A 71844-nucleotide genomic window follows, 5' to 3' on the forward strand; every position below is an offset into this window, starting at 1 on the left:
AGTTGGGACAGTAGGGAGACCACAATACAAAATAGAAGAAAACAGTAATAACAATAAAAAATAAGCTAATAATGATTCTTTTCCAACAGGTGATATCAGCAGGTAACTGTATTGATGATTTGTTCCAAAGTTAGGCTCCATGAAAGTCTCTGAGAATCGACTTCAGTTTTTTTTTTTTTTTTTTTTTTTTTTTTTTTTTTTTTTTGGGAGGCACCTTCTTCCAGAGTTAACTTCTATGGACTTGTTGTCATTACATAATTGGTTATTATCACAGCTTTGGTTTTTATTACATGGTTGTTTTTACATTATTTGGCAAGGCAAATTTATTTGTATAGCACATTTCATGTACAAGACAATTCAAAGTGCTTTACATCAAACATTCCAGCAGGGAGCAGAAATCAATACAAGTGCATTAAAAAAATAAAGTTCCAGTGTGGGGAAAGACAATATTAAAACCCGATCCAGCTTAAAAGAACCAGATGTAGATTTTGACTTCTAAATAAAAACTAGTCCATGCAGTAGAGAACAGGCGGGTCTTTAACCTGGATCTAAATAAACTGAGTGTTTCAGCTGATCTGAGGCTTTCTGGGAGTTTGTTCCAGACATGTGGAGCATAGAAGCTGAATGCAGCTTCTCCATGTCTGGTTCTGACTCTGGAACTGATAAGAACCTGGATCCAGATGACCTGAGGGTTCTGGTAGGTTCATACTGGGTCAAGAGGTCTCTGATGTATGTTGGTCTTAAACCATTCAGAGCTTTCTAGACCAGCAGCAGAACTTTAAAGTCTAACCTCTGACGGACCGGCAGCCAGTGTAAAGACCTCAGAGCTGGACTGATGTGGTCCACTTTCTGGGTCTTAGTGAGGACTGGAGCAGCAGAGTTCTGGATCAGCTGCAGGTGTCTGACTGATGTTTTAGGTAGAACCTGTAAAAACACTGTTACAATAATCAAGCCGACTAAAGATGGAAGCTGGACTAGTTTTTCCAGGTCCTGCTGAGACATCAGATCTTTTACCCTTGATATGTTCTTAAGCTGATAGTAGGCTGACTTTGTGGTTCCCTTCATGTGGTTCTCAAAGTTTAGGTCTGAGTCCATCACTACACCCAGATTTCTGGTCTGTTGGTGGTTTTTAGGTCTGAGTCCATCACTAGACCAGATTTCTGGCCTGGTTGGTGGTTTTTAGGTCTGAGTCCATCACTAGACCCAGATTTCTGGTCTGGTTGGTGGTTTTTAGGTGTATAGACTGAAGCTCTGTGGTGACCTTTAATCGTTTCTCTTTGGCTCCAAAAACCATCACCTCAGTTTTGTTTTTGTTTAACTGAAGAAAGTTCAGACACATCCAGTCATTAATCTCCTCAATGCATTTACCAAGAGCCTGTACAGGGCCTCGGTCTCCTGGTGACATTGTAATATATACCTGTGTGTCATCTGCGTAGCTATGGTAACTAATGTTGTTGTTTATGACCTGTGCCAGTGGGAGCATGTAGATGTTAAACAGAAGAGGCCCCAGGATGGAACCTTGGGGAACTCCACATGTAATTCTTGTCTGTTCAGATGTAAAGTTACCTACTGACACAAAGTACTTCCTGTTCCCTAAAACGAGCATTAAACATCTGCAGCTCATCCAGAACGCTGCTGCTAGAGTTTTAACCAGGACTAAGAGATCTGACGACATCACACCAGTTTTGAAATCTTTACAATGGCTTCCAGTCAGTCACAGATTAGACTTTAAAACCCTTCTGCTTGTTTACAAATCCCAGAATGGTTTAGGCCCAGAATACATCTGTGATATGTTCAGAGAATATAAACCTAGCAGAGCTCTTAGATCCAAAGACTCTGGTCAACTAGTCCAGACCAGAGTCCAGACCAGAGTCCAGACTAAACATGGAGAAGCAGCATTTCGCTGTTATGCTGCAAACAAATGGAACAAACTGCCAGTGGAGATTAAACTTTCCCCAAATGTAGACATTTTTAAATCCAGGTTAAAAACATTTCTTTTCTTATGCGCCTATGCATGAAATCTGCACGGTAACTTTTTAACTTATCTTGGTTTTAATCATTTTAATGTAATTTATTATTTTATTGTGATTATGTGTTGATGCCTTTTACTATTTCTAAATATCTGTAATGTCTTTGTTTTATGTAAAGCACTTTGAATTGTCCTGTACATGAAATGTGCTATACAAATAAACTGCCTTGCCTAAATAGGATTTAAACCAGTGCCGCGCCAGAGAGGCCACCCAGTTATATTGTGGTCGACTGTATCAAATGCAGCACTGAGGTCCAGTAAGACTAAGACTGACATTTTTCCATCGTCTGTATTCAAACATATGTCATTAATGACTTTGGTCAGAGCATCTCGGTGCTGTGGTGCTGTCTAAAACTTGACTGGAAGACATCGTAGTAGTTGTTTTGTGTTAAAAAGTCATTTAGCTGATGAAAAACTGCTTTTGATGATCTTACTTAGAAAGAGAAGATCTGGATCCATTTCTGGATATAAAGTGAATTTTGGAAAAAGTGAGGCCATGCCCATTGGCAGAACGGCAGGGGATTTCTCTTCTATATTGGCTCCTTTCAAAATTAGTTATGATATGTTCAAATACTTGGGCATATGGGTCACAAGTAATCACAAGGATCTCTACAAAGCAAATTACCAGCTCCTATTGTCTAAGTTAAAGCAAGATTTTGAAAAATGGGAGCTGCTGCCTCTCTCACTCAGTGGTAGAATAAATATAATTAAAATGAATATCTTTCCCAAATTTTTATATTTGTTCCAATGTCTTCCGTTATTTTTAACCAAATCCTTTTTTAAAAATCTGAATAGTCAAATCTCTTCTTTTGTTTGGAATAAGAAACCACCTAGATTAAAACAGAAAATATTGCAAAGACCCCGGAGCGCAGGAGGTCTGGCACTCCCAAACTTTCTATTTTATTATTGGGCATCTAATGTGAGGGCATTGCTATATTGGACGAAGGAGCGTGACAACTTACCAGCATGGGCAACACTAGAGAAATTATCTGTGCAACATTCTTCACTGTGGTCCCTGCTATGTGCCAGATTACCACTAGCGGGTCCCATCTCCAGTTTTACCTCAAACCCACTTGTCATTCATTCACTTAAGCTGTGGTACCAGCTCAGAAGACACTTTAAACTGACTGAACTGTCCCTTGTCCCACCTCCCCAGAGACACTGCATGTTCCCACCATCAATGACTGATGAGGCATTCAACATCTGGACAAACCTTGGAATAACCTCAGTGTATGAGCTCTTTGCTGACAATGTCTTTAGCTCATTTGAACAACTGGTGACTAAATTTAACATTCATAGGTCTCATTTCTACAGATACCTACAGCTTCGAAACTTTGTTGCCAGTAATATTAGTGCTTTTCTCTCTTGTCCGCCTATGTCTTTTTTAGATGACATCTTTAAACTAAAACCAGATGCCAAACGTGTTATAAGTGTGATCTATGAGTTGTTGAGTAATTATAAGCTGACTGCCTTGAATTCGCTCAAATGTAAATGGGAGGGAGATCTTGGTAAAGAGATATCGGACGACGCCTGGCAAAGGATTATTGATGGAATCTACTCATCATCTATTTGTCTTAGGCATGTGGTTATCCAGTTCAAGGTGGTACATCGTCTCCATTGGTCAAAACCTAAACTCAGTAAAATTAAGGATGGTTTCGATCCCACATGTGATGGATGCAAGCAAGAGCCTGCTACCTTATTACATATGTTCTGGACTTGTTCAAAATTGAATAATTTTTGGGAATGTATATTTGGCGACATCTCGAAAATATGTGGCATCACTCTATCCCCTTGCCCATCCATTGCCATTTTTGGAGTGTCTCTTGATAACGTGCCTGTGACTAAATTACATGCTAATCTGATAGCTTTCTGTACTCTTCTGGCACGAAGAGTGATTTTATTAAAATGGAAAGATTCACATCCACCTGTATATGGGCACTGGGTTAAAGATGTCATGTATTATATTCAGCTGGAAAAGCTCAGATACAAAATGAAAGGCTCTATACAAAAATTCTATGATATCTGGCAACCTTTCCTAATTCACTTTGACAATATAGAAGCAAGTAAAATGGCATAGCATGTCTTGTAATTTTTTATGTATTATTATTATTATTTATTTTATTTATTTATTTATTTATTTTTATTATTATTTTTATTTTATTTTATTTTTTTTATTTATTTATTTTTTAATTAATCTATTTAATTATTATTATTATTTCCTAATTATTCTCATCATTGTATTTATTTGTCTGGCTAGATATTGTTTACTTGTTGAGGGCAGGGTTTTGGGAGGGAATAAAAAGAGAAACATTGTTCACTGACTATGTACGATTGTTGCTAAGCATTTGTTAAATAAAAAGACTTTGATCAAAAAAAGAAAGAGAAGATCTGAAATCAGTCTGTAGTTGCTCATTTGTGTCTGGATTGTCCCGTTTTAGCAGAGGTTTGATTTACAGCTGTTTTTATAAGTTCTGGGAAGATGCCTGAAATTAAAGACCAGTTGACATCTGGACCAGATCTGGCTCCAGAGTCTTTGAGACCTTTTTGAAGAAACCTGTGGGCAGGATGGCCAAGCAGCAAGAGGAGTTCGCTGATGTAAGATGTCGCCCAGATCTTTGCTGTTAATGGATTAAACTGTGTCATGGTGGTTAAACTGGTTTTCATGGACCAGTATGTGTCCTGAACCTGCTGCTGGTCAGATATTCTGGATTTAGTCTGTGAAGAATTTGGCGAACTCATTGCAGCCTTGGTGGAATAAAGTTCAGGTGCTACTGACACAGGAGGGTTTGTTAACCTGTCGACAGCAGCGAATAAGACCCGAGTCTTATGACAGTTTTTGCTAATAATAATAATGGAGCGGCTGAAGCTCAGGAGGAAGAGCAGTCATCTTTCGACCGGAAGGTAGGCGGATCAATTCCAGGCTTCCACTGACTACATGCCGAAGTGTCCTTGGACAAGACACTTAACCCCACATTGCCTCCCGATGTGCCTATCGGGGTGTGAATGAGGGAATGTGATAAGTAGTGTAAAGCACTTTGTGTGGTCAAACTGGCTGGAAAAGCGCTATATAAGTACATCCATTTACCATTTAATAATGTCAGAGAAACAGGACTTCCTGCTTTCCTCAGGTGTAAATTATAAGAGTGAAGTTTCTCTTTATGTCATAACAAACCTGTAGATGTGTTTTTCTCCATCTACGCTCGGCTTTCTGACTCTCTTTTTCCATTTTTCACCAATGTGGAATTTCTCCATGGAGACTTTTCCCTCCCAGAGACGACCTTCACCTTAACAGGAGCAGTAGCATCCATAATATTTAGCATGTTAGCATTAAAACCAGAGTCAAGTTCATTGGCTGAAGTCCCTGATAGGGCAGGTGTTGAACAGAAGACCTGGATAAACTTCCCATTAATGTTTTCAGCTATACACGTTCTGTGATCACCTCCATTGAGACATTAATGTGAACAGGAACTGTACACCCAAAGAAAACACAGTAATGATCAGACAGGCCCACATCACACACGGTAACCATGGAAACGTCCAAACCAGTGTTGTTTGTGGCAGCATCTCAGTTTTAGTGAAAAATGCTTATTAGTTTTAGTCACATTTTAGTCATTTCTAAGTTTGACAGTTTTAGTCAAATAAAAAAAGTATTAGTTTTTAACTAAATAATATGGTTGATCATTAGTATTAAAAAGTGGAATCAAGGTTGATAGGTTAGAACAACTATTGCAATTCATAAAACAAGTTAACTTTAAGGCTTTAATGCTTTAACATAATAACCAGATCCTTTACCACAGAGGTCTCCAACCCAGGTCCTTAAAGCCCACGATCCTGAAGGTTTTAGATGTCTCCCTGCTGCAACACACCTGACTCAGATTAAATGCTTCTCTGACAAGCTCTGCACAAGTCTGCTAATGAGCCATTCATGATTCATCTATGAATGAATGAACTGCTTGTCTGTGTGCGCTGCACGTCTGGTGGTGGGTGTGGCCAAGGTGCAGCAGCATTGCTGACTGACAGATTGCACTCACAACAGGCAGAAATGTCATGTTTTTAATGTAGGACAATCAGCCCTTGACCATTTTCATCTCATCAACGAAATCTTACAAATGTCTCCTCATGTTTTCGTCACCAGAGAGCCATTTTTAGCTCGTCACCATCTCGTTATCGTCATAAAAAAAAGGTTCATCAACAAAATAAATTCATCATCGTCATCGTTGAAGAAAACAACACTGGTCCAAACCCTTTGAAATCACTAAGTCTAGAGTGTGTCCTTTAGTGTGTGTGGGCTCTGTTATATGCTGAGTCAGCCCAACATTGTCCAGACTGTGACTCAGGTCTTTACTCCCTCTGTCTTGGGGGTTGTCTACATGGATGTTAAAATCACCAACAATAACTACACAGTCAGAATCTCCACAGATGACAGCAGCAGTTTACTAAAACCATCATGAAATGCTGCACATTGTCCTTGATGCCGGTAAATTTCTAGAAATATTGATCTGAGATTACCTTCCAGCTGCAGAGCCATGTATTCATAAGAAGTAAAACTTCCAGGAGATAACTGCTTCCACTGGAATGATTAATTCAATTCAATTCAATTTAAATGTAAATTAAATTTAATTAAATAAAACTGCTCCTCATCCTCCTCACCTGTTCAGTCCAACCTCACTGATAAAACTTAAGTTGGGAGGGGTTGATTTGGTTTAACCAGGTTTCAGTTAAAAACATAAAATCAAGGTTGGGCTCAGTTATAAAATCATTAATAAAAAATGTTTCCTGGTAATGACCTAACATTTAATAAGCTATTGGACGGTGTAGAATAGTTTAGCCTATGTTTGGGGCTCACGGGGGATGTTAACTCTGCTGGGAAAGCTTCTAGAAAGCAGCTCTCTGTGTTCTAAAAATTTTCTCCTTCTGTTACCAAACAGTCCAGATATTCTGGAACCTTCTGATAAACAGGGATCCAGCTGGTCCTGGAAACCATGGCTGCCGTTATCCAGGCAGCCTGGACCCTCCACACATCATATATCCCAAACATGAAGCTGGTGGTGGGACAGGAGGGGCTGGGCGCCCTCCCTGTAGCTGCTCTGGTGGGGGGTTTATGCGGGACAAAAACATACATGGGGTTAGTTTGGTTGCCATAGTGACCAGCTCCTCCATCTGGGAGGTGAAGTCCAGGAGGGGTGGGGAGGATGCGGAGAGGGAGGGTGACCTGGATGAAGTATGATGAGATGAAGGGGGTGGGTCCTCGCTGGAAGCTTTGGGGCTTTCTTCAGGAGGGGCTGAGGTGGTTTTTCTCCAGGTTTCTTCTAAACTGTCTCATCACGTTGTTCTGGTCTCTCTTGTCTGTTTTCCTTCTCTGAGGACTGAGTCTGTTCAGAAAATAAACCTGGTTGGAGGCGAACAGCCTCACTCCTGACCTGTTCAGGCGGAATCCATCTGGCTTAAAAAAAAAGTTCCTGTGGTCCCAGAAGAAGCTGAAATTGTCTATAAATTAACTGGTTGTGTGGTACAGCCGACAGCCATGTATTCAGACTAAACAGCCTGCTGGATCGCTCCACTTCGCCTCTGATGGGAGGGACAGGCCACTGATGAATATCCGGGCATCCAGACAGTTGATCGTATCCAGCAGTTCAGTAAAATCCTGCTTCAGCTCCTCAGATGTTGTTTCATAACATCATTCAACCCCACATGCAGGATGAGCTTTTCCACAGTTGGGTGCGCAGCCACAATTTGTTTAATTTTGCCTCTCACATCTGATACCATCTCCTTAGGAAAGCTCATGACTTTAGTACGTTTCCACGTTTCTCACGTCTTTTACACCAAAGTCACCAACAACCAGAGTCTGAGGCCCGGCCGTCTGCTTTTACTTTCTGAGTTGTTCTTTGGTCTAACTCTGGTGTGTAGGGAGATTTCATCCTGGCCATCAGATGCAGATGCAGATGCAGAATCCTGCAGCAGTGGAGCAAACCTGTTCTGTAGCTGCATGTCTGCTTGTTGAGGACGAGACTTGTTAGTTTTCCTTCTGACAACTGGTCATGCCTGTGTCTTGCTAAGGAGAGGGGTTGAGGAGGTGCTTGGTCTGGATGGTAGAGCAGGCCAGCTGGTTGTGTCACTAATCTCAGCAAACTGGGCTCTGCCTGTTACTCGTCCTCCCATTTCCCCATGAGATGATTTACTCTTCGGCTTTGCACCAAGAGCATTCCAGGTAGGATGATCAGTGAAAGAGTTATTACCTTCTACACTGTCCTCTTGTTTCTTTCCAGCTAAGTTTGTGCTAATTAGCTGTGTGTTAACAAGATCTGTCCGCTGTTTTTGATTAAAGGCAAAGTTGTATAGTTTCCATACAATCCATTTGCTTCCATATTCACCTGGAGCCGTTGGATCTTTGTTTCCAGCATGTTGATCCTTTGTAGAAGGTTGTAATAGTCATCTGTAGAGAAGGGAAGCATCTTGCAGCTGGTTAGCTTTAGCTCCTGAGTAACTGTAGATAAAGCTTCTGCTATTTGTCGGCCATGCTGACATGACACTGACAAGATTGTAAGAGTCCTAATAAAATAATAGTATCCAACCAAAATTACCACAAAATACAGTCCTGGTGATTAATGAGGATCCAGGAGCAGCTGGCAATAAATTTATTAATTAGAAAAATAAGAATATTGGCAGAAAAATGCAAGCAGAGGGGAGAGCGAAGCAGCAAGTGTCAGCAGAAACAGAAGCAGGAAGCTACCGGTTGTTATTACGTTATTGTAATTATGTTATTGTTTGTTTAAACATTATTATAATTACATTATTTTTATGTTATGGTGATCATCAAGTTACTGGATGGTATTGTGTTATCATGTTATTGACAGTTTTTATGCCATTGCTCTTATCTTATTGGTTTTTATTGCATTACTGTGGTTTTTGTTATTGCACTTTTAGTTATTATATTATTGTTTTCAAGTTTTTAGTTTTCATAACTTTTTTGGTTGTTAATATGTTATTGTTCTTATTATGTGTGTGTTATGACATTTTAAGTTATTACTTTGTCGGTTATGTTATTGATTATTGGGTAATTAGTAATTATCAATTTATTGGTTGTTATTACTAAGGCTGTCAAAAATAATCCACCACTAATGCTGGTAACTCATTTATTTAATTAATTGCATTAAACATTTTCACACATGCACAAGATCCTTCATTTATGACAGCAAGGTGTGTAAAGGCCCATTTATGCTGGGTGTAGAAGACGGATACGCAGATGAACGGAGAGTTTCGTCCATCTTCAGGGTCAGTTACGCACATAATTTGGTCTGTTTTCAGGGAGTTTAGCAATCCGTCGCTTGATGCAGAAGACAGAGCAATACCATCGGAAAATCGTTGGGGCAGTGCTGAGAAGAATAGCTGACATGCATCGAGCAAAAGAAACAAACCAGAGAAGGAGAAGAGGATCAGGAAGGGAACAAAAAAGAAGAATAAAGACAAGGACAACAACTGTAGAAATAGCATGAGCCTTTTGAAGAAAGACATAAGCCCCTTTCCCACTGTAGGAACCTTTTGCAGTTCCTGTAACCTTTTCAGCAACCAGGCAGTTTTTTTTTCACGCATTCAGACAGATAGGAACTAGTTCCTATAACCATTTTTGCTCCTACTCCAAGGCAGGGTCTTTACGGGGTTATATAGGAACCCTCATGACGTAGGTGACTGCTAGCTCCGCCCCTTGTCAGATTTCCGCTTCTTGTGTGTCTGCCATATTTAAAAAACCACCGCTGCAGCTACGGACGACAACAACAGAGCATGTCATAAATGGACCGACAAGGAGGTCAAAGCCCTTCTGACCGTCTACGCCACAGGGGACATTCAGAGAGGTTTTGAAAGTTCGCAGCGGAATATAAAAATAAGCATGACGATCAGCTCTCAGTCAGAGAACACTGAGATTTATCATAATGTGAAGCAGTGCATGGAGGAAACTCACACAAGACTACAAATAAATTAAGGCCCACGACAACCGGAGTGGGACGAACCAAAATAAACAGTAAATGATTCAACACCTTGGACCACCGACCTGCCTACTCAGGCAACGCCGCAGCAAATGACTCCTGGTGTGGGGCTTCTGGAGGCGGGGCTTCTGAAGGCGGGGCTTCTGGAGGCGATCATCCGAAGTGAAAACAGCGCACACTCAGAAGAGTTTATAAGTTAGGAAACAGGACAAGAAGCTTTAAAGCTTCTACATAGACCTATGAGTTATTCTCAGATCCCACCCAAATAGCTGAGCTGATCTACTTCACCTGTTTCCATCTTTTTTGTATAAAATCCGGTTCTGATCCATGTTTACTTCATCAGAGATGGAGCCGAACACCATCCTGGATGCTCCTCCTGCCACCAGCAACTGCATCGATCAGGTAAATGAAACAGCTTTAATGCACGTAAAAATCTCTGCTCTTGATTTAATGGAGAAAACAAAGTCAAATGTAAACAGACCATGTGCTCATACACTACCGTTCAAAAGTTTGGGGTCACTTCCCTATTGAATCCCATGGCAAAGTGACCCCAAACTTTTGAACGGTAGTGTATACAGATACTGGTTTAAATGGAAAAAGGGGAACTGATGGAGCCACACAGAACCGATTGTAACACCAGACTTAGTTATTTTAACTAGACTTAAACTTTTTTTTTTATTGAATGTTTAATTACAGTTGAAATTACTGCTGTTACAACTTGTGCACTCCTGGAGGATTGAGAATTTTACACTATGTTATAATGAAATATTGGTTTTATTAGCTTCCTTCATGTTTATAACTTGTTTTTATTCTAAAATGTTTATCCATTCAGCAACTGCCAGAACCAGCATTACCCACCATCAGCAGCACCAGCTGCCAGCAGCCTCTGCCACCCTGGACCTGGTAAAAAAAACATCCTGCTGCATTGTACATGCATCTTGCTGAGTGTCACTTTATTACAATTATTACAAGTATTTTATTATAGTTGCTGTGTGTTAAGTATTTGTCTCCACCCTCCTTGTTTTTCCATGAAATAGAAAAAGACACTCTTCTGGCTGCTGTGCAGGACCAGCTGTTAAACGCTGAACATTAAAGCGATGCAGCTTCAACATGCTGCAGGTCTTCCAGGAACAGAGCAAGCGGCTGGACGGGCGCAGCTGAGGCCAGAGGAGATCTGTGATGGAGGGTCTCTGGGTGTACTGGACAGGATGGCAGGAAAAGCCAAAGTGATATGATCATCATATACACTCATGTAAATAGTTATTTCTGCACGGCTTTTTTCACTATAGAAAATTAAATGACTGAAGAGTTTGAAGTTTTCAGTCTCTGTCCGTTAGATGTGGTTTGGCCGCATGTATGAAACATTAGCTAATAAAAATATTAAGTAGTTATTAACTAATAACAGCTATGAAATATTAAATAATCCATCTTTGCTACGTTTAAAGTCTTTATCCTGGGGTGTGCGTTACATTCCAGTTTATCACCGTTTTAAAACGCAGCACATCCATCATGTTAACGAAGGTCGGCTTCACAGAAAAGTCCACACCTGTAGACATCTCACCACCTTTCTACACGTTAACCCTCACATGCTGCTAATTCTGTGTGACTCCTCTTAATTCTTCTGAACCATGAGTCCGTCACCAGCAACCCTCCAGTACCGGATTCCTCCTCCACCTTCCACTGATGATTCCATGATGCACACAAAGCTTAAAGCAGCTGATGAGATCTTTATTCTGAGCACATGATGCATTTTCTATGAAACATGTTCTCTTTAAATCTGTACATCATGTATACATGTATGTTCTGTCTGTCCACCTCCCACAACAGGATGCTTATTATGAAAAGGTGTGTTGTGATTAGACGAGACAGTTTATTTGTACAACACGTTTAATGTACAGGACAATTCAAAGTGCTTTACATAAAACAAAAGCATTACAGAGATTAAAAATAGTGAAAGGTGACAACACATAGCAAGACTCACAATAAAACTATAAATTACATCAAAATGATTAAAAGTAAGATGAGTTAAAAGTTACTGTGTACACATGATAAAATACATGTTTTAACCTGCATTTAAAAATGTCTACATTTGGTGGCAGTTTGTTCCACTTGTTTGCAGCATAAATGCTGCTTCTCCATGTTTAGACTGGACTCTGAACTGGACTCTGAACTGGACCCTGGTCTGGACTCTGGTTTGGACTAGTTGACCAGAGCCTTTGGATCTAAGAGCTCTTCTAGGTTTATATTCTGGATGGATTCTGGTCCTAAACCGTTCTGGGATGTAAACAATCAGAAGGGTTTAAAATCTATTCTGTGACTGGAAACCAGTATAAACTGGAAACCAGTGTAGAGATTTAAAAACTGGTGTGATGTGTTCAGATCTCTTAGTCCTGGTTAAAACTCCAGCAGCATTTGGATGATCTGCAGTTGTTTACTGGTCTTACTGGGAAGTCCTGTTAAAGACCATTACAGTAATCCAGCCTACTGGAGGTGGATCATGGATGAGTTTCTCTTGGTCTTACTGGGAGACTAAACTTTTAATTCTGTTTCTGGTAAAAAAAAAAAAGCATCTTAGTGAAGCTTTGATGTGGCTGCTGAAAGTCAGGTCTGAGTCTATCAACACTCCCAGGTTACGAACTTGGTTGGTGATTTTAAGAGCCCAAGTCTCCAGGTGTTTGCTAATGCTGACCCTCTTCTCTTTCTACCAAACAGAATAATCTCAGTTTTGTCTTCATGTAATTGTAGAAAATTAAAAAGTAATGAAGCTGGTGAAATACAACTTTCTCAGTAATCTAGATATAAAAGAGGTGAGAGATTGGTCTAGGTGTTCGTTATAAAGGCGTCTAGATTCCTTTTCTTTAGAAGTGGCTTAATGGCAGATATCTTTAGTGACTTGGGAAATTATTTGGAAGGCAGGAGGTAAAGCATCCATCTCCTTCAGTATCTGCAGCAGGTGGTTGTGTCCATCCTCTCCACTGCAGCTTCAGATGGACTGAAATGTTTCTCTGGAAATACAGAAAATCTCTGTCCGCTGCTCATCAGTAAAACTGGGAACAACTTCCCACCATCATCAGCTTTTCTCTGAACCAGCCGGACGGTGAAGAGTGTTCAATGAGCCGCAGCAACGTCTGAAACAGAACATGCGTTATAATAAACCTGCCGTCTGAAATATTTACTATTGTAATCTGCTCAACACAGACAGTAGAAAATGTCTGACATGTTCACTCATACAACGCCATACAGTCGCTGCATTTTAATAAGTGAAATTTACACATTGTTTTCTCTGTCTGCGGCGCTCTCCTCTCCTTCCTTCCTCCATGAAACAAAGAAGTATGGCTGCTGCTGGATTCTTCATCTCCGGATTCTCTATGTGCTTTTCTAGCCTCGACGTGAGACGCCTGATTTTATCGTCCATCAGTAACATCCAGAAAAAAAGCAGAGAAAAACCCAAGTAATCATGGGATCTTTCTGTTGATACAATACAGTAAGAACGGGCAGATTGCAGGCACAGTCGCGAATGGCCCTTAGACTTTATATAAAAGATGGGCGGAGCTCCGTGACGTCACCCGTAGGTTTCTTCAGAGCAAAAGAGAAGCTCGTTGGGCAGCTCTCACCGTCACCACCTTGGCAGCATCATGCCTGCCGTTGCTTCCGGAAAATCCAAAAATGGTTAAAGTGGCAGAGCTGAGAGTGGGACTGTGAGTGTGGGGGTGGATGATTGACATCTATCAAACTCCGAGCTGCCTGTAGCTAAGAGCTAACCAAGCCAACTCGGATCTAATGGTAGCTAACCAGCTAACGGAGGTAGGAGGGCTAAAGCTAAGGCGTGCTGTTAGCCGGCTAAAAACCGCGGTTGTGCTGCACTCCCTTCTTTCCACGGATATTGGATACCTGTCAGTCAAAAGGACACGCCCCTAATTATGCCGAAATTCAAGATTAAATAACATCCAAACGGATCCGTTAGAAAAAAATTCACCCCCCTCACTGTTGTCATGAAGGTAAACTTGACCTTTTAATCCTAAAATGGATTTTTGTACCAGGCTTTAAACATGTTTATTTCTGCTGTGAAGTTGGTCTTTTTAACACGGGAGTCTATGGGGATTTGCTCTGTTTTGGAGCCCCGAGTGGACGAAGGGGGAACTGCAGTTTATTTGTACTTCTGCATAGGCTTCACTTTTTATCGCCGGAGGTTGCTGCTTGGAATGGTCATTAATCATGATTAATTATATTAACTGTGATTAATCCAATTAAAATTTTAATAATTTGACAGCCCTAGTTACTACATCGTTAGATGTTATTACATTATATGTTATTGCATTATTATTATTAGGTAAATGGTTATTATGTTATTGGTATTTAATATGTTGTTATTAGGTTATTATTATTACATCTTTGGTTGTTAGCTTATTGTGTCCTTCTTTCTGCTGAGCTCCTCTCATCCCATCATCCTTCTTTGAGCTTCTGAGCATCACTTCAAGACGAACTAATAAATTTAACCTGAATTATTTTCTCTGATGTTTTTGAGCATGGTCTGTTATCTGTTTTCTCCACAGGCTTTCAGATTAACTTCACTTTATTATGATGTGCAGAACTTGGTGACCCTAAAATCTTCCGATATTTCTCTTTTCTTACAGGGCGGCTGTAGCTCAGGAGGAAGAGCAGTCGTCTTTTGACCGGAAAGTAGGCAGATCAATTCCAGGCTTCCACTGACTACATGCCTGAAGTGTCCTTGGGCAAGACACTTAACCCCACGTTGCCTCCCGATGTGCCTATCGGGGTGTGAATGTGTGTGAAGGTGATAAGTAGTGTAAAGTGCTTTGAGTGGTCAAACTGATTGGAAAAGTCCATTTACCATAGAAAATGTGTTTTTAACAGTGTGATGCATCAAACTGTGAAAGATTAAGAAAGAGTGAGGAATGCAGTTAAACAATAAGGTATGTTCAGTCCTAATGAGAAAGGAAGTATAAAGTAAAGAAGGAAGGAAGTAATTTCTTCCAAAGCTGAGAGGGAACACATTCCTCTGTAAATTGTCAGCTTGGCAGAGCAGAGTGTGAGATGCAATCTGATAAGAGTTTTTTGACGTCACCCAATTCAGCAGTTGATGGCCAGATGGACAACGTCCAAATCTGTATGGCAACAAGGCAACAGGGAACTGGCCGAATGGGCTGTCTGGTTCTCTTTGTGATGTTTACAACAGTGATAGCAATCAGATATATCCTCAGCGGCCCTCCGGCCGACGCTGATTTCGGGCCTAATATGTAACAAGATCATTTCCACAGTTTTATCTCACTCAGAGCCTCATGCCGCTCAGAAAATTACAATCTAAAGCTTACACGAACTTCACTACCAGAGGCTTTTTATTGGCTCGTCCTCTTCATGGTTCCTGATTCCGGGAATAATCCAGAATGATGTGATGCTCTCTGAATGCCAAGGAGACTTTGTGTTGTGTAATCTGAATAATTTGTCTCCACTTTTGTTTTTATTTGTCCTTAGAGGTTGATTATGTCCTCTCCTGGTGCAAAACTTTGCTTTATCCAGGTTTGAAGAGACCGTGGTGTTGGTGGTTGAGGAGAGGTCATCAGAGGTCATCTGTCCACTGCTGACTCACCATAGACCTACATCAAAATCTGCAGGTGTATGACCCTCCTGAAGTCAATCACAACCTGGTTTTGTCCAGGCAGTGGAGTCTGCGTCATGCTGGCAGCTGCCTCAGCTCGGCTTATGGTGGAAGGTGGTGGTGCAGAATGAAGAGCAGAGGCCTCAGGACACCTTCCTGTGCTCGTCATTAGATTAGACTTTATTAATCTCACAGTGGAGAAATTCATGATGGACATAACATACAACTTCCTACTAGGACTGTCTCCAGCAGCTGCTGTGGGATGATGGTGCCTACCATAGCCCGGTTAAACAGGATGAGGTGAGCGTTGCATCCTCTGTGGATCTGGTGTGTCTACAGGTGAGCTGTGAAGGATCCAGGTTTGCCGATCGACTGCCAAACCAGGCGTTCAGAACATTTAGTTGCTGTAAGTGTTAGGTATATTCTAACATATCTTAGCATATTCTACTATATTCTACTATATTCTAATTGGGGCAGGCCCCGTTATCACATTATTACCACTAACGTTTTTACCTCAAAGTTCTTGCTCACTGTTTTTTTTTAACTAAATGTGGTTTTATCCTGGTGGAAGTTCTGAGGCCAGACAGCAAAGGTAAGACATGTTTTCTGACTTTTACAAACGTGCAGCATAAATCGGGTCTTCTTCTGCCTCTGGTTCGGTGAATCTTGGTCGTATTAAGATGAAACTTCCAGCTGTGGAATCTGTGAGATGTGAGCTTTCAGTAGAGGAGCCGTTTGTTCGTGTTCATGGGGAAACATCATCTGTGTTTATATAATTTGTGTACCAGAGGGGTATTGCACGAAACCAAGATAAGGGATTAAGCCCGGATATGTTGGTTATCCTGGCTGAATTTAGCCCTAAGTCAGTTGCATGAAAGCAGCTCAAACTAAACCGGCCAAGTTACTGTGGTGATTTATCCGCTGCAGCTAGCCTGCTCCAGACCAGGCTAACTGCTAAGGCTAAGATTAATCCTAGCGAGTCACCTGCATGTCCAACGTCAATTCTATGAGGAATTAATGTGTTTTACAGCATGTCCATGGTCTTCCTAAGTATGGCGCGTCATTTTAATCATCCAGTATTAAAATATTACATATACAGTCACTGTACATTTAATCCAAATCTGTTCGTAATCGCAGCAGCCTTTTTATATGGATTCCAGTTGTAGTATTATTATTCTATTCTATTCTACAGTCATTTAGCAGACGCTTTTCTCCAAAGGAGACTTACATTTGAGAGTAAGAACAACACAAGCATGAATTCAAACAAGATGGGACGTCATAATTAAGTGTTAGTCAGACCACTTTTGAGTCCAGTTGGACCCAGGTGCTGTCGTGTAGTGCTAGTGCAGTGCATATATATATATATATATATATATATTTATTTTTTTTTTTTTAGTCATTTTATTTAAATACAGGATCACGATTTCATCACACAATATCAACTTGGTCATAAGTGCATGATTTCATCAGGCCAAGTGTTATATTGCTATGCTAATGAAGACTGCTCGTCAAATTGCTGTCAGAGGTTTTATAAATATGTGGTTTATTGCATTAATTGAGATTACAAAACACAGCGGATGAGGTTACAAAGGTGTATTCAAAGAAGTCCGTGACGAGGGCAATGTAGAATATTCAGGTCCAACTCCCCTCCACCTGTTCCCTCTTCATAATGGCTTGCCCTTTTTCGGAGGATGTGCTGGACGAGGAAGCCCGCATCCTCAGAAGAGCATTCAGACGTGAACGAGTCTTCAGGGACAGGTCACATCCCCTGGCCTTTGGAGATGACTATGTCATTGAAAGATACAGATTTTCGGGTGATGGACTAAGATATTTATGTAGGCTGCTGAGTCCAAAAATACAGCACCAGACAGCGCGAAGCCATGCCCTCACTGTACCACAGATGATCTGTGTCACATTGAGATGGCTTGCGAGTGGGAGCTTCCTTTATTCTGTTGGGGATGCAGAGAACCTCAATAAAGGAACCATTTGCCGGACAATCAGATGCGTTTGTCTGGCGCTGAAATCATTCCGCAATATATTCATCACCTTCCCTGGCCACAGAAGACCCCTCTACATCAAGGAGGAGTTTTACAAGATTGCAGGTAACCTCAATTTTAATGTGCACCCATTAGTTTCTAAGTATATCTGTCACAGTTGGATACTCACTATTTTTTGTTACAGCTTTCCCTAACATCATTGGGGCAGTGGATTGCACACACATAAGAATCAGACGCCCCTCAGGTGAACATGAGGGAGATTAACAGGAAATCCTTCCACAGCATCAATGTTCAGGTAAGAGGGATTTGTGGTTATGACCTACATGAATCTGTTCTGTGCATTTAATGACCTTAATAGGCTACAACTAAATATTTCAGATGATCTGTGATGCTGACTGCCTTGTGAGCAATTTAGAGGCAAAGTGGCCTGGCTCAGTGCATGACTCTAGAGTCTTTCGGGCTAGTCCAATTTATGAGAGACTTTCACAAGGTAGCCCACACATTTGTACTGTAAGCACCTTGGACATTGTGTGTGTAACTCTGTTTTCTAAATGATATTTTGTATTATCAGGTGAATTCTCTGGTGTGCTGCTGGGAGATAAAGGATACGCCTGTCAGTCATTCCTCTTGACTCCCCTTGCAGATCCCCAAACCCCACCACAGCAGGCCTACAACCATGCACACACCAAGACAAGGGCTCAAATCAAGATGACCTTCGGCCTTCTGAAATCTCGGTTTCAGTGCCTGCACCACCTGAGGATTTCCCCGGACAGAGCCTGTGATGTTATTGCTGCATGCGTAGTACTGCATAACATTGCAGGCCTAAGAAAGGAGAGACCCCCCCCCCCCCGAGTGGCTGTTGATGTTGACTGGGAAAATGCTCCCATCTTCCCGGACAACATTAATGGCAGACTTGTCAGGGAGCAATATATTGCAAGTTTCTTCACTTAATTTTTGGATTTAGCCCCTTTATTTAATAAAAGATCTTTTCCTGTGTGAGCATTTTGTTTAGTACTGGTGGTTCTTTGAAATTCTTTTACATTCATGAAAAGAGGACGGACACCAATGTTCTAGTTCTTTTTTTTTTTTAATTAAGCAGTCATTTGTCTTGGTTGCTTGGATCCTACGACAGCAAAAGTAACAAGGATTAAAACACTGTATTGCAGATATGGTTACTGTGTGCATTGAAACACTCACTTCTCTTTCTAGTTTCTGGATTTCCAGGTCCAGTTTTCTGAGTGTCCGGCGTTTAATCTCAAGATCCAGCTCCATTCCTTGGAGCTTTCTCTTTTTGAGTCAGCTTTTAACATCTGCCAGCTCTCTCTCTCTCTCCAGGTGCCCTGAATAAAGTGTTCTGACAGTTTGTGAAGTCTGTAAATGAAATGTCAGTTAGCACAGCAGGATTTGTGCATAACGTAGATGTACTTTAGCCAATATTCACAATGTTACCAGGCCGCTTAGGAGACTGTGCAGCATCCGGGTCCTGCTACACATTTTCTATTAGCACCACATCACTGACTTCATATCCTTCATGGAATAAATAAGCAGGCCAATCCCATAAAACTGACATGCCTCAAGCCTTCTGGACTCCACTGACACAGTCTCCTCATCTGCAGACGTGCATTCTGCAGCTGCAGATGTGCCTTCCCCCTACTGTATACATGCAGCGAGAGGACTCTGATTAAGATTTCACAGAACATACCAAGCCTGTGATTTGGAGACACTGTACTAACCGGATCATCTTCTGGTGGCTCCAAAAGTGTAATTGTGTTCCCAGACACTGCAAGGTTATCCAAAGTCAGACACTATATTATATTTGATTGTGTTCCATGTGCAGTAGAATTGCAGTACGTGATGTACCTTGTATGAAGCGGACAGTTTCTGTGGCTGGGACAGAGTCAGTTATTGTCCCTCCCTGGATCCCCTCAATCACTGGCCTCCCTTTATTTAAATGGAGGCCAGTTCCTCTGCTGGAGTCACATCCTGGCTTGGTGGGCCGCCCCCTGTGCCAGTTCTATAGGCCTTTTTTTAACTGCTACAATCATACAGACATTGAACATGTCAGCAGACACCTCATCTATTCACCTCATTTGTTCACGGTTATCTACTTTGGAGTCACTTACCAGCCTGCAAAATGTTCTTATATTTAATTTTTTCTTGCTGCCAGGTCCTTTTATGGCCAGACAGGTTTGTCCTTTATGAAGGACAGAAAGATAAAATAGATAAAAACGTTACATGAGGAAAATAGATTAAATGACATATTGTGGATAATTGTTTGCACCTAATCATACTCTACATTTCCTGAGTAACATGCACCTGCTTGTCACTCTTAAAGTATACAACAGTTAGTGGATTTGAAAAGTAATCCTTTAATTGTAGCCTAATTATGACAGTTCCAGTGGAGCACTGTTTATTAATTGTACAGTTTTTGACTACTTACGCATTGAGCCGGTCGGCTATTGTCTGCCAGGCTCTCTCGCGTTCTTTACTTATGGCATTGGTTTTGCCTTTTTTCCTTATAATATCCTTAACTTCGTCAGAGAACTCCGTCAGGAGCTGTTGTTCGGCGGCCGTGACAAAGGACGCGCGACTTTTATCCATTTCCCCATCGGTGATTCTGTGAGCGATCGCGAGGTCTGCTTCAGTATGCCGTGCACACGCACTTATCCCAACTATCTTCACCTGGCTTAACCTAGCCGCACCTTCTCATCCTGGCTCAGCAAACGTGCAACCAATTAAGCCAGGATAGGCCGCGCAAGCTAGGTCAAGCTGGGCTTGCTTAATTATCCTGGATTTCTTTATTCTGGTTTCGTGCAATACCCCTCTGGTCTTTTAACTATTGTTGTTTTAACTGTGTTTGTTGGTGATAGAAATGGTTTTACTGAGCTGGTAGCTGAGATTCTGGACTTTCTGTGGATACCACACATGTTTATAGTTACATCTACAGACCTGAAGCTACACCCGGAAACGAGATGTTAACCCTTAACTCCCGGTAGCGGAGGCTGCAGGTGCAGAGGTGAAGCTAAACAGCCAAGCTAAGAATGAAAGTTTAGAGAATTTATATCCAGAAATGTGGATAATGAAGCAGTGAAGGTGCATGGATGGAAGTTATTGTGCATATTGTGAATATTTCTCTCTCCTCACCATCTAGAAGCTGTGAGATTCTCATCCTGCTTTCTGTCTGTTCACCTGATGCTGATATTCATCACATATTGTTCCTTCTGTGTTTAGAAGGAAGCAGCTAAACATGTTTCTGTGTTTACTGCAGAGGTCTGCAGCCGTTCCAAGCCAAATTCCCTCAGCCAGCTAAATAAAACTACTTTAGAGACGCAGGTGTTACCAGACCTTTGGAAAAGAATGACTTTTAATTTTGGATAAATATCTACTTTAGAAGAACCACATTTTATTTCTATTTTTAGGTTTTGAAATAAAGAAAAAACCAAACCTTTGCAAAAAGAAGATAGACAGACATTCTTTTAAGGGATGTAGATGATTTTGGACAATTATGAAAAAAAAGTCTGTAGTTTCCAACCTAATGAGAAGAAAACTAATTAATTAATTAATTAATAATAAAAAATTATAATTCAATCCAACCTAACAGCAGACAAGCAGCTGCTACACCTGTACAGAAACACAACAGAGAATTTCCTACAGCTTTTACAGGTAAACTAAGCAGACAATCATCAGGAGTTCCTGAAAAATAACCAAGACATCAACAACAACATGTATCACAACAACAACCAAAGAACCAGAAACACACACACCTGAACCAAAGCATCTCTTAGTGTATAAACACACTGGACACCTCAGTGCTGAGTCAGCATGCAGAGGATGAGGAAGGAGGAGGATCAGAGATGAGGCCACGCCCCCATGGAGGCTAGAGGCAGACTAGGGCGGCCCAGAGACCCGGGCCATCAGCGCCAATTCTGGAGCACCAACCCAAACCCTCCACCACGAAGACCACAGCCAGAACCCCCCACAATCACGGGGCCCAGGCCCCGGCAGGCCAAGATCAGCAGCCACCGACCCAGCCAGGCACCGGCCATCCAGGGCGGCCAGAGCGCAGGAAACAGTGTGGTGAAACAGGGTGTGAGAGGTCTCCATTGCCCTCCCTTCCCGACACATGACTGTTTGTGTGCTGTTTGAAATTAAAATTGAGGGGCAGTAACCATGCCGTGCTGGGAGCGAGGCCACACGAGCAGCCCCGCCCACCATGTACTACATGACACGCGCCCCAGAAGTTGTTTGTGTGTGGCGTTTCTTGAGTTTTGATGTCTAAGTGTAATTAAAACTGAGAGGCTGCCATAGGGTGCAGCCAAGGAGGCCACTTAGATGGCCCCTCCTCTCCACCCAGCACGACATGCACGCCCCCCAAATCCCTACATGTGTGAGAAAGAGCGGGGAAGGAGAGGGGTCCAGGGATTTCAGACCAGAGGGAAGCAGACTTTCCTCCAGAAGATGAGCTGCTGGCAGCAGTGGGCACTCCTGCTTCCTGGGAGCCCCCCCAAGCCAGTAGCAGCCATCCACCACGACCAGGACACACAGCGACTGCAGCCAAAGAGCCGCCACAAACCCCAGAAGGCCCCATCCACCACATGCCTAGGGGGGAAGGAGAGGAGGGGGGGGAGGACAGTGGGAGACTCCAGACCCACGGCCCACCACCCCCAGGCCCCAGGTACACGTGCACCTGTGTACTCCTCACCCCAGATACACACCTACATCCCGCTCATCCTGGCACACACACACAGATACACACACACACACACGCCTCTACACATACACATGTACGCACACACCTCCCAGTCTCATCCCTGAACACACAACTCCCCCTACGATCCCCCAAGCCCCACTCAGCCTCTGTTCATACCCCTACACCCCTCCTGCCCCCTGGCCAGTAGGTCTTCTTTTAGCGGAAAAGAACATTTTGCACATAACAATGAAATTAAGCACGATTAATTCATAATAATTTCATTAATCATGATTCACACACACACACACACACACACACACACACACACACACACACACACACACACACACATATATATATATATATATATATATATATACACACATATGCATGCTCTCTCTGTGTATGGATGTGTATGCTCTTTCCTCCCACCGTCTAAAAGACATGATGTTAGGTTAACTGGTCTCTCGGTTGTTTGTCTCATTCTGTGTTGACCCTGCGTTGGACTGGTGACCTGTCCAGGTGTACCTGCATCTCACTGAATACCTTTTATTAGTGGATGAGTTTACAACCTTGATGCCAACATGCAGAAATGTTTTTACCTGCCTGCTGAGATGGTCCTGAGGATGACCTTTTCCAGTTTAGTAAGTTAGTTGACTAGTTTCCAGTAAACCTCCTGCCACACAGCTCAGTGTTCATTCAACTTTAACAAAGTCAGGACATTACAACATTTCCCTTTTTTAAAAAATACATTTATTTATCTAATGTTATAAGAGAGGAAGCTATCTGAATAAAGATCTGCTGTGTAACAGTCGTCACACATGAAGATTTTCTGCTCTTCTTGACAGCAGATGAAGGTTTGTGAGGACGGACACATCCACCAATCAGGATTCACACTATACCAACAAGAAGTAGAACAAACGAAGCAAAACTTCACATATGATATAGAAGTAATGATAACAGGATCAAACTAATCCAGATAGAGGGTAAACCAGTCACATAAAACCAGAATGACATCATGTCAGCCCACAGAGCAGCAGATTTATAGAAGCTGGATGTGGAGATCCAGATCCTTCATCCCTCCATCAGTTAGAACCTGAAGCAGCTGTTTAGAAACCTGCTGAGATCCTGCAGGAGAACGTGGAGAACACAGAAAATGTAGACCATGGAGAACACAAAGAATATGGAGAACGTGGAGAATACTGAGAATATGGGGAACGCGGGGAACATCTGCATGGAAACACATGAAGAAAAGTCCTATTTTATGAGGACGTGAAATGAAAACAAAAGGAAATCTAATTATAAATATAATTTATAGAATAAAGAAGTAAAAAATGTGGAAAAATAAAATATGACATGGAAATAAAACATGAAGTATAAATCTTAATGTTTTATTTTGTCTTTTAAAATAAATCAAAACTAATTTGCATGTAAATAATTTTTCTCAATATATTTTGAAAATGAAGCAGAGTGAGAAGCCGTTCCTTCTAAAACCTGAAATACCTGCATTACTGCTGGAAAACCAGCTGGTTCTGCAGCTGGAGATCAACTGGTTATCAGCTGGTTCTCAACTGGTTATTAGCCAGTTATCAGCTGGTTATCAGCTGGTTATCAGCTGGTTATCAGCCGGTTATCAGCTGGTTATGAGCTGGTTATGAGCTGGTTATTAGCCGATTATCAACTGGTTATCAGCTGGTTATTAGCCAGTTATCAACTGGTTATCAGCTGGTTATCAACTGGTTATCAGCTGGTTATCAGCTGGTTATTAGCTGGTTATCAGCCAGTTATCAGCTGGTTATCAGCTGGTTATTAGCTGGTTATTAGCTGGTTATCAGCTGGTTATTAGCTGGTTATCAGCCGGTTATCAGCTGGTTATCAGCTGGTTATTAGCTGGTTATCAGCCGGTTATCAGCTGGTTATCAGCTGGTTATCAGCCGGTTATCAGCTGGTTATGAGCTGGTTATCAGCTGGTTATTAGCCGATTATCAACTGGTTATCAGCTGGTTATTAGCCAGTTATCAACTGGTTATCAGCTGGTTATCAACTGGTTATCAGCTGGTTATTAGCCGGTTATCAACTAGTTATCAGCCAGTTATCAACTGGTTATTAGCCGGTTATCAACTAGTTATCAGCCGGTTATCAACTGGTTATCAGTTAGTTATCAACTGGTTATCAGCCAGTTATCAACTGGTTATCAGTTGGTTATCAACTGGTTATCAGCCGGTTATCAGCTGGTTATCATCTGGTTATTAGCCAGTTATCAACTGGTTATCAGCCGGTTATCATCTGGTTATTAGCCAGTTATCAACTGGTTATCAGTTGGTTATCAGCTGGTTATTAGCGGTTTATCAGCCAATTGTCACTTGGTTATCAGACAGTTAACACACCTGGTTCTGCTGCAGCTTTTAACTAGTTGTTATAAGCATCCCTATCATCTTTAGCTAAAGAAAATACGGAAATATTGTGGGATAAAAACAAATTGTATTAGATAAAATAAACGAAAAAATATACAGAGAAACTCATTTACATGAAATAAATATTTTTCAAAAGACATAAATATAGACAAAAATAAATAAATAAATAAATTATATTTGTACATGTATTCTTTCTTTTATAGTTTTTTCCACATTTTATATTTATTTATTCTTTATTATATATTATATTTTATTTACTTAGTATTCTTATTTGCTGTTGAAGGTGTATATATATATATATATATATATATATATATATATATATATATATATACACACATACTTTATGCAATGTGTTTAATTACAGAATGATGCTTTGCTGGTGTTCTGGTGGAGTAGCTTAAAATATGAGTCCTCTTTGTGTCACACTGAAGCCAGAACTAGACCACATCCAGTCTGCTGCTTGGTTAATGTGGACCGAGCCGGTGGCAGTCTCTGGGACCAGGTGTTATCTGAATATAAAAACAGGATGCTGACTGCAGCAGTATAAATATGAAGGCAAATCTTTGTGCCTGTAATGACTGTCCCAAGTTAGAAGTTAAAAAGATGTTGGAATACAAACACAAGTCTGCGTTTCAAAAGTAAATCATTGCCAAGTCTTTGGTGACAGTTGATGGAAGATTCTGTGGTTGGGGTCACTGGTTAAGCTGCAGAGAAGTTGGACCTGATGGAGTCCTCTCGTAGCTGGCGGTGCTTCCTGGACTCTCGCTCTTCCCCATGTGTCCGACGCTGAATGGTGATCCTGTAATTCTTCCTGCAGAAGAATAGGCCGTGTCACATTTTTACATCCTGAATTTTTCTACCATCGTTCAGTTTCATTCTCCACCACTCATTCATCATTACTGTCTATTATCCATCCCTGAATCATGCAGCTACAGGCTTAGACTGCTGAGGGACATCCCATAATGCAATGTGCTCTTCCTTCCCTTTCATCTCCCTGCTCTTTGTTATCCGTGTAGAAACTTCTGACAGTATTGTTTATTTTATATTTGCTGCCTCTGCAGGTTCTTTTAAAGATATTTCTTACTGTTGTTATGCTGATGATGTTCAGCTTTTTATTTCTTTTAAACTCAAGATGTTTTTAAGATTCAGATCTTGCTTGGGTGTTTGGATGCTGTCAGGATCTGAATGAATGACAACTTTCTTTAACTTAATGATGTAAAAACTGAGGTCCTTGTTTGTGCCCCTGATAGATTTTTCCTGTAGATAGCTTGAGCAAAAATTCTCTTAACCATCCATGTTGTTCAGAACGCTGCTGGAAGGCTGATAATAAAATCCTCCAAATTCACCCATGTCACTCCACTACTGATCCAGCTGTACTGGCTTCCCATTCATTTTAAAATTCTGGTTTTAACATATCGAGCCCTTCGCGACCATTGTCATTCAGCGTCATTATTCACCATCCTTTCCATCCACCATTATTATTTCTCACTGGTGAGACTAATTCAGTTCTTTCCTTCTTCTTATATAAAACCTCTGAACTGTGTTGCAGTGATTCATCACCTTTTAAAATCAGCCTCGATTTAATTTCTGACTTATTGGATCTTTCTTTCTTCAGCTTTGAGCCCAAAGGTTTCCTCCTGATCTGGATCCGAAAACTGAGCATGCTCACTGTATCTGCACATTTCAGATGAACATTTTACACGTGACGGCTGTACTCAATGACTTGGACTGCTGGCAAAGGAAGAAGGCAGAGGTCCCGGCTGTTAAATTTCCTTTAAATCATAATAACAATCAGCTGTAGGAGGATAACTGTAATATTTTGTAGTAAAATGTCTTGAATAAAAGGTGTCCAGGTGATGGCTGAGCCAGCAAACTGTTAATGTTACCTGAAGAAGTAGAACGCTATGAGCATGGCAGCTCCCAGAACAGCTCCCACTCCGACTCCAGTCAGGGCCGAGACTCCTAGTTCACCTGGACGACACAAAACGTCGGCTGAAAACAAAAGTGTGCAATAAAAGTCAAGCTGTCTCTCAGATGTGTTGGACATATTTACAGGATTTCTCTGGTTTGTCTGGAAGATCTGGTTGAGCTTCATGTCGACCTTTCAGAGTGAAACGGTCCGGGTTGAAGCCCGGCTGCAACTGGAAGCTTCCGCTCGCTCCGAAGAAGTTGGCCACCACCTATCAATGACAACAACACAGCACCATCAAGCCCCTTAACCATCCAACCCGCAGGACGGATGCTGGTCTCACATGGCTTACCTCGTAGGTTCCTGCTTCAACATCAGTCATGGCCATCACAGAGAAATCTCCATCTCTGTCTCCATTGGTATCCATGGACACCTGACCAGCAATTCCTGTCCATCACCACAGAAAATGACAATGTCATTTACGCTGGAGGAGAAGATCTTAGCTGTTCCATTCTACTTCAAGACTCCAGGTCCGGTCCGGTTCGTGCCTACTTCGAAAGAAAGGAAGTATGGGAACTTTATGGTTCAACATGATGAAGAAAAAAATTCTTCATCATCTGTTTTCAGGAGCCTTGACAAGTGTAATGGAGTTTTTATAGTTCTCTAAAAATCACTAAGGCACCTGCAACTGATCCAAAAGCAGCTGCTCCCGTCCTCACAAAGACCAGAAAAAGTTCTGGTTCTGGTCCAAATGCCAGTTTCACAACATATTTCACGTCTGGTTTACTACGTATTCTGGAGACAACACAAATCTTACGACATTCTATAGATAACGCCGGTTTTACAACACATTTTATGAGGGGGGTCAAATTATCGCATTAATTGTGATTAATTTATTACAGTCATATCTAGCATGTTATGTGTTTTAATCACGTTAATCTCATTTTTAATCTATAACTTTACTTTTTTTTGGAAGAGTTTTATGAGAGTTGTTGGTCCAATTAATGAGAAATTTATATTTCAAAAACGGCCCACTTGCAACATTGATAAACATAGAGTGATATACCTTCTTTGTAAGAAGTTTGCTTACCACCGAAGTAGCTCAAGTTTATACTATCCACATTCCATATCAACATAAAGCACCCAGATGCTAGTGCAACTACAGCTAATGTTAGCAGCGAAGACGTTAGCAATTTGGGGAGTGATAGCAAAGCTTTTAACCAAATTAAACTTGAGGGGAACACCCCGCAGATGAGCAAGTCTGCGACTGACAGGATGACAAGTGCCAAGTGGATCGTGATGAACTGCAAGGTGGTAAACGGTGGAAGACAAGGGGTTAACAGAGGTGTTGCAAACTGTGCCCAATGACCCATCATTCAAGCCACTGGGCTGGACTACATTGATGGGCAAAATCAGCAAGATGTACAACAGCAACAAGAAAAACAAACTTGAGATTTTGGTGCAGGATTTGCCCAACTATTGTCAAGTTTTTCCTTAATTTGTGCTGCTTCCCCATCACAGTGGGGAAGCAGCACTTATCAAAAGGGATGGATAAGTCTACGCAGTACTCATCAGCTGGATTTCCTCAACAACCAAACTCTTTTCTTCTCTAGCTTCCATTTATTCTTCCAAAGTTTCATGTTGTTACTTGAATGGTTGTAAAAATCTTTAAACAAACGCACAGAAATAGAAAGAAACTACAAATCCAGTGCATGCTTTTTTAATACTTCACATGGACTGTAATTCTTAGTTCTTGGTAAATGCATTGAGGAGATTAGTGACTGGATGTGTGGAACTTTGTTCAGTTTCACAAAAACTAAACTTAGCCAAAGAGAAACGATTAAAGGTCACCACAAAGCTTCAGTCTATACACCTAAAAACCACCAACCAGACCAGAAATCTGGTCTAGTGATGGACTCAGGGTCTAGTGATGGACTCAGACCTAAAAACCACCAACAGACCAGAAATCTGGTCTAGTGATGGACTCAGACCTAAAAACCACCAACCAGGCCAGAAATCTGGGTGTAGTGATGGACTCAGACCTAAACTTTGAGAACCACATGAAGGGAACCACAAAGTCAGCCTACTATCAGCTTAAGAACATATCAAGGGTAAAAGATCTGATGTCTCAGCAGGACCTGGAAAAACTAGTCCAGCTTCCATCTTTAGTCGGCTTGATTATTGTAACAGTGTTTTTACAGGTTCTACCTAAAACATCAGTCAGACACCTGCAGCTGATCCAGAACTCTGCTGCTCCAGTCCTCACTAAGACCAAGAAAGTGGACCACATCAGTCCAGCTCTGAGGTCTTTACACTGGCTGCCGGTCCGTCAGAGGTTAGACTTTAAAGTTCTGCTGCTGGTCTAGAAAGCTCTGAATGGTTTAAGACCAACATACATCAGAGACCTCTTGACCCAGTATGAACCTACCAGAACCCTCAGGTCATCTGGATCCAGGTTCTTATCAGTTCCAGTGTCAGAACCAGACATGGAGAAGCTGCATTCTAAATATTCACCCACAGCAACATTTAAGTTTTGGCTCATAACTTCAGCTACGTTTTATTTTGACACTAAACTGTTTAAACTATTTATTTAATGCTCCAGATCTGTTAATTTTTAACTTTAGACTTAAACAAACTCCACAGTTAAAATCACACCACAAATACAGCATTTGAAGAAGTAAAAACTTCAACTGTCATAATAAATCAGTTAATAAACAGCCCAATCATCAGCCATCCCCACAGTAACAGATGAAGAGGTAGAAACAACACACAGGAATGAAATCAGCCACACTCTCAGAGAGACCGGCCCATTGGCTAAGCTAACACTAGCACGCTGGACGCAAACAATCCGAGAGCAATCAAGTCCCATTCATGTGTTTTTCTGTTGGCAGGATGGAGCTTGAAAGCACCTGCACCACCAGAGGAGCCATTATGATGATGTCAGTGTATCCCAGTGCGCCTCGTCTGCCGAAATGTGAAGCTACCGATGCTGATTTTAAGTATGTGGACTAGAAAGAGCATGTCGTAAGGTCCGTCGGAGTAGCCCCAAAGAGCTCGAGCTGATCTGACAACCACCACTGCGTTTTAGAGACAGCTCAGGTTCAGAGAACACACAGCAGTGGGAGAATGTCACAAGGTGGTTCATTTTAGGTTTTTCTAGTATGGCATGTTTTACTGGTTTTACTTTGTTTTATTTTGAATTTAGTTGCATGTTTTTTGAAGTTGTACTGTGATAATTACGTTTCCTGATGCACCTGTGACCATGACTGGAGTATTAGTTGCAGGTGTTGGGCTATTGAGTGACGGCTCAGATAGCCAATGAGACTCAAGAGGTTTGGAGCGATGAGCTAGTGTGCAGCAGGAAGAGGAGGGGCTTATGTTGTCACCAACAGATTTATGGGGAGAAGTCGGAGGATTTGCAGCCGGTGCCTGAGGAGGATGCAAGAGGGCGGAGCGTCCAAGAGCGTCTGAGAGTCAGCTGGCATGACAACAGCAGCGGTGATCCCAGGGACGCATCCAACTCCCAGGCAGAGGGTGCCGGAGCCTGGTGCCGGAAAGAGCAACAGCAGCAGCAGCCACTGCAGTGGGAAAAGTACTGCACGCTGTGGACGGGCTGGGTAGAGACTCTGCCCAGAATTGAGTACCGCTGCTCAGCGCACTGTGTTGCTTACTCTAAGTAAGAGAGCCAGATTCTGCCATCAGCTCACGTAGCAGAGCCAGGGCGAGCCATCAGATGGTTGATCCTCCGAGCCCAGTGTGGACACGCGACCGAGGACTGTATTGATTTATCTAGCCATTGTGGAACCTTTTGGACTCTCCTTTCAATATTTCAAAAAGATTTGTTTTGCATGGGGTAATAATTTTCTTAACAATAAAAGAAAATAGAAAATCTTTTGCACCAATAAAATTTGGTTGAACTAATTTTGCCTCCCCTTGTTGTGACAGCGTTGTTCTCTACTCTGTTCTTTTAACCTAACGTTTGTTTTTAATTACAAGTGGTGGGACCCAGCAAAGGGTCTTCTAACATTCAAGATGTCCACCTCACCGGCTGCCTCTGCTTGTCCAAGATGTCTCCAGCTCTGCACAGGAGCCACATTAGCCGATCGTTTCATGGTAACGACGACTACACTGAGTCTGCTGTAGAGCTGGGCGAATCGAATTTTAACCTCATTTACGATCTGGGTTTTCAATGATCATAAAAATTAAACAATCCAATTATTTTGTCCTTGTCAGTTTTCTCTTATGCTGTTTTCTGTTGCAAATCGAGTGCCACTGGGATTGCAGCGCTCTACTGCAGACCCCTCCCACTGCTGCAGACTCCTCCCACTGCTGCAGACCCCTCCCACTGCTGCAGACCCCTCCCACTGCTGCAGGCCCCTCCCACTGCTGCAGACTCCTCCCACTGCTGCAGACCCCTCCCACTGCTGCAGACTCCTCCCACAGCTGTAGACTCCTCCCGCTGCTGCAGACTCCTCCCACTGCTGCAGACTCCTCCCACTGCCCCGGCTGCTTTGTTTTTATTCAACTCGAGTTGCAAACACCTCGCCAGTTACGGACTGGACACACGGGAGGCAACGTCGCTCCTTCTCCATCATTTTCTATGGAATTTGCGCAATGAGTCGAAAATGGCTGTCCTCCAGCCAAGCGACAGGCGACATTCATGCATGTGAAACATTGCGCTCGTTCATGTAGACGTGCACACAGGGCGAAGCGACACAAGAAAATAGAAAAATGTTCCATTTTTGTAAGTTGTGACTAAATAATCCATCCCTCAAAAATACAACTTGCCTAATAATTCTGCACACCCTGTATGTTGCTATAACTGGAGATCACTGGTTCTCAGCTGGCAACCACAGCTATTTGGGGGTGACCGGACACTTTACTGATGGTGAGTGGAACCTCAACTGACTGTGATGAATACAGAAACCACCACTATGCTGATAGATGGGCCCAATAGTGCCTTGAGGTGGCAAATGACGGGAATTAAAAACAAGGTATCCACCCTTCATATCAGAGCCCTTCATCCGAGCACATCGCCTGCAATGTGGCCCATTATGGTCTGCCTCCACAGCGGGGGGTTTGCCGGGGGATCAGCAAAGTGCCGTAAAATTGTTGGCCACTTCAAACAAAGCAAGTACCACAGAACTTCACCAGAAACAAGTAGCACTTGGAAAAAAGAGCCAGCATCTTAAACAAGATGTACCAACCAGGTGGAATTCAACACTTGCACTGGTCTCACGCCTCCTGGGTCCAGGCTACGTCGGACCAACAGAACAAGCACAGATTGGTCTGAACCATGCAGGTAAGCCAAAAGAGCACCTGTCCACGTTAATGAAATAAACTACCATCACGTGTAATCCAAAAAGGAATGAACATTCAGTAGTTACTTTTAAGGACAGTAAATTTTAAATCAGTTGCACTTTAATACGTTTCCGGTTGAGTGAACGCTGGCGTGTCTGTCGCCGCTGCTCACCGTAAATTTAAATTTAGATAAAGCAAAATGTTGTTTGGACAGCAGTGGATGGTGCTATTTGTCGGCAACTACGAAATTATCGGTTTTCATGTGAGACCAACACTGGCTTTCTGTAGGCAACCCTACCTGTGGCTAACTGTTCGATGAATTCTTACCTGGGCCCTGTGGCTCGCTTGTTTTCCTTCCTGACAAGCGATGTGGATTCTCCAGACCAAACGCTGGTTTGCAGTCGGCTGGCTCCTTGTGTCTCTTGTCCACCTGCAAGCAGGTGAACTCCTCCAGTATCCTGCTGCTGAACTTTTAAAACTTCGGTGCCACATCTGCACTCCACCTCCATCTCCACATCCACCCGGACATCGCCTTTCAGCCCCGTCGGAGATACATTAACCATGGATAAAATCAACTTAGTCCACTACTCGCCATCACACCCGTAATGCTGGCTGGGTGTTAATCCCAGTGTCCTGGCAGATGACTTTGTCAGCTCCGCCGGGGTTCGGCGTGGGCCGGGCAGAGGTCTCACCATGTGCCTCGGAGTGGGCCGGGCGGAGGTCTCACCATGTGCCTCGGAGTGGGCCGGGCAGAGGTCTCACCATGTGCCTCGGAGTGGGCCGGGCGGAGGTCTCGCCATGTGCCTCGGAGTGGGCCGGGCGGAGGTCTCGCCATGTTACACCGCGGCGTTGGAGCCTGCTGCTCCCGTGTTCTCCTCCTTCCAGAACTCTGCCTCACTGCTGCCTGGACCCTCTCCTACGACTGTTCTACCATCTACCGTCCTCTAAAACATAACAAGGACTTTTTAAATAACTTCTCCAATCTCCTGACACTTTTCTCATCTCTAACTTCAAACACAATTATTCTTGGTAACTTTATTATTCATATGGACAATAACATAATGCTCTCTCCAGAGACTTTTCATCTTGTCTAGAAAGTTTTGGTCTGCAGCAACACATTAATTTCCAACTCGCTGTAAAGGTCATATCCTGGATTTAGTCTGCTGTTCTGGTACAACTCCCATCGACTGTAAACCTCATACGCTGCCGTACACTGACCATAGCCTCATTACTTTCAATGTCAACCTCCTTCTGTCCAGAATCTTTCTCCCCCCGGACCATCGCATTCCGTAGAGTTAAGGACATCAACATTGAGACTTTTTCTTCTGAAATTATCAATTTTCCCAGTCCACATGCCAACTGCTCACCTAGTGACCTGGTTTCCCACTATAACAACAATCTCCATACTCTTCTAAATACTCATGCTCCACTGAAAACCAGATCCGTCTCTTTCACCAGCTCAGCTCCATGATTCACTCCTGCCCTCCGTCAGCTCAAATCCCAAGGACGACAACTGGAACGACTCTATAACAAAACTGGACCCACTATACGCAAAGAAATGTACAATAATCATGTAATGCTATACAAGGACAGTCTCCTTTTAACTAAATCTGCTTATTACTCTGGTGTCATTCAGTCCAATCAACACAACTCCAGAACTCTCTTCTCTCTCCTCACCAATATTACAAAGCTGCCTGACTCTCTTCCCACCACATGCAATCCACTGACTTCTGTAACTCACTCATGTCTTTCTTTGTCTCCAAAATCTCCGACATTCACCAACATCTGGCCTCATGGGGAGCTGCAGTCTCTGGAGTGGACTTCACCGCTCCCTACTCATCCCCCATAACCACATTCTCCAGTTTTATTCTCCCCTCTGTCCAAGCCATCTCTGAATCTATCCTCAAATCCAAACCCTCTACCAGTCAGCTCGATCCAATCCCTACAGCTCTTGTTAAAACCTGCCTCTCCCCACTTTTCCCCCTCATCACCAACATCATTCACTCCTCCCTAATCTCTGGAACTGTCCCTCTTGCACTTAAAACCGCTACAGTTACACCTATCTTAAAAAAACCTGGCTTGGACCCCACTAATTTCAATAACCTTCGTCCAATTTCCAATTTACCCTTCATTTCCAAAATCCTCGAAAGTCTGCTGCTTCTCAACTTCATAACCACCTTATCACCAACAATATTTATGAGCAGCTTCAATCCGGTTTCCGTCCCCTTCACAGTACTGAAACAGCACTCCTCAAAATCTCCAACGACCTTCTCATAGCTTCAGATTCAGGTTTACTATCCATTCTCATCCTTCTTGACCTCACCGCAGCATTCAACACCATCTCCCACAGCATTCTCCTTGATAGACTATCATCCATCACTCACATTCCTCTCACCTGGTTCACTTCTTACCTTTCTGGCCGCACACAATTCATTCAACTGAAATCCCATGAATCAAACTCTGCCCTGTCTCTGCTGGTGTGCCCTCGGGCTCAGTCCTGGGGCCCCTCCTTTTCATTATCTATATTCTTCCACTTGGTTACATCCTTTGCAGACACAATATTAATTTTCATTGTTACGCAGACGACACCCAGCTCTACCTCTCTACCAAACCATCCTCTTCACTTCCACCAACCTCCCTCATCCCCTGTCTACAAGAAATTCATTCTTGGTTTTCATCCAACTTCCTCAAACTCAACAGTTCTAAAACAGAAGTCCTCCTGGTAGCACGCCCCACACTCTCTCCAAATCTAACAGTTATCCAATTTCCATAAACAACTCACCTGTCCTTCCCTCCCCTCAGGTAAAGAGTCTGGGTGTCGTCCTCTACAGCACTCTTTCCTTTCCCTCCCACATTAACAGCATCACCCGGTCTGCATATTTTCACTTGAGAAACATTTCTTGTCTCCGTCCCTCTCTCACCGCCCACACCACTGCCATCCTCGTCCACATCTTGTTACCTCCTGGATTGACTATTGCAACTCTCTTCTCTTCGGTCTCCCTAATAAATCCCTTCAGAAGCTGCAGCTCCTCCAAAACTCTGCAGCACGCATCATTACATGGACCCCTACTACTCACCACATCACCCCATCTTACAACAACTTCACTGGCTCCCCGTAAAACAAAGAATTAACTTTAAAATTCTCCTCATTACATTCAAAGCACTCCACAATCTGGCCCCTCCATATCCTGCACGTTGCCACTCCGATCCGTTCACTTCGCTCCTCCTCTTCTCTCCAGCTTCTTGTCCCCCCGTCTCGTCACTATGAGGAGCCGAGCATTCAGCCTCTCTGCTCCCCATCTCTGGAACTCTCGTCCCCCTAATATGGGAAGCTGACTGTTGTCTGTCACCCCGCTGCACCTCTCAGACCACTTCCTGGTTAAATTCTCTGTCTTCCTTCCTCATGTCACCCAAGTGGCTCCAAAAATGGCGTCCTACCGCAGAAACCTGAGATCCCTCAGACCTACACAGCTGTCTGGTGAGGTTTACTCCACCCTCCCTTCCCAGCAGACTTCTCCTTACTGTCTGTTAATGAGGCTACAGAAACACTCTGCTCCTCTCTCGCCTCCTCTCTGGACAAATTCTGTCCTCTAGTGTCAAAACCAGCCAGACAAAACCCTCCCAGTCCATGGCTCACAGAGGTTCAGAGGGAGCACAGAGCCGGACTCAGGGCTGCAGAAAGAAAGTGGCGCAAATCAAAAGAACACACTGACTTGTCTGAGTAGCAGCAAAAACTTGAAACTTTCACATCCAGCCTAAAGGCAGCCAAGAAAACCTTTTATCAGAACAAGATCCGCAATGCTCCCAACACACGACATGTTCATGGTGTTTAACTCTCTTCTATCTCCACCACCTGCTCAGCCTCCCACTGTGCTGACTGCAGAAATGTTTGCTTCCTACTTCACTGAAAAGGTCGCTACCATCAGTAACCAATTCACTGAGCCTGACCAACTCAGCCTTACCAAACCAGCTACTGGTGCCTCACTCTGCTCCTTCCGCTCTCTAAATTCTATTCTATTCTATTCTACAGTCACTTAGCAGACGCTTTTATCCAAATCGACTTACATTTGAGAGTAAGAACAACACAAGCATGAATTCAAACAAAAATGAGGACCAAGTCTCTAAACTTCTAGTCAGCTCAAAACCCACGACCTGTCCCCTTGATCCTGTTCCCTCTGACATCCTGCAGAGCATTTTACCTACAATCAAACCTGCAGTAACCCATATTATCACCTCCTCTCTTAAATCCGGTGTCTTTCCTTCTGCCTTCATGCAAGCTCGGGTTACCCGCTGCTGAAGAAACCCACACTCAACCCAGCCCAGGTTGGAAACTACAGGCCGGTCTCACTGCTTCCATTCATGTCTAAATTACTAGAGCTTCAGTCTTCAGTCAGGTCTCACAGTTCCTCCGAGACAACAACCTGTTAGATCCATATCAGTCTGGCTATAGGCAAGGCCGCTCTACTGAAACTGCTCTCCTGTCAGTTACTGATTCCCTACGGGTTGCCAGATCCGCTGGTCAATCCTCAGTCCTTATACTGCTGGACCTGTCTGCTGCCTTTGACACGGTCAACCATCATATACTGTTCTCCACACTCTCGGAGCTTGGCATCTCAGGATCTGTCCTCTCGTGGTTTATGTCCTACCTCACAGGAAGATCCTTCAAAGTATCTTGGTGAGGGGGCGTGTCCAGATCACATGGGCTGACAACAGGGGTGCCTCAGGGCTTGGTGCTTGGCCCTCTTCTCTTTTCACTATACACCTCCTCACTCGATGCATCATTAGCTCTCATGGTTTCTCCTACCACTGCTATGCAGATGACACTCAGCTTTTCCTTTCTTTCCCACCTGACGACACAACGTCTAAATGTGAATATCAGCATGTTGCTGATATCTCCACATGGATGAAGGATCGCCACCTTCAGCTAAATCTGTCCAAGACCGAGCTTATTGTCTTTCCAGCCAATCCTTCCTTACCGCCACAGATAAGCGTGCAGCTTGACTCCATCACGCTTGTGCCTACGTCTTCTAGCAGGAATCTTGGTGTCATGGTAGACAACCAGCTGACCTTTAAGGACCATGTTGCCTCAGTTGCTCGGTCTTGCCGATTTGCTCTCTACAACATCAGGAGGATCAGACACTACCTGACTGATCACACGGCCCAGCTCCTGGTCCAGGCTCTGGTCATTTCACGCATTGACTACTGCAGTTCCTTACTGGCTGGCCTGCCTGCATGCTCAGTTAAACCTGTGCAGATGATCCAGAACGTAGCAGCACGTCTGGTCTTCAACCAGCCCAAAAGAGCTCATGTCACTCCGCTGCTAATCGCTCTCCACTGGCTTCCAGTTGCAGCGCATCAGATTCAAAGCTCTGCTTCAGGCTTACAAAACAATAACCCAAACGGCTCCGGTCTACCTCCACTCCTTAATCCAGAGCTACACTCCCTCTCCACAGTTACGCTCTGCGAGTGAAAGACGCCTAGTGCTCCCACCACAAGGTGGCGCCACATCAGTAGCTAGACTCTTCTCCTCTGTTGTTCCCCGGTGGTGGAACCATCTACCAAACTCCGTCCGATCCGCAGAGTCCTTATCCACTTTTAAAAGCAAGCTAAAGACTCAGTTGTTTAAGGAGCATTTCCACACTTAGCTTAACTCTTCTACTCAGAATGAGGTAGAAAGATTTGTCCAGCTCTTTGGCTCAACCAAGTACTGAAGAAGCTGCTGCACTTATGCCCAAGATGATGCTGTTTGACTACAAAAAACTAAAAAAAAAAATTCTTGCTTGTGTTCTTTCTCTCAAATGTAAGTCGCTTTGGATAAAAGCGTCTGCTAAATGACTGTAGAATAGAATAGAATAGAATATCCGTACCATACACTCTCTTCCACTATTCAAATCACAACTCAAAACACATTTGTTCAGACAGTCCTACGTCGTCGAGTCACACACTCACCATCTTTTTGTCCTCTGCTCCGTTTGGTTTTGTACTCGTTTTTAACCATTTTCATGTTCTTTTGTACAGTATCTTTGGGTGTTTTGAAAGGCGCTTTTAAATAAAATGTATTATTATTATTATTTAATTTAAATGTCAAGCTAAGTTTACTTCTGCAGGTACGTGACTTTGCTGCACGGCAAGCTGATGCAGCGAGACATGGCTCAAGGCGGAAACAGCCCGGATCCATGTTTTAAGCATTTTAAATGTCTCCCAAGAGAAAAGAGGGAATGGGTAAATTTGTTAACTTACAACACTTTATATGGACATGATGTTTTATTTTTTTTCTAATTATTTGAACACTGACAACAGAGCACAGCAATATCCGACCGAGTTGGTGGAAAGCAAAGGTTGTAAATGGCTGGTACTGCATCTGTTCAAGTCCGGTAAAAAGACACTTTTTATTTTTATATCCATCTTTTGATCTGCCACAATAATGGAATGACTTTAAATGAAAATACCTCAAGTTGAGGGCTTTTCTTATCAATTCTAGGTGAGATTAAATAAGAGATTAATTAGATTAATTACAAATCATAATTAATGAATTTCTTGACAGCACTACGCTCTATAGATAATGCCGGTTTTACAGGATATCACACAGATGACGCCTATTTTACAATGTTTTCTACAATCGGTAGGGCAGGGCTGCACTTTTCTAGAAATAGTCCAAACATTTCATATAACTGAAATATGAAACTGACCATGTAATTTATAGTGTTTTACCTTCAAATGTTCGGTTCCTCATGCGGGAGGTGACCTCCGTCCCGTTCTTCTTACTGTAGCCGCTCTTCATGGCATCGTGTAAGGCCAGGGCGTACAGCAGCAGGGCGTCATGGAAGCCCTCAACAAACATGTTCACCTGACAGGAAACACCGGCGTTAAGAAGAGATTCTCTCTTTTATGGTAAAATAAAGATCTGGCTCCTCAGCAGGACTAGTTTCTGCAGATGTGCGTTGATTTCTGACCACCTGTGAACACCTGGATCAGGCTGACTTTCATTACACCAACCTGTTATTTGACCAGTGCCCGCTGCCGCTAGGTAGGTGCGATGAAATGTAGAATTTAGTGTTTTCTCATATTTAATTAACTTTCATCTGCAAAGTTTTATTGTTTTACTCATACAGTGATATCCATAATTTCCTTGTCACATTTCATCCAGAGCAGTGCAGATGGAGGAAACATCCTCCGTCAGACTCACCATGCTAACATAAACCACAGCTTAATAAGCTAACATGAACCTAACAGTGAGGTCTGTTGTTTCGCAAACAGCTTCATGGTGTATAGCTGCTAATGCGTCTGTTTTACCAACACCATCCACTCCCTTTATGGTGGCATGGCTCAGTGGGTAGAGCGGTCATCCTGTAGCCCAAGGGTTGCCGGTTCGATCCCGGCCCATTGAGCTCATGTCGAGGTGTCGAGCAAGACACCGAACCCTTAATTGCTCCTGATGGGTTGTGGTTAGCCCCTTCATGGCAGCTTCCACCATCAGTGTGTGAATGTGTGTGTGAATGGGTGAATGTGACATATATGTAAAGGCTTTGTATAAAAGCGTTATATAAGTACAGACCATTTACCCTTCAGTCTTCGCTGTTTCATTAACTTAGAATGTTGCAGTATAATCGATTTAATTCTCTGTTACTGTTTGTTGCTGGAAGAAGTAAATCAAGTACATAAATTAAAAAAATCACTTATTATTCTACTGGAGTGAAATTAGAAGGTTGCCAAAGTTTGTTTTAAGTTAAGAGCAGCAACTTTTCCATGTCAGCATTCGTTCATCTCCACCTCAAGGTCTGTAGAAGACTTAATTATGTACTCTGTATGACAGTGGTCAGCAACTGGTGGCCCGCGGGCCAAAACTGGCCAGCTGCCAAAAATGTATGGCCTGCCAGATTACATAGATTTGAATTAAAAAAAACTAATTGCAAGAGTTATGTGTCAATGTGAAGAGACATGGTGATGTTTACAGCGCTGTGTTAAAAGAACAGCGTGGCCCCTTTAAGAGCTGGAGAGGAGGAGACGCACAGCACAGGAGTCAGAGCGGTGGTGGGGGAGGGGGGACAGCGGAGGAAGGAAGTTGCTGTGAGGAACTTCCTGTTTAGCTGTGAATATTTTGCTACCAGCTCTGCTAGTTCCAGCAGAGTCCTGTGTCTGCTTCACTACTACTGGGTAAAGCTAGCTTCAGGCTTAGCTCTAAAGAGACCCTCCTCAATCTGAGGTTCAACTATCCAATGGTCTCTGCCCCCAGGATCCCAGAAAAGACCTTACCAGGGAGGCTAAGGAGTGTGATCCCCCTGTAGTTGGACCACACCCTCCGTTCCCCCTTTTTGAAGGGTGGGACCACCACCCCAGTCTGCCAGTCCAGAGGAACTGTCCCCGATGTCCACACGATGCTGAAAAGGTGTGTCAGCCAAGACAGTCCTACAGCATCCAGAGCCTTAAGGACCTCCAGAAGGACCTCATCCACCCCAGAGCCCTGCCACTGAGGAGCTTTTTAACGACCGAGTTCGGGGGTTACCGCCACGACAGGCACCAACAACCTTACGGCCACAGCTGCGGTTGGCCCCCTCATCAATAGAGGCACAGAACACAGCCCACTCGGACTCAATGTCCCCCGCCTCACCCGGAACATGGTTGAAGCTCTGCCACAAATGGGAGTTGCAACTCTTTCTGACAGGGTACTCTGCCAGACGTCCCCAGCAGACCCTCACAACACGCTTGGGTCTGCCAGACCTGACCGGCATCCTCCACCACCATCTGAGCCAACTCACCACCAGGTGGTGATCAGTTGACAGCTCCGCCCCTCTCTTCACCCGAGTGTCCACAACATGCGGCCACAAGTCCGACGACACGACTACAAAGTCGATCATCGAACTGCGGCCTAGAGTGTCCTGGTGCCAAGTGCACATGTGGACACTCTTATGTCTGAACAAGGTGTTCGTTATGGACAGTCCATGACGAGCACAGAAGTCCAACAACAAAACACCACTCTGATTCAGATCAAAGGGCCGTTCCTCCCAATCACGCCCCTCCAGGTTTCGCTGTCATTTCCCACGTGAGCATTGAAGTCCCCCAGCAGAACGAGGGAGACCCCGGAAGGAGTGCTCTCCAACACCCCATCCGAAGACTCCAAAAAGGGTGGGTACTCTGAACTGCTATTTGGTGCATAAGCACAAACAACAGTCAGGACCCGTCCCCCATATGCCCACACCGGCTCGGCGCCTCTCACCAGGAGCAACTCCAGAATGGTCCAGCCCCTCTCAAGGACAGTGGTTCCAGAGCCCAAGCCATGCATCGAGGTGAGTCCAACTATATCTAGCCAGAACCCACCAGAGAGGTGACATTCCACGTCCCTAGAGCTAGCTTCTGCAGCCGAGGATCAGACCGCCGGGGTCCCTGCCTCTGGCAGCCGCCCAGCTCACACTGTACCGACCCTTATTGTCCTTCCTGCAGGTGGTGAGTCCACAGGAGGGCAGGCCCACGTCACCCTATTGGGCTGAACCCAACCGGGCCCCATGGGCAAAAGCCCGGCCACCAGGCGCTTGCCTCCATGCCCTGCTCCCAGCCCTGGCTCCAGAGGGGGGCGCCGGTGACCCATGTCCGGGCAAGGGAAACCTTGATCCATTGATTAGGCTCATTATAGGGGTCGTATGGAGCCGTGGTCTTACGGGGTGATCTCTCACTGTTAGTGGTTGCCTAGGTTACCACCCCAGACAAAATGGACTATTTCCGTATTTCCCAGAGACATGACTGAGTCCTCTCCGACTGCAAAGTTCTATGAGCTGTAAAAACTGATGCGTGATACATACATGTCCACAGTCTCTGCAGTCAGAAAGTCCGCTTCTTTCTATCGACTTCCTCATTTCCACCGAGAAGTTCTCAAACTCGGGTTTGAGTGTCCTCAGCAGAGTGATGGTTTTCAGAGAGGCGAAGGCTCGTCTGGCATCGTCATCATGTTCATCTCCTCTCCTCCACGAGCCGTTACCTGCAGCTCATCAGGAACATCAGTGGCGTTAATGTTGCACAGAAACCGGCTTTTCTGAGTTCAGCTGAAGTTTAATCAACCTTAAGATTCTGGCTGCACAGCTGTTTTGACCCTTTTCTAGATATATCCAAGTACAAAAACAGCTTACAAGTTTACAAACATTAATACTTTTCAGCAGTTTAAATCACTGATAGAAATGTAAATATTTGGGTTAGTTTGTCTAAAAGCAGATTTACCAGATTTATCTGTTTTTATCTTTTAGAACACATCAAAATGGATTCTACACGTCCAATTAGACGTGAATGTCTCTCCACGTGATCCCGGACATGGATCATCAAGTCTTCAGAGAGGTGGATTGATTGTTAGGGCTTCTGGTGCAGCGTGATGTGAACTCACCATAAGCCGACGAGTTGAAAAGTTCAACGTTAAAGAAGACGTGGTTTCCTCCGGTCAGCTGGTTCCGGTTCGCCGCCAGCATCACTTCCCGGATCCGATCTGCCTTCAGGCACATGATCACCACTGCAGCAAAAACACAGCAAACAGCCTTTATTAGATAATAACCAGGACCAGAACCACAACCGGAATCAGATGGCCATCCCTTGTAGCGCCCCCTGGTGGTCTCACAGCTCCGTAATAAAACTAGAGAGAATACCAGAACTTCCTGCATCAGCCTACGATGGTAAAACCAGTTGAATCTGGTAAAATCCAGTAAAAATATCACTCATCAACTTTTCTTCCAAATGAAATGTTGATATTACACAGTGAATGGGTTTAAACTAGAATGAATAATTGACATATGTGGTTTTAATGGAGTCTTTGTGACCACAGAGGTTCCCAGGGGGGTTATCTGACACTACACAAAATATTAATGACATCAAATCAGTTTTTCGACTAATCCTTTACATTTCCAAGACTACTCACCACCAAAGACCAATACCCTGATATTTATGATGTAGGAAATAATCCATGTTTTGTTTTTTTCTACGAATAATGACTGATGATGACATCATGTCTCTGTTTTTATGTATAAAATATGTAATCAATCTGGCATCTAAAGGGTTAAAATAACTTTGATCAGAAGATCTTTGATCCTTGATTTCAAAGTTCTTTAGGAGAAATAGTTTCTTACAAGAAATCCTCCCATGTGTGGAAACAAGCAGGATGCAGGCCAGAAATGAGGGTTGAGCTACTTAAATCCCTCCAATAACTTCATGTGTGAATAACCAGAACACAGCCAACACGAGGAAGGACGTGTCAGAGTTTTTGGTAAATCTGTTTACTTCTCGGTGATTCTGAACAAACAAGCCAACAAACACTGCGCTGAGAGAAGATTCAGAGTCTCTCTGGAACATTCCTCACAGCTCTGTCACTTCAACATACCTCCTGAAATACCCCCCGAGTCAGTGGGACAAACTTCACCTCAGTCCTGCCGGCTCTATAGCAGCCTTTAATTACAAACACTGGGCTGTGTATACTCTGCAGCCGTGCACGAAGCCGCGATCGCAGCCAGCAAGCTTTCTGAAGGTTTACACTGAGGTGGCGATGCTGCCAACAGATCAGCTCAGAAACGTGGAGATTCACTGCTTCAGGAACATGGTGGAGGGGTTTTACATCAGGGAGGAGGATAAGCTTCAGAGGGGAATCCACATCGACAGTGAATGTTTCTTGTTGCTGTCGTCATCTGTTATAGTTGAAACATTAACAGTAGAAACCAGTCACCTCGCAGCCCTGAGCTGCAGAAACAAAGATGGAGAACAGAAGTTCATATCAGACCCTCCCGGGATCGGTGTTGGTATTTAATTGTAGTTTTCTATCTTATTTGTTATTTGTTCAAGATTCCCTTGTTTTAGTAACAAAAACTAAATTCAGGCATTTAGGGGAACGTCGCAGCATGAACCAGGAGGCGACGCAAACACATGGTTTTCACACGGTACAGCAAAGACGAGGGGGGTTGACAGCAGTGTATTTTCACTGATGTTATCGTTAGTTGTACCTGCAAACACGTTAAAACGGCAGTGAACTCATAACAACAGAGAGAATAAGGGGTAGAATTAACCCTTTCATTCCTGAGACCTTTTGCATCATTTATGGTAAAAACTTTGTCCAAAACATGGTTGTAAAGAACCTGATGCTTGTCTTCTGCCCCCTGGTGGAAACGGTGTCATACAACATTGCAGTACAATATTTTGACTTGTCACACGGTACAAACTGTGAATATTACTTTTTTTTTTTTTTTATTTTAAATGGCCTTAAAGCCTATGCTTTGTCATACGTCTTTACAAACGTGTTGGTTCCATATAACATTAAACAACAAAAATATGCAGGTAGAAGTTCACATATGCATCAAAGCACTTATTACACAATAAGTCATTTGTGTCTGATATGGAACAATTCCTTGTGATATGACTTTCAAAATAAACATTATTTTAGGAAATTTGATCTGCAACTGAAAATACATTATTAGTTTTTATTGTAGCTTGAGTGTGATCATTAATAGGCTGTAAATCTGCAGTCAAATCAATAAAAAGTGATCCTCTAAAGTTAAACCTGAAAAAAAGAAGTTGAATAAATTCTAGAAATCTGATTGAATAGAAATAATAAAAGTAAATGCAAACAAATGGATGTGAAGGATGCAGACAGGGTTCATATGAAGCAGCCTTTTTGAAATGCATTTATATTCAGGATCACATGTTTCATTAGAAGATGTTTAAACCTCCAACGTGATCAACGTGACGATCATGGAGCAGCAGTGCAGATTAAATGAATTAATAAGACATCATCTCTGCTAACGGCTGCAGCTGTGATACCATCAAACAACCTGCTGAAATCTAATAACCTACAATCTAATGACCAGGAGCACCAAGAGAACCTCGTCCTCCTCCTCACGGAGCCCAGGAAACTCAGCATAATTAGAAGGTCACCCAGATTTATTAAACATTTGTTTATCAGAGGAGTCAAAGCTTATGTCTTGGTTATTTTTGCATTATTTTTGCGACACAACGCAGTATATATACATATATATATATATATATATATATATATATATATATGATGAAGCGGCTGGATAGCTCAGTCGGCATCAGCAAGACCCATAATGCTACTGCCTAAACACCTCATCATGAGTGCAAGCAAACAGAGAAACATACCAGCTACCAGCTCAGACGTCAGGAACTGAGGACCCAGGGTATTATGGCAAGAAATGGGCTACAGGAACACAAAACAGACGCCACTGGACCCAGGCTGCGAACAAAGCGCTGTTGGAATGCTACTCTCTAGTAACCCTAGTGAGCAGGTCATAACTTTTCCAGATTAATGGGTCCGTCCGAGTCATCATAGCGCTATGCATGATAAGCAGCCGGGAGTCTTCCATGTAACTCCCGATGCATGTAATCATTACGAGCTCCGCTGTCACCCCTTTTACTGGCTGACCACCAACCTGCAGGTGAGGGGACCATACCAAACCGGATCACACAAAGTCCCTCAGCACATGAATGGAGTACAGAAGGACCCTACAGCTCACCAGCCTGGCAAATGTGGCCAACAAGCAATCTGAGTTCGGAAAGGACGCAATCGTTGGAAGTGGGCCACTTCCCCTGGGCTCTGACCGGAAATCCCTGCACATGAACATCACTCGTTCCAACGATCACCCTGATCTGCTGCCCATTTCAAACCTTGTCATATGTCACCATCCTCATCCTTCCATGAGTGTTTTGTGTTGCCATGGTTCCTCCACTAGTGGGCAGTGCTGAGTTCAGAGTTCACTCCTGTGACACTCTCAACATCAGTTTCAGACACCGTTTGGCAGCAGTAATGCGTCGCTTTAAAGTTGTTTCCAACTGCCCAACACACATTAAACACTCCTATATAGTCTTTCTTCAAAAGTATGGGTAACTTCTGCAGTTGTTGTGCTTGTCTTCATTCTTCTGCTTTTTTGTTCAATTCCTGGTTCTCTTGTTTTTTTTTTTCTTTGTTGTTGTCAGTTGTCAGCTCCCCCGGATTAAAACCTAAAAATAGAAATGAAAATTTGGTTCTTCAGTAGTAGATACTTATCAGAAATCCTAGGTTGTCTTTTTTCCAAAGGTCTGGTAACACCTGCGTCTCTAAAGTAGTTTTATTTAGCTGGCTGAGGGAATTTGGCTTGGAACGGCTGCAGACCTCTGCAGTAAACACAGAAACATGTTTAGCTGCTTCCTTCTAAACACAGAAGGAACAATATGTGATGAATATCAGCATCAGGTGAACAGACAGAAAGCAGGATGAGAATCTCACAGCTTCTAGATGGTGAGGAGAGAGAAATATTCACAATATGCACAATAACTTCCATCCATGCACCTTCACTGCTTCATTATCCAGATTTCTGGATATAAATTCTCTAAACTTTCATTCTTAGCTTGACTGTTTAGCTTCACCTCTGCACCTGCAGCCTCTGCTACCGGGAGTTAAGGGTTAACATCTCGTTTCCGGGTTTTAGCTTCAGGTCTGTAGATGTAACTATAAACATGTGTGGTATCCACAGAAAGTCCAGAATCTCAGCTACCAGCTCAGTAAAACCATTTCTATCACCAACAAACACAGTTAAGACAACAATAATTAAAAGAGGAGGTACACAAATTATATAAACACAGATGATGTTTCCCCATGAACACGAACAAACGGCTCCTCTACTGAAAGCTCACATCTCACAGATTCCACAGCTGGAAGTTTCATCTTAATATGACCAAGATTCACCGAACCAGAGGCAGAAGAAGACCCGATTTATGCTGCACGTTTGTAAAAGTCAGAAAACATGTCTTACCTTTGCTGTCTGGCCTCAGAACTTCCACCAGGATAAAACCACATTTAGTTAAAAAAATCTGCATTTCTCCTGACCTTCTGGGAACAGTCTCCCATCCAAAAATCACAATTTTCCACCATCTGCATGAGTTTAGATGGGCAAAGAGAAATGTTGGTTCTTTTCTTCTTTCTTAAGTTCCAGACAGAATACGTCTCTTCATGTTAATAAAGCTGCTCTGTCCTGATTCCATCAGGAGGGTTATCATCATCATCATTATCATCATCATTATTATTATTATTATTATTATTATTATTATCATCATCATGATTATTATTGTAACAGATGGAACATCACGTTGGTTTTCATGGTGGAAATGTGATCTGGGTATTGGGGGTCCTGGGCCCCAGCAGAGCCCTCTGTATAGCAGCGCCCCTGCCAACCGACCACGACCAGAATGATGGATTAATTGATCCCAGTAGAAGGTCTTACCTTCAGAGTCCTGGATGTCGTGGAGGATGTCCTCGGTGTAGAGTGGTTCTTCTTCCGCCACCGCGTGAATCTTAAACAGATGATCCTCCATCAGCTGGTGAATCCCTTCCAAAGTGAAGTAGCAGTTCCGCTCCTGCCTGTCGTCCTCGTACACGAGCAGCGCGCTCTTCCAGTCGAAGCGTGCGAACATCACCTTGAACGTCTCTGCCATCTTCACGTAGGACGGGGCGATCCGGGTCAGGTGGGAGTACTCCGAGTCCTTGATGCCGAAGGCGGTGGCCAAAGCACCTGCCGAGATGACCGGGATCCGCCAGTAGGATGCCAGCCTCACCACCCCCGCAGCCTCGTACTCGCGCACCGGACCGAGGATCAGGTCTGGTTTCTGTCCGCAGGACTGGTCCACTAAGGTCAGCAAGGCACTGTTGGTCCTGTCGGAGTTCTCAAAGTGGATGTTGAAGCGGAACCCGGAGAACTTTCCTCCGTCCTCCTGGAGCGTCTGCTGCGCGTAACGGATCGCTGGAGCGACTCTCGCGCGTGAGAACAGGAAAGAGTTGTTTTGTGGCAGAAACACCAGAACCTCTATCTGTTCGGAGATGGTGCTGGTCAGAACCGGACTGAGGAGCATTAGGGAGAACACCCACAGTGGCATGGTGCCGGAGATCCGGTCTCAGCTCAGATCAAAGTGTTGGAGATGTTCTCCAAGCGCTTCCTCCACTTCCAGCTGCGGCTCCGACCTCCTTCGTGGGCTCCGCGGGTCCAGAACAACTCGCTCTGGCTTTAGGGCTGCAGATCTGCGGGGAAACGTCCTCTGCGCTGGTGCTCCTTCCCACCCGCTCCAAGTCGTTTCTGCTCGGCTCGGAGGTCCTTCCAGCTCCGCCAGCAGCAGCACGCGCGCTGGCTGCAGCCTGGAGTTTTCAAGCATCTTTTCAGGGTCCTTCTGCGTCATCGAAGCGCTGCCCACCTCCATCTTAAAGCTACACTGCTACCCAGCTCACAATGAGCCACTTCACCATGGCCCGGGTCCCAGATGCAGAACCGTGGCCGCAGCTTCCTGATCCAGAACTCTGCTCGGGATCCAGAACTCTGCTCGGGATCCAGAACTCTGCTGGCTTCTGGATCAGAGATGCAGCAAAGGTTTCCAGATTCAGGTTTAGAGGAAAACAAAGTGCTGAGTGAATCATTGCTGCTTTCTTTAAACATCAGAACTTTACAAGTGTAAAACTGGACAACTGGGTTCAGGTTCCGATTCGGGTCTAGATTCAGATTCTGGTTCAGACTGAAGATGCTTGACAGCAGAATGATGTTCAGGCTTTATGGATATAAGGCTCCTCTCTATAAATAAGTATGTTCTTCATCAGCTGTTCAGTCTAAACTGGAAAAGCAGCTCTTATCCTCTGATCTGATTTCCTCACATCTGGCAGAAAACAAAGCTGAAGTACAGTTTTTATAAACTCCTTCATTTTATTTTATTTTATTTTATTTTATCATTGTCCTGAGCTCCTTTATCTGTATTTTTACTGGTGTGGCTCTTATCAGTTCTTATTGTTTGGAAGTGTCTTTATTCTTGTTTTTACTGTTTAACTCCAGTGTTTCCTCCTGGGGATCCTTCACACCGGTAGCTCTGCCTGCTCTGTCTGTGGGGTTGTTGCCATGGTGACGGTCCTTGTCTGGGGGGCTGGGGGTCCTGCACTGCAGCCCTGTGGTTGTGGTGTGAACCCCGGCCTGCCCTGACCTGGGTGGTTCCTGTGGTGGCGCCCTCTGTGGTCATGTGGTCCGTTTCCTCACAGCAGCGTCGAGCCAGATGTTTTGTTTTTGATGATTTTGTACTTTCATCCAGGTCAGAGACAGTAGCCAGGGATGGAGGTCATGTTGGTACAGAATGGGGTCTGGGTGCTTGGGGGGGGGGGGGGGGGGGGGGGTACATGTGCTTTGTTTGAGTGTGTGTGTGTGCGATTGTGTGTGAAAGAGAAGACTGAGGTGTGTTTGAATTACCTGCTAAATACTCTGATGTGTGAAGACTTTTAAATTTAGTTTTTTAATTTAATGTGCAGAATTTGTTTATATTATGAAAAATACTTTGTGTTGCATTAAAAGTGCTCTATGAATAAAATTTGATTTGATTAGATGTACTCCTTCCCAGTGTTATGAAGTGACACTTGTAATGGCAGTTTATTTCCACCAGGGGGCAATAGTCTCTTAGCGAGTAGTTTTGCAGCGCTTGGAGTACAGGGTATACAGCAGATACACACAGACCATCAGGATGTAATGAGTGTGTGTCAAGCAATAAAGTTGGTTCTCAAGAAGAAGCAGTCTCATCACCAAGATATCACATATGGTGACGAAGATAAAAGACTGGTGTTGACAAGTTAAGTTGTCCAATGTGTCTTAGCATGTGAAGTTTAGCTAGCTGTAGTGCTGTCATACTAAAAAGTGGGATGTGCCCATCTTCAGAGGAATATGGCGGGCTCCGTTGCTCCTACCAACAGCAGATTGCAATCCTGGGAAGTATACTGTGAGATTTTGGATTATTTCTTTGTGGTAAATGGCGTCAATGACAAGGAAAAGAAACAAGCTGTGCTGCTGAGCAGCATGGGTGCCCAGACCTAAACGCTAAGTCGGGAGATCTTTCCTACACCGGTTGTTGAAAAATCTCTTTCATCCTAAACTCAGTGAAATAGTGCAGTGGTGGAAGTTTAAAGCGAGGAACAGAAAGCCTAAAGAAAGCATGGTGATGAGGAAGCTCGCTCAAGTTTGGTGCTGAAAAGTGCCACAACTACAATAAGGTTTTCCGAGCAGTATCAGTACACCATGATGAAAAGAAAGAACTGGTCCTTTCCTGTGGTGGATCTTCTTATGGAGCGGGAGCATGCCAGATGGGCAGGAGAAACCTGGTGCTTTTGCATCCCATATAGGTACCATGTCAGAAAAGGGCCACCCTCAGCTTGATGAAGAAGAGTTAGCTGTTATTTTTGCTGTACAGTATTTTCATAAGTATGTGTATGGAAGAAAGTTTATCACATATCATAAGCCACTGATAAGCTTGTTTTATGAGATAAAGGAGCTTGCATGGTGATGCCAGAAAGAGGACGACCCCCCATCAGTCGCAGCCTGGTACGGAGTTACATGTGGTGGCACAGGAGCCAGAGTGGAGACAAAGCTAAGCTCAGTTCAGCTGCTGCAGGATGCAGACCTGGTCTCAGACAACCTGCATTAAAACATGAAGATGCAGCAAAACAAGCAAACCAAAGACGAGCGCGCTAACGAGCACAACTTTGTCATCTGAGATCCTCTTTATATGAAAAACTATGGATGTGGACCAAAATGGATTCCAGGACTGATACAGGAGAGGAACGGACCTGCTTCCCACAGGAAGCTGCTGAGAAATGGAAAAGTGATCAGGCAACGCGTGGATCAGCTGTTTAGCTGACTAAAGCCAAACCTGCCTACAGGGATCCATCTCCACCGCTGATCTGCACAAGTCAGGAAACAAGTGTGAGAAGGAGGAGGACCAGGTCACACCGGTGGATGGAGAAGATGGTGAAGGTAAAAATGTGCCGAAATGCACAAACTTGTAGATTAAAATGTGAGAACTCGTGCAACAAAAATCTGAACTTAAATCTGAAGTAAATAAAACTCACACATGAACTGAATCTGAAGTTAAAGAAAGATGCCCATGTAAGACCATGTCGATTAAATCTGTTCTTCTAAGTCCAATTTTCTCCTGCAGAGGATTTTCACACAAACCAGTGAACAGATAGAAAAGTATTTACACATGTAGGTTCATGTTTACAGCTGACTAGTTACATCCATCTCTTACTAGTAACCATTGATTTTCTGCACGTGTTAGCTTCGTGCTACAGCCTGAACTTAGCAATCACAGCTTCCTGGCTCAATCTTCGACTTCTGGCTCAATCTCCGACTTCTGGATCAAATCTCCGACTTCTGGATCACATCTCCGACTTCTGGATCAAATCTCCGACTTCTGGATCACATCTCCCACTTCTGGATCACATCTCCGACTTCTGGATCACATCTCCGACTTCTGGATCACATCTCCGACTTCTGGATCAAATCTCCCACTTCTGGATCACATCTCCGACTTCTGGATCAAATCTCCGAATTCTGGATCACATCTCCGACTTCTGGATCACATCTCCGACTTCTGGATCAAATCTCCGACTTCTGGATCACATCTCCGACTTCTGGATCACATCTCCAACTTCTGGATCAAATCTCCCACTTCTGGATCACATCTCCCACTTCTGGATCAAATCTCCCATTTCTGGATCACATCTCCGAATTCTGGATCAAATCTCCCACTTCTGGATCACATCTCCGAATTCTGGATCAAATCTCCGAATTCTGCATCACATCTCCGAATTCTGGAGAACCAATCAGAGTGAAGGGTCAGGAGACCAACATGCCAGAGCTTTCTCTGGTTGGACTTCCAGCCAGCTGTTGCTATGGTGAAACGAGCTGGGTATGTGTTGCAGCAATACAAAATTAACAGGATAAAGACCTGGATGAAGACGGCCGAATGTAGATTTCACCTGAAGCCCCTGAAACATCAAAATTAGGCCCAGAATCCATCAATGTCCGCAGACCAGAGTCCGGGCCAGAGTCTGGACTGGAGTCCAGACCGGAGTTGTGAAATCTGTACAAATAAAGCTGCTTTTCCTAAACTGGGTAACTTATTTTAATGTAAACTTGACATCACAACATTTCTGCTGGAAAATGATGCAGACTGGCAGCGAGAGTCCGGTCAGAAAAAACAGGAAAAACATTGTAAAGCTGAGAAAACAGTTCAACTGTGAAAATGCTGAGAGAGGGAGGACATTTTTCAATGATATATCCAGTTGTAGTGGAACTCCGAGCCACATCTGGGACGCCCGAGCCACATCTGGGACGTCCGAGCCACATCTGGGACATATGAGCCACATCTGGGACATATGAGCCACATCTGGGACATCCAAGCTTTAGTGCCGCCAGGTGTGAAGTGAGTTGCGGCAGGTTGTGGAGAAACTCGGCCTGTTGCGGGAACAGGTCTGTTTTCTTCTTCAAGGCAAGGATTTTCTGGTGGACTTCGTGTTGAGACTGTTCACAGACTGATTTACATCACCTGTCACCATCGTGTCACTTTATTGGTCCAAAACTAACGAGGGTTGGGGGGAGAGGGGCATTGTTTCAGTAGTCTGTTTAATTGGCACAGTGGTCCTGAGTGTAAACTTTAAATTATTTGTCTATTGTGTCTCCCAAGCTGTGGTTAAGAACCATGACAGCCCCTGAAGACGGGCTGTGTGTAACTACAACCTGATGATGGTGTACATGCACGGCGCAGTAAATCTAACTGATGGTATCAGAAAGCAGCAGCAGACCTGGTCCACATCCACGTCCTCACCCTGCTGGCTCAGCTTAATGGCTGTAATGACTAAATCTGGCCTGGTTCTGCTGGTTGGTGTAATTATTCATGCAGATAAAGATAGAACACAAACGTTCTTCACATGCAGCAGAAAGCGGCTGTAATGAGGGATAATTCCTGCTCGGAGAGTCATTACCAACATGTTGATGTTTTCCTCCGACCTCTTAACAAACAACACTCAGTTTGTTTCTCAGAGACGAAGTTATAAAACTTCATATATTATAAAAAACACACCAAACCAGAGGAACGTTAGACGTTTGAGTTTGTATGACAGAAAATAGACGACATTAAAGTTTCCTCCTGTTTGCTATTAAGCAACCAAATGAATGAACTAAAAGGTACTTTTATGAAGAACCAGGTCATTTCACCGAGTCTCAGACCGCCGTCATTAACACACGTAGCAAACCATTTTTCATGAACTCGTCTTATTTCAAAGTTAAATTTTATTTATAAAGCACTTTTCACAGAGAGAGCAGCTTCACACACCCAAAATATGATCTAACAACACACACACACACACACACACACCCTTCTGTCTCTTTAGCTGAATATTAATAAAAAATAAGCATCTGGCCTGATGAAGATATCTTGGGGACCCGTCCACACGGAGGCCGTCACTGACACCACCCTGGTCCAGACAGACCAGAGACCCCAGGCAGGGAGGGTCACCATGGCAACGGCCCTGCAGACCGAGCACGCAGAGCCCCCGGCATGACGAGGAAAGACTGGTGTCAAAGATGTTCCACAATAAGAGCAAATAAAAGCAACAGGTATAAAATACTAATGAAGGAGTTGCTTTAAAAAGCGTACCTGAACAACAGAGACACACGAAGACGTGGAGTTTAAAATAAAAAAGTAAATAATTAAATAATAAATCTAAAAAAGGCTGAAGAAATAAAATAAGCTAGATTACCATAAAATCAAATGAAAGTTCAGGTAAAAATCTCCTTTGAAAATCTGCCCAGAGGTTCAACTGAAGAAAGTTCATCTGACTTATGTAAGATTAATAACAGCCACATTAAACTGACATTCTCTAAATCTATTCCATTAAAAGCAGCGTTATATTTGACAGACCTACAGACGGTCCAGCGGAGGGTTTTCAGTCCAAACAAACACCTGCAGCAGCTGCTTTCTGGAGCTACCTTCATTTAACAGTCACTTTTTCTGATTTAGCCTGAAACTCATCGCCTAAAGTCTGACTCTTCATCATGTGAGAAGGCTCAGCATGGCCGTTCCTCTGAGAATAAGCTTATTTATTTATTTGTCTGTCAGAAAGTGTCATAGAAAAGAAAAAAAAACGCCTTCCTGTCCAAATCCAGCTGGGCACTGAATGAAATAAATATCTGGGGAAGCAGGATGGTGGTCAGTGTGACCCATTCACACAGATATCCTGTTTGTATTTTCAAATAATCGGTACAAACAGGTTTGTGCAGAAATATTTGTTCAGGTTTTTCAGAGTTCAGGCTGCCGGTTCTCATCTAACGCAGCTAAACCTGCTGGTTCAGATGTGTATGTGTGAATGCAGAAACTGTGTGAGTCAGATACCCGATTAAGCAGTAACAACGGGAATTATTCCCTCCATCCATAATTAACCTCTTCATGAGGTCTATTTCTAGGCCTCCTGTCTGAAAAGGCATACCTAAAATAAATTAAGTATATCTCAACAACCACCAGGCCTGTAGCTAAAACTTGTCACATCACCAAAGGATCCAGGTATGTGCGTGTGTGTCAGAGTAAATTCACCTGGAAAAGGGAAGTAGTCATAGGAATGAGGAGAGTAATACTAGTAATGAGTAAAGTAATCATAGGAATGAGGAGAGTAATACTAGTAATGAGTAAAGTAATCATAGGAATGAGGAGAGTAATACTAGTAATGAGTAAAGTAATCATAGGAATGAGGAGAGTAATACTAGTAATGAGTAAAGTAATCCTAGGAATGAGGAGAGTAATACTAGTAATGAGTAAAGTAATCATAGGAATGAGGAGAGTAATACTAGTAATGAGTAAAGTAATCCTAGGAATGAGGAGAGTAATACTAGTAATGAGTAAAGTAATCATAGGAATGAGGAGAGTAATACTAGTAATGAGTAAAGTAATCCTAGGAATGAGGAGAGTAATACTAGGAATGAGTAAAGTAATCCTAGGAATGTGTAAAGTAATCCTAGGAGTGTGTAAAGTAATCCTAGGAATGAGGACAGTAATCCTAGGAGTGTGTAAAGTAATCCTAGGAATGAGGACAGTAATACTAGGAATGAGGACAGTAATACTAGTAATGAGTAAAGTAATCCTAGGAGTGTGTAAAGTAATCCTAGGAGTGTGTAAAGTAATCCTAGGAATGAGTAAAGTAATCCTAGAAATGAGTAAAGTAATCCTAGGAATGAGTAAAGTATCACTTGAAAGGAGTAAAGTAATCCTAGAAATAATTAAAGTAATCCTAGGAATGAGTAAATTAATTCTAGAAATGAGTAAAGTAGCACTTCAAAGGAGTAAAGTAACTCTGGGAATGAGTAAAGTAATCCTAGGAATGAGTAATCCTAGGAATGAGTAAAGTAAGACTAGAAAAGAGTAAAGCCCCTCAACTGCCCCTCAATTTTAATTGCACACAACACACACTACCTAAACAGTCAGGAGCGGGGAGGGAGAGGGTATTGGGGACCTCTCACACCCCTGTTCCCCCTGTGTGTGGCTGGGGGTGAGCGGGGGGAGGTGGTTGCCCCGGGGCCGGGTCCTGGGGTGGCTGCGCTGATGGGCTGTTGGCTCTGTGGGTGCTGGGTCAAGGGGGGGTGCTTGGGGCTCGCTGTCCTCTGGTCCGCCTGGGGTGTCCCTCACGGGGCATGGTGGGTGGGTTATGTGTGACGTGACTGTGTGATGGTGAGTGCTTGTGGGTGAGTGAGTGCGTGTGGGGTTATATGGGGAGTAGGTGGGGAGAGGGGGTTGATGGCGCCCTGGTTCCCGGGGTGTGTGGCTGGAACATCGGGGTGTGTGCTGGCCTATGCCGGGTGGCTGTCTGGGGGGGCCTGGTCCTCCTAGGCATGTTGGGGGCCCTCTACCTTTGGGGGGTGGGGCGGCCGCCTCTGGGCTCCTGGGGCCCTGGACCCTTTGCATGGGCTACCCTGGGTGGCCGGTCCGTGGCGGGGCCGGCGGTTGCTGCTGAGGGCCCGGGTCTCTGGGCTGCCCTGGTCTGCCTCTGACCTCTGTGGAGGCGTGGTCGCATTTGCACAATCTCACTCACCACTCTTCATCACTGATCACTCCTCTTCCTCATCCTCTGCATGACACAGTCACTGAGGTGTCCAGTGGGTTTTTATACTAAGAGATAATTCTTCTTTTTTTTCTGTGAGTTAGTATCTTTATTCTTTAACAAGAGCTGCTGTAACAAGTGAATTTCTCCACTGTGAGATAATAAAGTCTAATCTAATCTAATCTAATCTATCTGGTCGCTGCTGTGCTACTTTCATGATATGACTTTTTGATTTGGTTATTATTTAAAACTCTTAAAAACTAGCAGCTCTTGTTAAAAAAAAAAAAAAAGAAACGAGTCCAGCAATCCTAGGAATGAGTAAAGTAGTAGAAAGCTAAATCAAAGGTGCTGAGAACTACATTCTGATCCAGATCCTGGATGAGGAACTATTTGTGTTTACTGCCATCCCCTGGTCATCTTGGGTATTACACCAAGGTACAGCCTGATTATTAGCAGCATGATGAAGGTTAAAACTTCGTAATGATGGTCTCTTATTCATTCCAGTATAAAGGAAATCACATTAGTGTCAGTACTTTTCATAAAAAATAAACTGATTTTTAAATATGATTCAGATCAAAGTTTTCACATTTTAAATGTTGATCAGTTCTGTCTTTAAAGCAGCAGATTACATTGACAGCTTCCACTTTATCAGCTGTTTACTGGTCTCATGGAGCCTGGACTTCCTGTCAGGACTACTGGTAAAACACCTCCTTTAAAAAAATAAGAAGAAGAAGAAGAAAAGAAGAATCTTAGCTTCTGTTCACCCCACATTATATAACATAAGAGTTGCGCTTATGTGGCCAAAAATTAGGGAAAGTTTCTTTATTTACAGGAAAACATAGGTCATGTGATACGTTTGTTTGGCTATTGTTAGCAACGGGTTAGCATTGCTAACAGAAGAGATCAGTTTAAATAATTCAGTCGAATTCATGTCTCTCTAGAAAGCCCTGACACTTACCAGATTCAGTAGTGTCCCGGTTTCCACCGTGGACTCGTCCATGTGGTGCAGAATGGATGTAGCTGCAGTGGAGTTCACAGCCCTGGTTGATTGGTTTGCCTGGCAATCTCCGAGAACAGAATTTAGGCTATGTCTACACGGCACTGAAGCTGGTTCAGGTGTGAAAATGGTGTCGAAAAAGTAGAAGAAAGGCTTCACCATCCCCACAAAACCGCTGTAGTGCATACTACCAGGCTGTGGGGGGCGCTATGATGATGAAGCTAGAGCCAGAGCTAGAAGCAGATGTAGTGAGTGTGCAGATACAGACGTATCTGCCTGATGATAGTGATGGTACAGCAGTGCCGTGGTGTACCAGCTGTGCATGTCGGTGCTGAAGCTGCACACCAGCCAGGACTGTCTGCAGCAGCTGGTCAGACGCCATGATTGTTGTCATGTTTGGCGTGCGTTCATCATACTGACGTCATGTCCTCTAGTGGTGCGAGGACCACAGACGGTGGAGGTTTCAGACCCATCCACCTTGGTACCTGGTTTAAGACATGATTGGTTTCATGGAGGCTAACCCCGGGCTTCGTGGGGATGAAAGTGTGGATTGCTGAAATACTTATGAGGTTTCACATCATGGGGACGGCCCCTTAGTCATTCAAAATAAAGGTTGTTTTTTGAGAGGGGGGTCACCCGGTTCATTTCAGGTCCGTGTTATGGTCAATGCAAAGAGCTGGAGCCAGCTTCAAACCAGTTTTAAGAGCCAGGAGCAGGTGCTTGGGCAGGTTCTGGCTCCGAACCAGCACTGAAACCAGCTCGGTGGAAACCCCCCTGAGAGTAGCTAGCTACCACCAGAGAGCACCGGTACCACCAGTTGGACGACTATGAATTTTTGTAAGGAACTTTGTGGATTTTAACCTGTGAAGATGGCGATATAATAAACTTTACTTGATAATAATAATGAGGCTGCACGGTGGTGTGGTGGTTAGCACCGTAGCCTCACAGCAAGAAGGTTGCTGGTTCGAATCTCGGCTGGGGGGAGGTTCAAACCTTGAGGGCGTGGCCTTTCTGTGTGGAGTTTGCATGTTCTCCCCGTGTATGCGTGGGTTGTCTCCGGCTTCCTCCCACCATCCAAAGACATGCATGTTAGGTTAACTAATTACTCTAAATTCTCCCTAGGAGTGTGTGTGTGTGTGTGTGTGTGTGTGTGTGTGTGTGAGTGGTTGTTTGTTCCCTATGTGTCAGCCCTGCGACAGACTGGTGACCTGTCCAGGTGTACCTGCCTTTCACCTGTTACTGCTGGGACAGGCTCCAGCTCACCCGCGACCCGTAATGGACCAAGCGGTTCAGAGAATGAATGAATAATGAGAGCTGTGTTTTTCTTACCCCCCGATTTACACTAAACCTAAATATCACAATAAAAACGGATAATGGAAACACCTTTCTACCTTTTGTTCTCCTTATTTCTCTCTTTTCTCTTCTTACTGCTCCTCTATCCACCTTTTTCCTTCTGTCTCTCCGTTCCAGCAGTTATAAGCAAAAACATATTTTAAAACAATAGTGAAGAATAAAATTTAAGATTCAGTGGAGGCTCAGATCCAGAGGCTCGTCCTGGCAGAGGAACTGAGTTCAGCTGGACGCTGGACAGCGTGAAGAAAATCTGGAGACTCGCACGACCAGATTTTACCGGCTGATGCTGAACACCGTTCAACCAAAACGACACTGTCCAAATTTTAGAAGTATTGCTGTTTATTTTGATGATCCAGTTTCTCCTGCCAGCTGACCTGAAATATCAGCAACATGTCCAACAACCAGGTTTTCATAAACTTTATTTCCAAATGGAAAACAACAACAAACATATTTAGTTCTTTAGCTGCAGCGTAAATAAAGCTGTTACTGGACACAAAGGGTCCCTCTACTTCCTGTTTCATCCTGTTAGGATCCGGTTTCCTCATCTCCGTCCACATCCTGAAATCATCCTTCAGGTTTCCTGATCATGTCCCGATATGGAGGACATTTTTCCAGGGTCCAGGCATCGTGGTGGACATGTCCCCCGACAAAGCTGATAGATGGGACCTCGTCTCCAGCTGCAGCTCATCAGGAGGAACAGAAGTCTTCCTAAAAACATCCAAAGTTTTATTCTACCGATAAGTAAAATCCAGACTCACTGTTTGCTGGTGAATCCAGATGAAACCAGTTAAAACCAGTTCATGAAAGATTTTATGTTGTTCTACAGCAGATTCCAGCAGACAAACAGCTGTGTGATGTGGTATCATGTTGGCATTGGAGCTGTCGAGCAGGTCCAGTTCACGGCGTTCCACACATTCCCACCACGACCGGACCCCAGAGTCCAAGTCTATGAAACAGGAAGTTCAGTTACGACAACTTCCTGTTTGAGGAAGAGACCTCTTTAGACTTCCAGGTGTCAGAGATGCTGCCATTTCTCCATCCTCCGACTTTACTTCTGGTCTGTGTGAAAAATGAAAATTTCCTTTTAAAGCCAGTCAGATACTTTAAAACCAATAAAATAACCAGTAAAAACCAATAAAATAACCAGTAAAAACCAATAAAATAACCAGTAAAAAACAATAAAATAACCAGTAAAAAACAATAAAATAACCAGTAAAAAACAATAAAATAACCAGTAAAAAACAATAAAATAACCAGTAAAAACCAATAAAATAACCAGTAAAAAACAATAAAATAACCAGTAAAAAACAATAAAATAACCAGTAAAAACCAGCGAACTAGCCAGTAAAAATCAGTGAAGTAGCTGATAAAAAACTAATAAAATAAACTGTAAATACCAGTAAAATAACCAGTAAAACCAGTAAAATAATTGTAAGTCAGTGTAAACCTTTAAACAAAGCCGGTAAAACCAGTAAAACAGCCAATAAAAACAATGCAACCGCCAGTTTAAACTAGTGAAATAAAACGTGAAAAACCACTAAAACAAACAGTAAAAACCAGTGAAATGACCTGTGAAATGGGGGGTTGGGCTTGGTGTGTGTGTGTATACGTGTGTGTGTGACTGTGTGAAAGATTTCATTGAGTGTTTTTATTCTTATGTTTTTAATCATGTAAAGAACTTTGTGTTGCCGATGGCATGAAAGCGCTTTATAAATAAAGTTTGATTTGATCTGATGAAGGCTGTGTCAAAAATCTGTACATAAAAAGAATGGCTCACAAAGCCAGGTGGAGATGGGTGGAGGTGGTGGAGATAGGTGAAGTTGAGGAAGGTAGTGGAGATGGGTGGAGGTGATGGAGGAGGTGAAGTTAAGGAAGGTAGTGGAGGTGGTGGAGATGGGTGGAGGTGGTGGAGATAGGTGAAGCTGAGGAAGGTAGTGGAGATGGGTGGAGGTAGGTGAAGTTAAGGAAGGTAGTGGAGGTGGTGGAGATGGGTGGAGGTGGTGGAGATAGGTGAAGTTGAGGAAGGTAGTGGAGATGGGTGGAGGTAGATGAAGTTAAGGAAGGTAGTGGAGGTGGTGGAGATGGGTGGAGGTGGTGGAGATAGGTGAAGTTGAGGAAGGTAGTGGAGATGGGTGGAGGTAGGTGAAGTTAAGGATGGTAGTGGAGGTGGTGCAGATGGGTGGAGGTGGTGGAGATAGGTGAAGTTGAGGAAGGTAGTGGAGATGGGTGGAGGTGATGGAGGAGGTGAAGTTAAGGAAGGTAGTGGAGGTGGTGGAGATGGGTGGAGGTGGTGGAGATAGGTGAAGCTGAGGAAGGTAGTGGAGATGGGTGGAGGTAGGTGAAGTTAAGGAAGGTAGTGGAGGTGGTGGAGATGGGTGAAGGTGGTGGAGATAGGTGAAGTTGAGGAAGGTAGTGGAGATGGGTGGAGGTAGATGAAGTTAAGGAAGGTAGTGGAGGTGGTGGAGATGGGTGGAGGTGGTGGAGATAGGTGAAGTTGAGGAAGGTAGTGGAGATGGGTGGAGGTAGGTGAAGTTAAGGATGGTAGTGGAGGTGGTGCAGATGGGTGGAGGTGGTGGAGATAGGTGAAGTTGAGGAAGGTAGTGGAGATGGGTGGAGGTAGGTGAAGTTAAGGAAGGTAGTGGAGGTGGTGGAGATGGGTGGAGGTGGTGGAGATAGGTGAAGTTGAGGAAGGTAGTGGAGATGGGTGGAGGTAGGTGAAGTTAAGGAAGGTAGTGGAGGTGGTGCAGATGGGTGGAGGTGGTGGAGATGGGTGAAGTTAAGGAAGGTAGTGGAGATGGGTGGAGGTAGGTGAAGTTAAGGAAGGTAGTGGAGGTGGTGCAGATGGGTGGAGGTGGTGGAGATGGGTGAAGTTAAGGAAGGTAGTGGAGGTGGTGCAGATGGGTGGAGGTGGGTGGGGGTTTCCTGTCTACGTTGCTTGACTTTGCTACGTCGCCCAGCGGACGTGAAGCAGCACCACCTGCAGCAGCTGCTGAACTCTTCGCGGTGGCCGTCGAGCGTCGGTCCCTTCGATTCAAATCCTCGTTTCTCCAAATCAGGATTAAGGCTTGTTTGTCCAGTCGGGCCTGACGGAGGCAGGCCTCCACCTCGCTGTGGGTTTTACCCTCCAGGCTGGTCCCGTTTATGGATAAAACGCCGTCCCCTTGTTGGATGGATCCTTCCAGTCTGGCTACACTTTCGGTGAAGACCTGATGAACCTGCACACAAAAAGCTCTTCGTTTATTTAATCTGAACAGCAAATACTGATGAAAACAAATAAATTAACTAGATTAAAAAGAATCAAATAAAAGTTTAAATGTTTGTAAATTTGCTAAAACAGGCGTCAAGGTGTTGCTGCCTGATGGGCTGCTATCGTTTCCATGTGAAGTCTGTAATTCTGTTTATTTCTCTTTTCTCCATTAAGGCTGTGAATGGTCGTGTTCTTCCGCTCACAGTTATGTCCTTCTGCTCCAGGTCCCGTCCACCAGCGATACTGAAACCCAGCCCCGAACCTGCTTCTTTATTCAGGACCACGAGCCGGATGTTCCTGTTCACCTGCAGTGCAAACAGACGGATTTCAGTCGTTCATGTGTTTACTTGTTTCTGAGAGAAACACATCATTGAAAGCAGCAGCAGGTGTTACATGTTCCGTCTTTGTCTCAGTCCTGGTGGGAAAAACCCTCGTTAGGGATGAAAAACTCATCCATCATCTCCTGAAGTTACTAATAAATCTTTCTGCTGTGAAACGATCCTGCTGCTGCCCAGAGTGAACAGTTCTGGTCCAGTTACCTCTGAGGAGGTCTTGAGATCATCCAGCAGGCTCCAGACGTAGGACTTGGTGGTTTGAGAGGACAGCAAAGTTTGAAGCTGACGTCGACTTCCAGCAGACGAGGACAAGTCATCCAACCTGCAGACAGCAGCCACATCGCAGGAATTTATCCAGTTCTACCCTCATCAGTTAGCAAAGATTTACAGCCAGCACACAGCAAGGTCGCATCGGGACGTCTGTACAGTAGAAACAGGATCAGGAAAACGTGCTGGTGTTCTACCGACTTTAAACTGGAAAACACAATGAAATCATTCAGAAATCTCAGAAATCAATATTTCAATCGCAAAAGAAAACACGAGAGAAAGCAGGATTCTAGCTGCTCTACAGTCCTGGACCTTGGTTGCTGGATTTCTGCTTCCATAAGGCTCCAGATGTTGTGTACTGGTGAAAGGTCTGGACTGCAGGCAGGCCAGTTCAGCAGCCGGACTCTTCTCCTGTGAAGCCATGCTGCTGTGATGGATGCAGGACGTGGTTCAGCATCGTCTTGCTGAAATCTGCAAGGCCTTCCCTGAAAGAGACGTTGTCTGGATGGGAGCAGATGTTGCTCTAAAACCTCCATGTACTTTCCAGCATTGATGGAGCTTCACAGATGTGGAAGCTGCCCACGCCATAGACACTAATGCAGCCCCATCCCATCAGAGATGCAGCTTTTCACCTGTCCACTGATAACAAGCTGGATGCTCCCTCTCCTCTTTAGTCTGCAGGACACGCCGTCCATGTTTCCACAAACTAGTTCACATCTTCATCCATCTGACCACATCAAATCAAATTTTATTCATAAAGCACTTTTCATACATTATTACATAATAAAACAGCAACTGGGATTGAGCCGGAGTTTAATTCAAGCAATGCAGGATATAAGGATGTAAATGCTAATTGGAGGGGGAGGGCAGGAATGCGACGCCATCTCCCTCCACCGGAAAGGAAAACACCAATCTTCCTCACAGACACACACACACACAGACCTAAAGCATATCTGCCCACGTATCATTGTGTGTGTAGCCGCTGGTCTGCGCAGGTAAATAATTTATAAAAACTTCTGTGTTTGTTTTACTGTGAATAAATGATGGTTAAAACGATCTATTTATTTTATTTTAACACGTTTTCCGTCAGCGTGTCTGTCCGAAATGAAGTTTCTGGTCGGAGTTCGAATTAAACCAGCAAAGAAAACAAGTTCTTGTTCTGATTGATGAAAGATTAAAACATTAATTCTGATGTCTGAGAGCTTTATTAGTCATTAACAGAAGTTTTAAATCCATAAAATCCATCATTCACTCATCATAACGTTTCATGAGTTGATGGATTACGGTACTTTACTATGTAAATAAATGAGTTTGATTCCCAAAGAAAAGCCGGGGCTGCACCTCCTGGTTCAGCTGGTCCTGCTCTTCCCTCACAGGATAGGAACATAACCGAATATGTTGCTTTGGTGCCGCAATTTCAGGAAGTTGAATTGGACTGTTGCTATGCTGCTTCTCAGCACATAAGAATATGTCTGTTCACCATCCTGGAACAACATAAATCTGTCATAAATCTGGCCACATTATTGCTAAAACTGCTAAAAAAAATAAATAAAAATTATAAGCCCCGCCTCCAGCTCTACATGACCACCTGGTCCACCTGGACTCCAGCAGTCTGACTCTAACCCTAACCCTTTATAGCTTCTCGGTTCAGACTGAACTGAAGAAGACTTCATTTTATTTTATTAAACTTGCGTTTTAGTGCCAGCCTGCAGAGATGTCCCACTTATGAGTGAGATGTTTACAGAAGCCAGTTAACCAGGAAAGGTTAACCGGTTTACTCCGGATCCACAGTCGCCGAGAGCAGGGCCTCATTCCCACGTTCCTCGACTTAAACTCCGGCTCAATCCCAAACCACGAGTGTCCCAATGAAGGCAGCTGTGGAGGGCGCTTCGATTGTAGAGGGAGGGCAGCAATGGGACGCCATCTTCCCTCCACTGGAAAAGGAAACATTCATCGCCATGGCAACACAAAGATGCCCCCCCCCCCCCCCTTTTTTTTAGTGAAACGGCTAAAACAGCTGCAGCTACCTGGTTTTGTCCACTGTTTTGTCATTTGCTCAATAAAAAATAATCCAATGAAATGAATGACTGCTGCTAATCGTGCTTCCATCCAATCAAACGTCAGCATAGAGTGAAATTTGCTAGTTTGGTTTTACTTTCTAAGCCGTTTGTGATTTTCTGTCAGTGTGACAAACACGCAGGATAGATGCAGAACTCATATTTGAAGGCTGTTTCTTCCACTTTGCCATTGCAGCCGCTGCAGACGTCATTGTGAGCGTGGAAGCTGCAGACTCTGGTTGGGACGGCCGGAATCTGGCCGAGGGTTTGGGATTGAACCCAATCTCAACACGTAGGCCACGACCATATTTTTTCTTCAAAAATACGAAACCTGTTTTTAAAGTGTCCTGCAACATTTGCACCATCTGCGAACAACTTTAGTTCCCGGACTATGACTGCTTGTTTTTTTTTTTTTTTGTAAATTTACAGTAGATATTATGTTGTACCAGATGGTTTCGGGTTTTGTACCAGATGGTTTCGAGTTTTGTACCAGATGGTTCTGGGTTTTGTACCAAATGATTTTGGGTTTTGTACCAGATGATTTCGGGTTTTGTACCAGATGATTTTTGGTTTTGTACCAGATGATTTTTGGTTTTGTACCAGATGGTTCTGGGTTTTGTACCAGATGATTTCGGGTTTTGTACTAGATGATTTTGGGTTTTGTACCAGATGGTTCTGGGTTTTGTACCAGAAGATTTCGGGTTTTGTACCAGATGGTTTCGGGTTTTGTACCAGATGGTTCTGGGTTTTGTACCAGATGGTTTCGGGTTTTGTACCAGATGATTTCGGGTTTTGTACCAGATGGTTTCGGGTTTTGTACCAGATGATTTTGGGTTTTGTACCAGATGGTTTCGGGTTTTGTACCAGATGATTTTGTGTTTTGTACCAGATGGTTCTGGGTTTTGTACCAGATGATTTCGGGTTTTGTACCAGATGATTTTGTGTTTTGTACCAGATGGTTCTGGGTTTTGTACCAGATGGTTTCGGGTTTTGTACCAGATGGTTTCGGGTTTTGTACCAGATGATTTTGGGTTTTGTACCAGATGATTTCGGGTTTTGTACCAGATGATTTTGGGTTTTGTACCAGATGGTTCTGGGTTTTGTACCAGATGATTTCGGGTTTTGTACCAGATGGTTTCGGGTTTTGTACCAGATGGTTCTGGGTTTTGTACCAGATGATTTCGGGTTTTGTACCAGATGGTTTCGGGTTTTGTACCAGATGGTTCTGGGTTTTGTACCAGATGGTTCTGGGTTTTGTACCAGATGGTTTCGGGTTTTGTACCAGATGGTTTCGGAGTCCCACCTGATGGACCACCCAGGCTGTCTGCTCTCTGGAGTCTTCTCGGCAGCTCTAGCATTCTTGCACATGACTCGGATCACATCTACTTTAGTTGGTGCTGCAGATGCATCATTGTCTCTAGCGTTCATGGGAATTGTTGGGTTTATGTCCGGATCGGTTTCATGCGCAGCGGTCTCATGTCCTCTGGTAAAGTCCTGTGTGCACAGGTTCTCTAATTCAGGCATGCTAAGAGCCTGCAGCTTTCTCATCCTGCTAGGAGGAAGTCTGCTGTTTTTCCTTCGCAGCAGAGGAAGACTCGGTGGTGAGGGGGTCATCACGCAGTCTTCATCACTAACAGGGTTCCTCTGAAGGCCTCGGCATTCGGAAGCGTTGACCAGGCCCATGTACCCGGCAATCCTCTGGTTCATAGATGCCCTGTATGTCCGAGTGAAGGACTGAATGTCACTGCTTCTCACCGCAGGTCGCTCAAAGTTCACCAGACTTTCAAAGGACTTGATTTTATGTTGGACAGAGAAGGGACGGTAGTCTGAAGAGAAGGTAATGTCACTGGACAGGCTCCGCCTCCCTGTCATCTGGATGTACAGTCTGGATGGTTTGGAGGTCAGAACCTGACTGGACTTCAGGACCTGAGCGGACTCTGTGAAGGGCCTGGGTTTGTCTGTGGTTGGATAGTTGGCAGTTTTTCTGTTTGTTTTCTCAGAATTGGAGAGAGAGAACCGAGACGCCAATCTTGCCACCATTTTTCCGTCTTCCAAAGCGGCCGTTCCGTTGTGTCTCATCACAGGTGATAAAAATGCTGCCGGCGCAGACAGCCGGAGCTCCATGAACGTCCTCTGAGTGATGGGGGGCTGCGGATGGGATTTTTCAGAGGAGTTGGGAACATTTCCGTTCCATTCCACAGCGATTCCTGGAAGTCCAGCCGATGTCTGCCGTTTGTACGATCCATGGTAGCCATCCACATCAGTCTGCTTCCCGGCGTTCAGGAAGCTGGTCACCGTGGCCACTGGCAAAAATGTTGTTGTCTGTTTTGTGGAAGTCTTTGTGTGCGTAGGAAGTTGGTTCTGATCCAAGAAGTTCTGATCGGGTTTGTTTTTAATGCTTGGTCCTTTCAACTTTGGGGGACTGCTTTCAGCCGGACGTTTAGACTTCCAGGTCCCTGCAGAACGGTCAGGATCAGGAGGAAGTTTGAGACGAGAAGTCCTCTGAAGTTGGGCCAGCCCATGTGTCACTGAAGCTGAAAGTCCTGGTTCTGGTCGGATACTAAAATCTACTGAAGGTGTTTGCTTTGATGTATTGAAGTTCTGGGAGGCATCTGTGAGCAAATCTGTTGTCAGACCTGGAGCAATGATGTTAGGATCCGGCTGGGACCAGTTCCTGTAAATGCTCAGGCTTCGGTGGCCAGATGGTCCAGGTTCGGTCCGGTTAATGGACCAATGGACTGCAGAAGGAAGCATTGGTATATCATCTTTCTTTCCGTTAGTTAGAGAGTCAACAGAGGAGGAATTCTGATCTGGGTGATTCCCTACAAGCGGATACTGTGAAGAACCAGGAGATCCAGCAGCAGCTGGTTTCTGAGGATTAGAGGAACCAAACTCCACCTCTTCCACCAGAGCTCCATCACTCTCAGCTTGTTTGGAACACACATCTTTCAAACCGAATTCCCGAGTTTCCAGATCTGTCTCAGGAATCACACCTGAGATGGAGTGGTCTGGAAGACTGGACAGGCCTTGGCAGGTGGATCCATCTTCCTCAGATAGATCTGTGGGATGGTGATGTGAGAATGAGGAAGCATCAGGGGATGTTTGCTCATGTGTGTTCTGATAAAGTTCTGATAAAAAATCATTGATATGTGTAACTGGGTTCTGGAAGTCCAATTGTTCTGTCTGTTTCCTTCTGGAGTTTCCACTGATTATGTCATCAGGTATTCCGTGATTGGCTGGATTCTGGAGTCTGATGGCACCATCAATGCTCCTCGACGATGTCATCAACATGGGCACTCCATCTACAGCTGGAACCACAAGCCAGAAGTTCAGTCAGGACCATCACCACAGAAAGGAAAAGCATCAAACAAACGTTACAGTTCAGCCGGAACTTTGGATCATTCTACAACAAACTTCACTTCCTCCATCATCTGATGACGGAGAACAAGAGATGATGAACTCCACAATTTATCAATAAATCAATCAACTAGAACCAAGTAAAAGGTCTGATTTCTGCTCTGACATAATTACAGGGTTGATAAAAGAATGTGAAACTACAGACCGGTGGAACTATGGACGGAGGACGCTACAGACGGGGGAGAACTATGGATGGAGGATACTACAGACGGGTGGAGCTATGGACGGAGGAAGCTACAGATGGGGGGGGGGGACTATGGGCGGAGTATGTTACAGATGAGGGAAACTATGGACGGAGGACGCTACAGATGGGGGGGACTATGGATGGAGCACACTGTAGATGAAGCGGAACATAGAGGGGAGGAAACAATGCAGTAAATTGGTAACTTAAAGATAAATAATGTTGCATGAGATAATCACCATGGACAGAAAGCCTTTCAGGTTGCTGTGGGGGGGTGAATGAGGGAGGGTTGATCCTATAAAAGGGACAGACATGGTGGTGCGTTTAAAGGCGTGAAAATAAAAGAATCCTGCAGCTACAAACATGCACCATGAAATCACATTTTGGAGGGAAGTTAAAAGTCCAAATCAAACATGTGAGTTGACATCAGCTGGGTAATGTAAGCAGATCATATGTCTTCAGGCTGCTCCATCGTCCGTGAGAAGCCAGAACTTGTTTTTTGTTTTCAAGGCCACAAGAACAAAATCATGTAATTTTGCTTTCACAGACGTGAACGGAGACAGTTCTCAACACATCAGCACAGCAGAACTTTCTTCTCGTGTGGCTCTGAGAAGTATTGTGTGATTGGTCGGACATTTGAGGTGGGCGTGGTTAACGCAGACAAGAATGAAGCGGAAAGTTGAGGCTTCCGCACCCCGAGATACGTGAACTCCTCCACTTGGGACAGGACCCTATTGCAGACCTAGAGAGAGCACTCCACCCTTTTTCCGGCTGAGGACCATGGTCTCGGATTTGGAGGTGCTGATTCTCACTGATTCTTCACACTCGGTTGCGAATCGCTCCAGTGAGAACTGAAGATCACGGCCCGATGAAGCCAACAGAACCACATCATCTGCAAAGAGCAGAGACCCAATCCTGAGGCCACCGAACCGGATCCCCTCAACACCTCGGCTGTGCCTAGAAATTCTGTCCATAAAAGTTATGAACAGAATCGGTGACAAAGGGCAGCCTTGGCGGAGTCCAACCCGCACCAGAAACGATTCTGATTTACTGCCGCCAATGTGGACCAAGCTCTGACACCGGTTGTACAGGGACCGGACAGCTTGTACAAGCGAGTCCGGCACTCCATACTCCCAGAGTACCCCCCACAGGAGTCCCCGGTGGACACAGTCGAATGCCTTCTCCAAGTCCACAAAGCACATGTAGATTGGTTGGGCAAACTTCCATGCCCCCTCAAAGACCCCGAAGAAGGTGTAGAGCTGGTCCACTGTTCCACGACCGGGATGAAAACCACACTGCTCCTCCTCAATCCGAGGTTCGACTATCCGATGGACCCTCCTCTCCAGCACCCCTGAATAAACCTTACCGGGGAGGCTGATGAGTGTGATCCCCCTGTAGTTGGAGCACACCCTCCAGTCCCCCGTTATGAAGAGAGGGACCACCACCCCAGTCTGCCTTGCACCTGTGGGCAGGATGTCCAAGCAGCAAGAGGAGTTTAGCTGACCTAAGATGTCCAAGTCTTTGCTGTTAATGGATTAAACTGTGTCATGGTGGTTAAACTGGTTTTCATGGACCAGTATGTCTCCTGAACCTGCTGCTGATCTGATATTCTGGATTTAGTCTGTGAAGAATTTGGCGAACTCATTGCAGCCTTGGTGGAATAAAGTTCAGGTGCTACTGACACAGGAGGGTTTGTTAACCTGTCGACAGCAGCGAAGACATGAGTTTTATGATAGTTTCTGCTAATAATGTCAGAGAAACAGGACTTCCTGCTTTCCTCAGGTGTAAGAGTTTTATAAGAGTGAAGTTTCTCTTTATGTCATAATGAACCTGTAGATGTGTTTTTCTCCATCTGCGCTCAGCTTTCTGACTCTCTTTTTCCATTTTTCACCAGTGTGGAATTTCTCCATGGAGACTTTGGGTGTGTCCCAATCCGCGCACTTCTATACTTCCAACACTACATTTAAGTGCTTAGTGCGCTGACACAGAAACTTCAGTAAAAACACTGAAAGTACCCGGATGCTGCCCTAAACTCGGCCAAAAATCTAGTGCGAAACACTACACGCACTAAACGGACGCCATCTTGCTGACGTAGCGGAAGGGGAGGGACTTTCAACCAGTTTTTCAGAGCTGAATAATGGCGGTACCGATGCAGGCGGAGGCTGTTTTCTACTGTTGTAAGTATGAAGATATCTTTGCTTATTAAAAAGCTGTTTTATTAGTGTTTTAAATTGTACTTTATACTAACAAGTATGGGGTAGACATGCAAAGACACATGAACGTGTGCTGATGGTTTCTATTGTTATCTACTGAGATAGATTAATACAGTGGAGGCCACGGTTCTTCGTTTCACTAATGAGGCCTTTTAAAAGGATTTAATAGCATAAAAGTATGATGATAAATAAGCATACGTTCTAATTCATGTGCAGCCCGAGGAGGATCCTGTGTTGGATGCGACAAAGTTTACAGGTGGGGTTAAGTAAGGAGTAAACAAAGTAAAATCAAGAGTTGGAAATTCATTCTGTAAATTAAGGCAGCAGAAGAATCACCGTGAAAAGCTGGTACGTCACTAACGGTAAGTTCAAAACGTTAGTGCTCAATTACCCACGATAGTGTCACTACAGAAGGTAGAGCTTAGTGCGAACTACACACTGCCTACACACTACCTACACACTACCTTCCAGTGCACTCATGTAAGTGCGCGGTTTGAGACACATTCTTTGTCCTTCCCAGAGACGACCTTCACCTTGAGGGGTTGGTTCGATAAGAGCAGCTGCTCTGTTATTTTGGTTTAACCAGGTTTCAGTTAAAAACATAAAATCAAGGTTGGGCTCAGTTATAAAATCATTAATTAAAAACGCTTCCAGCTAATGACCTAACATTTAATAAGCTACTGGATGGTGTAGAATAGTTTAGCCTATGTTTGGGGAAGCTGTGGCTCACAGGGGATGTTAACTGTACTGGGAAAGCTTCTAGAAAGCAGCTCTCTGTGTTCTGACAGAGCTGCGTTTCTCCTTCTGTTACCAAACAGTCCAGATATTCTGGAACCTTCTGATAAACAGGGATCCAGCTGGTCCTGGGAACCATGGCTGCCGTTATCCAGGCAGCCTCACCCCTACACACATCATACATCCCAAACATGAAGCTGGTGGTGGGACAGGAGTGGCTGGGCGCCCTCCCTGTAGCTGCTCTGGTGGGGGGCAGATCTGAGTCCAGCATCAACCTGCTCCATCATCTGCTTAGTAAATTTCCGGTGAGGGGGTGTATGTGTGAGGGACAACAACGATAAAGATGACAATGACCTGATGGGGGTTTGGTGGGTTCACCTCCAGCACTGTTATCTTCTTAAATAGGTCTTGGTAGTCCTCTGCGGAGATGGAAGACAGCTTGCTGCTTGTTAGCCTAGCGTTAGCACTTTTCCAAGCTACTTAGCTTTAGCTGACTGCTATGTACAGGCTTCAGCTGTGTGTAGGCCACACACACGGAGCGCTGAAGATAAAAGAGCTATGAAAGATGCTGCAGTTTCTATTAAAACACTTTAGTCCCAGTTTTTTATAGGTATTCAAAAACTACTGTGTGTGGTTTGTAAGTAAAAAAAGGATAAAAATCAATATAAAAATGAAAAAAAAATCAAAGCTAAGCTAAGAGCAGCAGGCAAGCGAGTGTAAAAGGAAGCAGGAAGCATCTTGTAAACAACATGTGGGATTTAAAGCATTGGACACCACAACCCCACCCTGCCGTGGACAAATCTTCACATTAAATATGAAATAATCCAGTCAGCTGTTCATTGCACATAAAAACACAGACCCCCCTGCAGCAACCCCGCCCTGCCGCGGACAAAGCTTCTCATGGAGGATGAATGACCGGACCAATACAAACTTTTTTTCTTGTTTTTGCAGCCTCGAAGATACAGAAAAAGCTTCTGGCTTCTCGTGGAGTCCATAGCAAGCTTTCCTGCAGCCTCTCAGCATCTCTACCTCATCAGCCATGTTTACACGTTGACACAATGTCTTCATCCTGTAATTATTCCCATCATGATGTGTGTTAACATGCATCACGCTGAATTGAAAGAAATCATTTTCACATGAACATAATAATCTAACAAGATACAGTCATTTCTAACGTAAAGAAACGTTGGTGTATGTGCATATTTAC

At 44.0% G+C, this 71844-nt stretch overlaps 2 protein-coding genes, 1 long non-coding RNA gene and 1 pseudogene across 10 annotated transcripts in view; 1 reads left to right on the plus strand and 3 right to left on the minus strand.

Moving 5' to 3' along the window:
* Positions 1 to 17297: 17297 nt before the first annotated feature.
* On the plus strand, positions 17298 to 18468 carry LOC121648419 (annotated as a pseudogene).
* Positions 18469 to 25013: 6545 nt separating this feature from the next.
* npr3 (natriuretic peptide receptor 3) lies at positions 25014 to 48118 on the minus strand. 4 transcript variants are annotated; one of them, XM_041998736.1, is made up of 8 exons: positions 47176 to 48118; positions 42309 to 42431; positions 41737 to 41918; positions 38654 to 38789; positions 26994 to 27088; positions 26834 to 26912; positions 26619 to 26724; positions 25014 to 25543 (listed from the first exon to the last, which is right to left on the minus strand). In XM_041998736.1, the coding sequence occupies exons 1-8, from the start codon at positions 47822 to 47824 to the stop codon at positions 25432 to 25434; spliced, it is 1482 nt and encodes a 493-aa protein (XP_041854670.1). In that variant the 5' UTR covers positions 47825 to 48118; the 3' UTR covers positions 25014 to 25431. The 4 variants fall into 4 exon arrangements, with proteins under 4 accessions (XP_041854670.1, XP_041854668.1, XP_041854671.1 ...); XM_041998734.1 differs by having other exon boundaries at positions 26619 to 26703; positions 26786 to 26912; positions 47176 to 48116; XM_041998737.1 differs by having other exon boundaries at positions 41737 to 41912; positions 47176 to 48115.
* LOC121648539 lies at positions 33506 to 36189 on the minus strand. The gene is made up of 3 exons (XR_006011993.1): positions 36176 to 36189; positions 34028 to 34031; positions 33506 to 33957 (listed from the first exon to the last, which is right to left on the minus strand). It is a non-coding gene; the product is annotated as an uncharacterized LOC121648539 (long non-coding RNA).
* Positions 48119 to 58525: 10407 nt separating the features above from the next.
* pdzd2 (PDZ domain containing 2) overlaps positions 58526 to 71844 on the minus strand; it is a 103384-nt gene continuing 90065 nt past the window's right edge. For 3 of the 5 annotated variants that reach the window (XM_041998730.1, XM_041998731.1, XM_041998729.1), the window contains exons 21-25: positions 65374 to 67399; positions 61972 to 62089; positions 61636 to 61737; positions 61163 to 61400; positions 58526 to 59244 (exon numbers count right to left, since the gene is read on the minus strand). In XM_041998730.1, the coding sequence (XP_041854664.1) occupies positions 59234 to 59244; positions 61163 to 61400; positions 61636 to 61737; positions 61972 to 62089; positions 65374 to 67399 (2495 nt within the window). In that variant the 3' untranslated portion in view covers positions 58526 to 59233. The remainder of the gene's footprint in view (positions 59245 to 61162; positions 61401 to 61635; positions 61738 to 61971; positions 62090 to 65373; positions 67400 to 71844) is intronic. The other 2 variants (XM_041998732.1, XM_041998733.1) reach the window with 2 other exon arrangements.

The sequence above is a fragment of the Melanotaenia boesemani genome, chromosome 11 (genome assembly GCF_017639745.1).
Source record: "Melanotaenia boesemani isolate fMelBoe1 chromosome 11, fMelBoe1.pri, whole genome shotgun sequence".
Taxonomy (NCBI): Eukaryota; Metazoa; Chordata; class Actinopteri; order Atheriniformes; family Melanotaeniidae; genus Melanotaenia; species Melanotaenia boesemani.

Bases quoted from the DNA above. Each gene is read 5' to 3' on its own strand.
- npr3 (XM_041998734.1), bottom strand. From the start codon at position 47,824: ATGCCACTGTGGGTGTTCTCCCTAATGCTCCTCAGTCCGGTTCTGACC. The intron at 27,089-38,653 runs GTAAAACACTAT...GGTGATGGACAG, and splicing joins GAGGAACCGAACATTTGAAG to GAATTGCTGGTCAGGTGTCC. The intron at 26,913-26,993 runs GTAAGCCATGTG...TGTCATTGATAG, and splicing joins TTGAAGCAGGAACCTACGAG to GTGGTGGCCAACTTCTTCGG.